General features: G+C 51.6%; 2 protein-coding genes and 1 pseudogene across 15 annotated transcripts; 2 read left to right on the plus strand and 1 right to left on the minus strand.

Annotated features, from left to right (window-relative positions):
* The first annotated feature begins 2521 nt into the window (after positions 1 to 2521).
* On the plus strand, positions 2522 to 45453 carry SP110 (SP110 nuclear body protein). Of its 12 annotated transcripts, none has more exons than XR_011387068.1 (11): positions 2522 to 2673; positions 4270 to 4417; positions 6712 to 6880; positions 8739 to 8966; positions 9251 to 9334; positions 11440 to 11517; positions 12314 to 12382; positions 28570 to 28722; positions 31405 to 31557; positions 43633 to 44547; positions 44971 to 45453. XR_011387068.1 is itself a non-coding variant. In XM_051849066.2 (10 exons), exons 2-10 carry the CDS (start codon positions 4271 to 4273, stop codon positions 43635 to 43637), a joined length of 1086 nt encoding a protein of 361 aa, XP_051705026.2. In that variant the 5' UTR covers positions 2522 to 2673; position 4270; the 3' UTR covers positions 43638 to 45453. The 12 variants fall into 12 exon arrangements, 7 of the variants coding, with proteins under 7 accessions (XP_051705026.2, XP_051705029.2, XP_051705031.2 ...); XR_011387069.1 differs by having other exon boundaries at positions 43633 to 44366; XR_011387066.1 differs by lacking the exons at positions 43633 to 44547; positions 44971 to 45453 and adding an exon at positions 29102 to 31232 and having other exon boundaries at positions 28570 to 28710; positions 31405 to 31544.
* On the plus strand, positions 18811 to 21151 carry LOC138848917 (ribosomal protein uL30-like; annotated as a pseudogene).
* Positions 45454 to 45500: 47 nt separating the features above from the next.
* Positions 45501 to 56833, minus strand: LOC100341342 (uncharacterized). 3 transcript variants are annotated; one of them, XM_008259283.4, is made up of 2 exons: positions 56549 to 56833; positions 45501 to 46557 (listed from the first exon to the last, which is right to left on the minus strand). In XM_008259283.4, the coding sequence occupies exon 2, from the start codon at positions 46532 to 46534 to the stop codon at positions 45620 to 45622; it is 915 nt and encodes a 304-aa protein (XP_008257505.1). In that variant the 5' UTR covers positions 46535 to 46557; positions 56549 to 56833; the 3' UTR covers positions 45501 to 45619. The 3 variants fall into 3 exon arrangements, with proteins under 3 accessions (XP_008257505.1, XP_051705040.1, XP_008257507.1); XM_051849080.2 differs by lacking the exon at positions 56549 to 56833 and adding an exon at positions 49893 to 50226; XM_008259285.4 differs by lacking the exon at positions 56549 to 56833 and adding an exon at positions 49532 to 50226.
* Positions 56834 to 69406: the final 12573 nt, after the last annotated feature.

A 69406-nucleotide genomic window follows, 5' to 3' on the forward strand; every position in this document is an offset into this window, starting at 1 on the left:
TCAAGCAAACAAGGACCATCAGACCATCCCCCCACGGTCTTCCTTTATTGAGCTTCCAGCCTGCCTCCCTGCTCTGGTTTCCCAACCAGACTTAGGCCAAACTGATACTTTCATTCAACCTGATAGATTTCTCTCCATTTTGCTAAATGCACTACGATCTGACAGTGGAAGCAGAATGGGGAGGGAATGCCCAGTCTTGATCCTAATGCATTGTTATGTTTCAGTTTGCCAAAGTCTGCCAAACTATCATCTTTCAAGGCTAATGGGATGTCCCCTACCCTTGTGTCCAGTCGCGGTAGACAACCAATCCCAGATGGATTCACTTGAAGAATCACATTCACTTGAAGGTCTATTGCCTACAGTTCATTCCTTGGTACTCAATTTTTAAATCAACCACTCTTTGGGGGCACAAGTAACCAAAACCCTGGCTAATTCAGGTAGAAGACCAATTTCTTGGAATTAGCTCACAGATTTTGTGGGAAGGTGGAGGGCCAGGCTTAGATGCAAGCCCCAGGTCATTCCTTGGGCCCCAGGTGCATGCGCATAGCCACAGATTCGGTGAATGTTATTTTTTCCATTCTGATTGGAATAGCTTGCATTCATGCATGATACATAAGAATATTAATTACAGGAGCAGGCACTGAGCTTGTAGGTGAGATGCCAGTTAAGATGTTAGCATCCCCCTCTAGAATACCTGGGTTTGACTCCCAGCTCTCGCTTCTGATTCCAGCTTCCTGCTAATGCAGACCCTGGGATGCAGCACTGATGGTTCAAGTAGTTGGGTTCCTGCCACCCACATGAGAGATTTGGACTGAGTCCCTGGCCTAGCCCCAGCTGCTGCAAGCATTTGGGAAATGAAGAAGCTAATGGATCTTCCTCTCTCTCCCTCTCCCCCTCCAATAAAAATAAATAAAATGTTTAAAGAATACTAATTACAGATTTGTCTAGGGGATCTATTAACTCACCTTCCCTTTGTCACAATGAAGCCCAAATATACGGGATACCTGACATCCCATAGAGCATCACATGGCTGATCCCATCAGGGACATCATGCTGTTCAGACAGGATGTGCAGAGTGGGCAGCACAGGCGCTGCAGGGGCAGGTCCTACTGACCTACCAAGCAAGGATGCAGCTCAAAAGCATCGTGATGACACAGGACCACGCAGAAAAAGTGCACACCCAGTGCCTCCGTGTCCGATTAGTGATGAACGGCCAGGTGCTGGGGCCATGGAGATCACGTGCAGAGTGCCCAGGGACTTGCTGGGGATGGCAAGGTCGTCTCTCCAGTGTGGCGCCAGCCACGTTCAGGAAGAGCCCCCAAAACCTACACGCATTTTATACCCGCAAAAACCTGAGCTGAAAAGAGCCCTCACCTGCTGCTTTTCCAGGAGCGTTAGTGGGGAGCTGGATAGGAAGTGGAGCAGCCTGGACTCAAACCAGCACTCATATGGGAGGCAGGCACAGCCGAGGCAGCTCAACTGGCTACAATACAATGCCAGTCCCCTGCATTTTTTTTATATTTTACAGTTTCCCATAGAAACTTCTATGTTTGCTAGACATCTTTTCTTTTTTTAAAGCTTTATTTATTTGAAAGACAGGGTTACAGAGAGGCAGAGAGAGAGAAGGAGGGAGGGAGGGAGGGAGGGAGGGAGGGAGGGCAGGCTAATGGTTTCACTCCCCAGATGGCTGAAATGGCCAGAGCTGGGCCGGTCCTAGAGCAGGGGTGCAGAAGGAGGTGCCCGTGGCCTCTGCGGGGGTCATGGCCCTGGAGACCCCCCCCAGCCTCACTCTGCCTGGGGCAGATGACACACTGCGGGTGCCCAACACTGGCTTGTCCCCCAGCTCTTGAGCCTGGAGTGCTGTGTTCAGCCTCCCTTTTGTTTCCATTTTCTCCCGTTATCATCTTACTTTGACAAATCCAGGCATTTCTGACATAGCCCCTTTGGTTTCCTGGTGTGTGTATGTGTGTATTTGACAGACTGAGGGACAGAGAGGGAGAGACACACAGCTCCCATCCTCACCCCTCCCCCAGTGGCGGGGGAGGGGCAGAAGCTAAGATCCTGGAATTCAAAGCTGGTCTCCGCGTGGGTGGCAGGAGCCCACCTAACCTGTCCCTGCTGCCTCCCAGTGTGCACCAGCAGGAGTCAAACCCAGGCGTTCTGAGGCAGGACGTGGGCATCCCAAGTGCCCGATCAAACGACCACCCCTTCGGTTTGCTTGTCAAAATCTGGTGACTTCCAGCAAGGCAGCCATGCCCACAATCGCGTTTTAAACATTTTCATCATCCCCAGTACTGGATGAAGCCAGGCCACAGGGGAACTGAAATGGCTGGAGCAGGGAGGAAGCTACAGTGAACCCCCAGCTCCCCTGGCCCTGGGGTGGTCCCCGGAGCCCCTACCCTCTGCGCGCCCTCTGTGGGCTGGTCCTGCTGGGCCCGCATCCCCTCCGCGACCTGCGGGGCGCGCGCTGCCCCGGGGGCCCGCAGCGAGGCTGCCAGAGCCCAGCCCTGCCTGCAGCTTCCGCCCGAGCGAGCACTTTCGCTTTTCTTTCCTCTGGAGGCGGCAGTTTGCTGTTTCGGCGGCCGGTGCCCCGACTTCCTGTTCCTCCCGCTGTGTCCCCTGCGCACAGAAAGCTTGGAGAGGGGTAGGCGCAGCCCCAGCCCCAGCCCCCAGGTGAGTTCTGGGCTCTGCTGCTCTGTTCTCTGCTGCTGGTGGCTGGGGCTGTTGGGGTGAACTTCCTGGAGGCCGCTGCGGGGTGAAACTCAAGTATTGCTACTCTGAGGCTGTCTCTTTGCAAAACAGCGTTCTCCAAAGGGGGTGCAGAGGGCCTGTGGGACTTGTGGGGAGACAGCAAAAAAGGGGGGACATGGAGGCGAAGTTGACACACGCCTCAGCGCTCCCTCTCTCCGGGGTTCAAGCTCAGTGTGTGGAGATGCGCCCCGCCTCCTCTCCCAAACTCTGGTCCTGCCCTGGTCCAAAGCTCACTGCAGCTCATTCGTTAACCGCCGTGCAAAGACTGTGAAGAGAGTCCATTTCCCCTCTAGCATGTGGTGACCTTTTGATGTATTTTCTATAAGCGCATTCGTGATATTTCTTTGAGATAAATGCCTAGGAGTGCGCATTCCAAGGGTACATCTCCTAGGGTGTTTGATACTGAAGACGGAGTTTTTTGCACCTGTTTGCATTCCCACCTGCGTGATTAGTGCTATTATGTTCCCATTCTGTAGGCAACGGTGCTATCAAGCTCTCTTCTCCTGAGCTTTTCTGACTACTGGTGGGCTAAGGTGTTTTCATAGTCATTGCGCATTTAGCTTCATAGTTCCAATCGCGGCTCCATTTCCAACTCTAGCTTCCTGCGTATGTGCACCCTGGAAGCACCAGGTGGTATCTCAAGAAATTGGGTTCCTGCCCTGCACGTGGGAGACCTGGATTGAGTCCTGGCTCCTGGCTTCCATCTGGGCCAGCAGTGTTTTAATAAACCAGCAATTGGAATTGTGGGTGTGGGTGTGGGTGTGTGGACTCTGCCTCTCTGCTTTTTAAATACATAAGTAGTTTTGAAAGCAAATAATAAAAACTTCTCTATGTCTCAGTGTCCTCAACAGGTACCATCATAGTAACCATCCCGCCAAAGTTTTGTAAGGATCAGATAAGTGGCTATGAAGCCCTTAGCACAAAGTCTGGCAAACAGGAGGCACCTAAAGAAGCAGCAGCAGGCCGGCGCCGCGGCTCAATAGGCTAATCCTCCGCCTGCGGCGCCGGCACCCCAGGTTCTAGTCCCGGTTGGGGTGCCAGATTCTGTCCCGGTTGCCCCTCTTCCAGGCCAGCTCTCTGCTGTGGCCAGGGAGTGCAGTGGAGGATGGCCTAAGTACTTGGGCCCTGCACCCCATGGGAGACCAGGAAAAGCACCTGGCTCCTGCCATTGGATCAGCGCGGTGCGCCAGCCACAGCGCGCCGGCCACGGCAGCCATTGGAGGGTGAGCCAACAGCAAAGGAAGACCTTTCTCTCTGTCTCTCTCTCTCACTGTCCACTCTGCCTGTAAAAAAAAAAGAAGAAGAAGAAGCAGCTGCTGTTTTAAGTGCCTGCCCGTTTGGAATCTCAGCATCACAAGGTCACCTGTTGCTGGCCTGCATTGTTTCTGGGAATTACCACTGCTTCCTTTGCCCGTCGCCCCTCGGGCAGCCAGTGCATGGAGGGATGCTTGGGGCCCGAGTGCCTGGCTGCGCGTGCCGTTTAATGCGCAGAGCGGCTGAGCCGGCCTCTTTCCGCAGGATGCCCACCTTGCCCGCGGCCTGGGATGAGGCTCTTCTTCAGCACTTCACGTGCCGGAAGCTGGAGATCGCCTACGCCATCCACAAGCCATTTCCCTTCTTCGAAGGCCTCCGAGACAAAGCCTTCATCACGGAGAGAATGTACACGGTGGGTGCTGCTGACCGCTTCTCATGGTGGCCTGGGCCCTGTCGGGAGCTCCCAATTATTGAGCTCTCAAACCACAACCCCCCAGTGCGGCACTGTGTGCAGCGGGTTAAATTGCTGGCCTGCAGCAGCAGTAGCAGCATCTTCGATGGGCGCTGGTTGGAGTCCCAGCTGCTCTACTTCTGACCCAGCTCCCTGCTACTGTGCCTGGGAAAGCAGTAGAAGATGCCCAAGTCCTTGGGCCTCTGCATCCACATGGGAGACCCGAAAGAAGCTCCTGGCTTTCAATCGGCTTTCAATCGGCTCAGCTCTGGCCATTGGGGTGTGAACCAGCAGATGGAAGACCTCTCTCTCTCTCTCTCTCTCTCTCTACCTCTGTAATTCTTTCAAATAGATAAAATAAATCTTAAAAAAAAAATAAGCCCTGGGGCTTCAGGGTTGGGGATGCCCAGCCCAGGTGTGCTTTCGTACTCACAGAGGTGGGAGCAATTGAGAGGTGGTGTTACCCAGGCTGCCTTAGCTTACGAGACCCCACGGGGGCTGCCATAACAAATGACCTCAAACCAGGGGATTTGAAACACAGGAATGCATTCTCTTACAGCTGTGGAGGCCAGAAATCCAGAGCCCAGCACTGGCAGGCTGGATTCTGCTGGAGGCTTTGAGGGAGCCCCATCCCTGGCGCTCTCCTGGCTTCCGGGGGTGCTTGGTGCTCTCGGCCTGTGGCCGCGCTGTTCCACCTCTGTCTCCATCTCTGCTTCCGCCTCTGCTTGTCAGTCTCTCTTTTTTGTTCCCCCCCTTTTCTTCTCTTTACAAGAACTCTTGGATTTAGGGATGAGCCTGGGTGATGGCCACTAAGATGCTTCATTATGTCTGCAGAGACCTTTTGTTCAAACACGTTCACCCTGGTGGGTTCGGAGTAGGCATATCTTTGGGTGCTAGCAGTGGAGGAACAGCGTCCCCAGCATGGCCCTCAGTGTGGCCCTCAGCGCCGCAGCTCCCTCTGCCCATCACAGCCCGGACAGGTGTCCCTGGCCTCTCGCCTGTGAGGCCCTCCCCAGCACTACGCTCCACTCTCACTGGGTGTTTTGTGTTTGAATTGTTTAATGCTTATCTTCTCTACCTGACAATGCCCACTGCCAGTAGGGGCAGCATCTCATTGAGCGTATCCACGGCTCCGTACCCGAGGATTGGTGCACTGAGCCTAGCAGGTGCTCAGTGCGCATTTTGGAGTGAGTTCTTTCCTGCCATGTTTCTGTTTGTCCATGCCGTGGCCAAGACGGAGTCTGGATGGTTTCCCTGAGACTGGAAGCCACTCCGGCCACCCGAAGTCCTGGAGATGGAGGCGGGGGGAGTGAGAGAGAGAGAGAGGCAGTATCCTGCCCACAGCCTTAAAGAATTGGTTACATGATGGTATCTTGTGTTGCAACTTTACTTCCTTAAAAATTCTGTCTTCCTGGGACATCCCATATTAGAGCACTTGTTCAAGTCCCAGCTGCTCTACTTCTAATCCAGCTCCCTGCTAAATGTGCCTGGGAGGGCATCAGAGGAAGATCCAAGTGCTTGGGCCCCTACCACCCATGTGGGAGACCTGTTTGGAGTTCTTGGCTCCTGGCTTTGGCCTGGTCTTAGCCCCAGCTGTTGTGGCCATTTGGGGAGTAAACAAGCAGATGAAAGATCTGTCTGTCTGTCTCTCTCTGTCTCTCTCTTCTCTGTCTCTATCACTCTGCCTTTCAAATAGATAAATCTTTTTAATTCTCTTCCCTCTAGTGCATTTAAAAGTGAGGCTCACAAAATCTCTCTACCTTACAGGATTTGAGAGTGCACTTTATGTTAACACTTTTCTTAAAAGAGTAAACTAGGGGCTGGCGCTGTGGCACAGCAGGTAAAGCCGCTACCTGCAGTGCCAGAATCCCATATGGGTGCCAGTTCGAGTCCTGGCTTCTCTGTTTCTGATCCAGCTCTCTGCTGTGGCCTAAGAAAGCAGTAGAAGATGGCCCAAGTCCTTGGGTCCCTGCACCCACGTGGGAGACCCGGAAGAAGCTCCTGGCTTCGGATTGGCACAGCTTTGGCTTTTGCAGCCATTTGGGGAGTGAACCAGCAGATGGAAGACCTCTATCTCTCTCTCTCTCTCCCCCCACTCCATTCTCTGTGACTCTGCCTTTCAAATAAAAATAAATAAATCTTTAAAAAGAGTAAACTAGCTTCCTTGCAACTCAGAAACCACACACAGGTGGGTATTTTAACTCTCCGTTCACTTTTATCAACTTGAGTCATCATCCTTTGCTGCATTTTTGAAGGAGTCTTTGGAAGCCTGCAGGAATTTGGTCCCTGTGTCCAGAGTGGTGTACAATGTTCTCACCAGACTGGAGCAGACGTTCAGCCTGCAGCTGCTGGAGGCCTTGTTCAGCCAAATCAACCTGCGCGAATACCCCAGGCTGGCGGCCGTGCTCAGGAGCTTCAGAGGAGGTAATGTGGTTCCCTCATACTTCCCGCCTATGAGCAGCTGCCCTGCTGAGAGTTCGGGCGGCATCTGGGCTCCGGGAAGGGCGGGACCGTGCGTGCTCCCAGGCAGCCCTGGTCGGCTCTGCCTTTGACTCTGTGAGAGGGACTGTAGAGCACACGCACATTTCTGTCTTAGCTCGACTATGAATTGGGGGGAGGTCGTGCCATTCCGTGTGCTGGGCGGTCACTCAGGAATGCACACGGTGCCAGAAATGCAGCTACAGAGACCTGGTCTGGCGGGCGGACCGGGAGAGCCCCAGAGGAGAAGCAATGGACAGGAATAGATGAGAAGCGGTTTTCAATTTCTTACTAACAAAAGTGTCCATACTTAGGGGCCTCAGGGGGACATTTCAGTCCTGTAATACCCTGTGTGCTGATCAGTCAGGTCATCAGCAGTGCCTCTGTTTGTCCTTGTTGTATGGTTAGCACCTTGGAATTCTCTGCTCACACACCTGAATGCAATATCCTGCACACTTTATAGAATCATCCCACAATGTCTTTAAAACAAGTCAGCGTTATCTCCACTGCGCAGACAGGGAAGTTAGAGCTCAGAGGTCACTCTCTCCAAGTTACCTGTCTGTGACACAGGAATTGAACGCAGGTCCCTGGCCGGGGCTCAAGATCTTAACCATGATGCTAAACAGGGTCAGCTGGAAGACAGAGTGGAAAGCTGGAGGGGGGGACAGACGTGGAGAAAGAGGGGGCGAGAAAGAACAGACCACAGGGGAGAGAAGGAGCTGCATACTTGAAGGAGGAGGGAGAGAGGGGCGGTGACAGAGCTGGGGAGAAAGAAGCCAGGGTAGGAAGCAGGAGTAGAATCATCTTAGGTCGGATACAAACATTTTGACCAAAGCGAGTGGTTCGCTTATCAGAGAGCAGCAGGGGTGCACCAGCAGCTCACACTGGACTGAGCCACCACCGCTGTAGACAGCTCCCCTCCCGCTCTCTGACTCCGCACCACAGAGTGGCTCCTCCCCGGAGGGAGAAAGGATTCTTTGAGCTGCAGGGGCAGCAGGGAGAAAGGTGCACCTGCAGGTGGGCTCATTCTCTTGGCAACATCAAGGCCGTAGCAGGAGAAGCCCGGACAGAGAGGCTTTGCTTAGCAAGTCCCAGCCAGAGGCGCTGGTGTGCTGAGCACCCCTGCCCCAACCGGGCCCAACCTTGTTGTCTTCTGCTGGGTCCCGTTCCCAAATCCACCTTGATGCTCCTTTTCCTGTTCACTGCTTGAGACAATTCTACGTCTGGAATAAAAGATAGGGAAGAATCCTAAGAGAAAACCAGCACTAGCCATGGAGGGGAGCAGCAAGCAGGAAGCCAAAGTGCTGGGGCATTCGAGGTGGGAGAGAAAGATGAACGTACCCCAACCCGAGAGCGCAGTAGAAGGGAGGGAGCTGCACCTGCAGAGACGAGAATGTCCCCACAGAGGAATCTGTATTTCATTTTATTTGCTCAGGGAGGTGTGTCATCTGCGTTTGTTACAGCAGAGACTTCTATTAAAGTTACAGCATGTACATAATTGCCTTAAGTCTATGAAACGGAAATTAAAGAAAATTAACCTCTTCGGTACAAAGGCAAGTTCAACTCTGGTGTGTGAAACCGTGCTGAGATTAGATCAGGGGTTAGGCACGGTTAATGTAGCCCAGATCAAATGCAGCAGAAAAACACCACAGGTGGGCACAATGACCAGGAGTCGGTTCTCTGCTCCCCCCCCCCGGGGTAGGGGAGGGGTGCGGTGAGCAGCTCCGGGCCCCTGTCCCCTTAGAAGTCGTGCATTAAAGATCCCCTTCCCTTCGGAACCCACGTACTCCTGCATCCACCCCAGCCTGCGCTTCCCACGGAGAGTGGAGCAGACCCACGGTGGTCCTGCTGGAAGGCCCACCTGACCCAGCAGAAGGCAGTCGCCTACAGACCCTGCTGCCGCTGCCTGCACCCCCACTGCCCCCACCCAGCTGCCTGCCCACAGCGCACAGGGGCAGTGAGCCTGGAGGATCCTCAGCCAGCACTTCGGAGCCTCTGCCTGGACCCACCGTGGGAGGAAGGAGCACTCCGGGTGAGAAACAGACCCCGAGCAACCCCTGTGTGTGCCCAACCAGGGCCTCCTGGGCCATTTTGATTCATGTGGTCCTTGCCATGCCCCTGCTGTCTGCACACTGCCCTTTCCCAGGCGGATCCTGAGCACAGACCGGGCCGGGGGAGACCTGGAGCCCAGAACACCCACGTCCCACTGCTGGAACCTCCCAACCTCCTCTCTCGGGCGCCTGCGTTCTGACTGCCCACTCTCCTCGCTCGCACCCTGTCCCTGTAGCCTGTGAGGATCTTTCTTCTCCCCTTTAGTGACCAGTGACAGCTTGACATCCAGAATAGACGAGGAGGAAGACCCCCAAGAGCTGCCCAGCCCTCGCCCCGGCCCTGTGCAAGGTAATGTGGCTGGGGACTGGCCTAGCTTAGCTCCAGGTGTCTGCAGGATGGCATGCACCTGCCAACCAGAAGGCTGTGGCAGGAAGTCCGGGAACACCCGGGGGCAAGGTAGAGAAAAAGAAACAGAGGGTGCCGATTCGCCGGCTGCCACTGCAGAGCGGGTTGGCCTTCTACACACGGTCTGAAGTGGCAGGTGAGTTGTGCGGCACCTGAGCTGGTGAGCCTTACCCGATTCCTTGTCGCCATCTGATTATGGGGTTCTTTGAGTTTCGGTCTTGTTTATCTTAGGAGGGTTTAAATTGTAGGAGCAGCGTTAGCAAAATTACTAGAAAAGATTACCAAATGTTTAAAGATCGTCCAGACCTGATTGAACTTAAATTATGCCACTTGTCTTCCCCAAACTGTCACTATGGTAGCATTTGATTACAGTAACGGCAGCAGTAGTACATGGTTGGGTGTTGGTCCCAAATGGTATTGTGGATTTAAAATATATATATATTTATTTGAAAGGCAAAGTTACACAGAGAGAGGGAGGCACAGAGAGACAGAAATATCATCCTTCTGCTGGTTTACTCTCCAAATGCCTGCAACAGCCAGGGCTGGGCCAGGTGAAGCAGAGCCTGGAGCTCCATTCAAGTCTCCCGCATGGGGTAGGTGGCAAGGGTCCAAGCACCTGTGCCATCGTCCACTGCTTTCCCAGGTGCATTAGCAAGGAGTTGGTTTGGAAATGGAACAGCCAGGCCTTGAACCAGTGTTCATACGGGATGCCGGCATCACAGGCGGTGGTTTAACCCACTGCACCACAATGCCAAGCCCTGTGTGGTGGATTCTGAGCGCTCCAGTCCTGTTTGATTCCATGTTTGCTCCACTTTTCCATCCAAACAGACTCACATCATCAAGAAGCTAACAAGAGTCCATCTTCTAAATGGTGAGACAACGAGTTCCATTATTAAACTAGAGCCTAATTGAGAGCAAATGCCTGTTCCCTTCCCATCCCACCCCGTGTTGGACAAGGCCTTGGTGGGTGGTCACCCCATCATTTGTACCAGTTGCAATCAGTTGTTCCCTCTCCTCCTCACCCTGGTCCCTGCTTGCTGTCCTGGGATCTGCAATTCTTTCTGAATTCTAACCTCCGAGTTTTGGCCTGGTCTATCCGTGGCTGTTAGAAGCATTTGGAGAGTGAATCAGGAGATGGACTTGCTCTCACTCTCTCTGCCTTTCAAATAAAAAGAAAAGAATTTTCTATTATAAATAAATAAATAAATAAATGAAAATTTAAAAGCCAAGCAAGCAAACACTGTGTGGTCCAGACAGCAGCGAGCCTCCCTTGCCCCGCCCTGACCATGGGAACTTTAACTTTTAACCTCAGTCGCTTCTGGATCATATGGGTTTTTTAAAAAGTGGATATTATTCAAGTGCTTTGGAAAGTCATGAATCATTGTAGGTGTCTAATGACCACTTGTCACCTGCCTCGGTCACCTGCTCTGAGACAGGCCAGAATTTAGGACAGTTCTCCTGGCATTGGGAAACAAGAAGGTGCAGCCTTAAGTGAGATGAGCCTTTATTTGTCATAGTTTTGTGTCTTTCCGTCTTTTTGCAACCAAAACTAGCAGAACCTTGTATTCGAGTATATTTGCTGTTGGCGGGTGCTGGCCAGTCCAGGCGCCTGCTGTTTCCGACTGTCCTGTGCCTAACTAGATAGGGAACGCATCCCCTCCCCTGCTTCTCAAGGTGACTCATCACAGCCAAGGCGATCAAAGAGGATCCACACGCAGCAATGCGCATTTCCCTCTGTGTGGCCGTCTGAATTTCCCACTGCTCTTAGCTGTGTTCCCTGAGCAGGGCCCCCGAGAGCCCTCCTACTTCTCTCCCATCCACTAAGGGAATCTCCCAGAATGGATCAGCCTGAGACTTCACTATGGCACAGTGGTCCCCTGGGTCACTGGGTCAGCCGCCCAGCTAACAGTAACCACGAGTTGGTTAGATCAAGGCAGAGCCGGGCACCCTTGGGGCCAGCACGTTCCCAGGCCTGTGCCGCATACTTTCTGTATCTTCTCCTGGCTGCCCTGGCCCGTCCTGAGCCTGAAGCACGTTTCTTTTGTCAGTCGTAAGAGATGACTCTCCAGAGCCGAGTGACCCAGAGGAGCCTGGGGAGGCACTGAGCCCAGCTCCAAACAAGAAACGTAAGTGTTGCCTTTCTGTCTCTGCAGGTGTCAGGGGTGTGGACTCCCAGCAGGCAGGCTGTGGCTAGCATCCGGATGCCCACCACAGTTTGTTTCTCTGGATCCCACTCACGGCACCTTCGGCAAAGCCCTTTATAATGACAGGGAAACCCCAAGGTGTTCAGAGACACTGAACTACCCCTGGAACTGCCTCTTCTGAAACCCCTGGTCTGCTCCGTCCCCAGCTTCTGGCTGGTCAGCTGCAGCACCCTCTGTCACCGAGATGACCCTGCCTCCTCTTAAGACCTGGCCTTCTCAGCCAGCGCTCACACTTCATGGTGGGAGGAGTTTGGAGGCCACCCATGGCTGCCCACTGCCTCATCCACTCCCTCGCCCCGTCTCCCTTCCTTGGAGGCTTTGCCATTCAATTAAAACAGCCCCTCCTCTTCATCACCACCATCTGCGGCTTCCCCACCACGCCCTGCAAGACCTTCAAGGCTGTGTTTCCCCCAGCTTGGGTCCTGCCGTCATGCCGGTGCCTTCGCGGTACCCAGAGGTAACAAACAGCCCAGCCAACACCATGGCCTCGCAGCTCCTTCCTCTGCTCGTCCCTGGTGACTTTCTGCCACAAATTCTGGTCACTCCCAAAGGCAACCCAGAGGCTCTGTCGTTGAAACCCATTCGATTCCCCAATGCTTGGTTTAAGAATTCCCTTTTTAGACCCGTTTCTTTGAAGTTCATTCCTTCTGGAAGATGAACATCATCGCTGAGTCTGTGTCTGTGATTGGAAAAGATTTTCTTTATCCCTTCTTTTTAGGAAGCAAAAGGAAAAGGAGTATCTGGTCAACCCCAAAGAAGAGACACCGGAAAACAAGCCTCCCAAGAGGTAAGATGGGGGAAGAAGAGGAGGCAGAGGGCCAGAGACAGCTCGCGCAGGGCTTGTCGGTCAAGGTGTGGGTGCTGGATTTTATCTCAAGTGCAATGAGAGGCCACTGAGCAGATTTAATCCATGCAGTGACGTGGTCTGATTTTAAGCTGGGCGAGATCAGCTTTGCTGCTGGGTAGGGACAGAACTGGAGATGGGCAGCAGTGGAGTCAGGGCAGCCTTTGAGGACAGAGGCTTGTGCAGGGTGTAGGCAGCCTGGATTCTGAACCGGCGGTGGCGAACCCGAGAAGAGAGAGGGCTGAGGGACTATCTGTCGGTCCTGATTGATGGGACTTGATACACTGCACATTAGAATAAGAGAGGGAGAGGGAGAGGGAGAGAAGAGAGAGAGAGAGAGAGAGAGAGAGAGAGAGAGAGAGAGAACAGTCATAATTTTCCCTCCCATTCTGGCTTGAAATGTTGAGTGAGTGGTCATGCCCATTGATGGAGGACACAGGTGTATACGGGGGAGGTTAGAGTTCACGTTTTGACCTGTGCGTTCAGAGGTGACTGCCAGCTCTCCGTGCAGCCGGGCCAGCTGTGTGTTTTGTCGGGATCTGTGAGGGGTCTGAGGTGTTGCCCTGTGTGCGTAGGTGTATTCTTCACACACAGTAACTGGCTCAGGAGAGCGGTCTCTGTGAATACCGACAACCCACTCAACAGCCAGAGGAACCCTGCAGCCCTGTCCCCACACACAGGCCCCAGAGCAGTGCAGAGCTGCTGGAATCTTCGTGTTTGAATGGCAGGTTACAGCCCACAGGCAACAAATGGAGAAGGGTGGATTTTCCATTTCCATAGATGAGAGACAACCCCCACTCCCTCCCCTCCTGAAAGGAGGGAAGAAACAAACTTTGCTGCTTGGACCTAAGATGGAAAAACCCAGAGCCCTTGCTCTACTGTTTCAAGTTCAAATGCATCTTTCCAAGGCCCAGAGATGTGTCAGGTTTGACAACCTGTGTCTCCTTTTTGACACTAAATACCTAGAGAGAAACCCTCTAGTCTTCCTGATACGTTGGGACTTCCCCTTGGGTGCTGGTCTGGCTGGAACCATTTGGCCATCTCTGGAGTGAAGAGAAGTTTATTGTTCTTTTGGATCAGAGCAATTAGCTAGATAAAAAGCCCCAGAGCTAATTCTCTCCTGTGTGAAGTGTAAACAGTTAAAGTGCACATTCCCTGTCTTTACCACATAGCTCTCTGTCTCTGCAGAAGCTAAGAATTTTACCCAAGCAAGGAGAAATCGGGGTGGGGTGGCTTCCCCATAGTCAGCCAGCCGGGCACTCAGTGAGAAACCTGGGCAGAGATATATATGTGGGAGTCCAGATCCATGGGAGGAGGCACAAGAACCCAGGAAGAAGAAATTCGCAAGGCAGATGGGGGGAGTGGGGAGGGAGGGGGGAGTACTGAGGGGGATGTGAGCGAGCCCCAGGAAGCGGGGTCCTGGGATTGACATAAATTCAGAGACGAGGGTGTGCCCCCAGAGCACTTTGGTGGTGATGGAGACAGTGGGAGGTGACAGTGGGTTGAACAATGAGTGGGAGGTGACAGCACGTGTGGGGAACACAGCAGAATGAGGCCGCCTGAACCAGTGGCTTAAAGCCCCTTTATCCTGACTCAGTTTACCCTTCGCTTGAGTCCAGTGTCCAGAGTCACAAGGAGAGGTGCCCTTTAGAGGTCCTTCGTGGGAACAGTCTCATTCTGTGCCTTTCCCCCGAGGAGAGCAGCCTTCCTGGCCGGGAGGGGAGGCGAGCTGCTGTCTCTCCCACTCTGCTTTGTAGTCAGTGCCCCTCGCCTGTTGTGTGTGTTCTCTGTGGGCCTCCTTGGCTGAGCGGCCGTGACGTAGGTTGAAACTCACACTCCCTGAGCTGATCCAAAGCCAGGAGCTTGGGTCCCTGCACCCACATGGGAGACCTGGAAGAGGCTCCTAGCTCCTGGCTTCGGATCAGCTCAGCTCCGGCCATTGCGGCCATTTGGGGAGTGAACCAGCAGTGATGGAAGACCTCTGTCTCTCTCTCTCCCTCTCTCTGTCTGCCTCTCAAGCAAATAATTCAATCTATTAAAAAAAAAAAAAAAAGAGTGCCAAAGACCTGGGGCTGACCTGGAAGGCCAATGTTGCTGGCGATGATACAATGTTGCTGGCGATGATAAAGGAAGGAGAAAGTGGCACAAAGTGAGAAGGTGGACAAGGCCAGGTGATGCAGGGCCTTGAGATTGGGAGGACTTGGGCATTTGTTTAACCTAAGATGAGCAGAGCATCCACCTAGATGCCAAGCAAAAAATGAGTAAAACTAAGCCATCTTTGCCTAGCTGAGCTCTGTTAGTATGTAGACCCTGGTATCGATTCTAGGCCTTCTTTTATACACTAGAGCATGATTATTTCATTTCCATAATCTAAGCCTGTGCATGTCCTTTTGTTGTTCTTAGGGTGATGTTCTTGGTCCTTAATGTGGTGGTCAAAGCTCTCTCCAGTTCAGCCGTCACCTTCTCTTCCCACTCAAAGCTGCAGTCAACCACCCTGAACTTTCACTTCCTCCCATTTTACTCCACTGTGATCCCTGGTGTGTGCTGTTTGTTCTCTCTCCATGCTACAAGTCTATCCCACACTATTCCCCATAGATGTCTGCCTCAAGAAGGAGTGCACCAATGCCTGAATTGGTTAAGGTGGTCCCACTGCGTGTTTCTGCAGCACCTTGCACAACTCTCTGGGAAGATCCCACCCAGTCTACTGTACTTACATCCTGTGTCTCTTCTAGGCTAGATGGTACTGTCCAAGCACAGACGAGGCATTGCTTACTTCTTGCATGAAAACAAAAAAGAAAGAAACCGTATTTCCTGTGTTCCAGATTTTGAGCAATGAGCCAACAAAGGAAGTTCATGAATTTCCATTGTGTTGTGCAGAGGGGTCACAGACACCCCTAGCACCACATGGTGCAGGGAAAGATTATTGGAAAGAAATTTCACAGTCGAGAAGTGGGGCCCATCCAGTCCTCCAAATTCTCAATGCCAAGGTTGGGGCATAGATAGATGGTCTACTTAGCCCACCAGCATCCCAGCACCAAAACCAGACTCCCCTAATTGCCCACCCACCCTAGGGCTGCGGTTGGGGAATGTCTATGTGGCTTTGCCGCGATGGACGCTCTCTGGTCTGAAAAGTGGCCTCATTGGAAATGGAGCCTGTCGGTTTGATTGCAATAACTGACCTTCTGAGACTTCTCAAGCTACTGAGCTGAGTAGGAGTTCCCAGGACTGCCAGGTGTATCTGTCTTAACATTGTATTTAAATGAAAAACTGCACAGAATCTTTTATTTATTTAAAGATTAATTTATTTACTTGAAAGGCACAGTTACAGAGAGGCAGAGGCAGAAGCAGAGAGAGAATGATCTTCCATTTGCTGGTTCACTCCCCAACTGGCCACAATGGCTGGAGCTGGGCTGATCTGAAACCAGGAGCCAGGAGCTTCTACAGGGTCCCCCATGCCGGGGAAGGGCCCAAGGAGTTGGGCCATCTTCGACTGCTTTCCCAGGCCATAGCAGAGAGCTGGATCGGAAGTGGAGCAGCTGGGACTCGAACCAGCGCCCATATGGGATCCTGGCACTGCAGGTGGCAGCTTTACCCACTATGCTATAGCTCCAGCCCCTATACAGGATCTTTTAGAGTGCTACTTTAACTATTGACAGATCATGTACTTTTCAAAGAATTTTTCCAATTATTTTTATTGTGGTAAGCTACATATAACTTAAAATTTACCATGTCAGTCATTTTTAAGTGTATAGTACAACAGTATTTAACATATCTATAATGTGCAGTCATCAAGACCAGCCATCTCCATAACTCTTTTTCATTGTATAAACCTGAAATTCTAGACCCATTAAACAATACCTTCCCTTTCTCCCCAACAGGGATATTTTTAAGAGTCACATTATTTTACATTTAATCATCTTTATTAAAAATACTAAAACACCCCCAAAAAGTTTCAAAATTTAGTGACAAAAAACCCACCTCCATATAGGAAGGCTGAAAATATAGACTGTCCTGCTCACCCACAAAAGCTGTGTATGTTTTCTGTAAGACTTCTCAGTTCTCGGAACCCTCATTGCATTATGGAGAAAAAATTAATGTTGCCACTTAAAGCAAGTCTCGGGCTCGTTCAGGTTGTCCCAGTCCTTTGGGGAAATACTCAGTGGCTTCCCTCTCTCCTGGGTCCCGCCCCTTCGACACTTAGCCCCACCCACTTCCTCCAGAAATGGTGCCTGGCTATCCTGGAGAACTCTGGGCTCGGATCCACCTTCCTAGAGGAGGCAGGCCCTGCAGTGTGTGTGTCCTTGCTGACCTCAGCAGAGCACCCTGGTTCCCCTAGACGGGCCATCCCGTGGAGGTGAACTTCGAAAGCCCACGGCCGATGGAAATTGTGCTCCTCTCTGGCGTGGCAAACCCTCTTGGTCGGAGCCTCACCTTCCATTCCAGCCTCCAAGTGGCTGCTCTCCTGGTGGGGTCCTTGCCTCTCAAGTCTTTGACCTTGGCACTTTCCTCACTAGAGGCACTCGGGATACCACACAGACTTTGGATACCAACCGTGCCACGCACGCGCCCTGGGGGAGCCTGGTGAGATGCTGTAGAAGCCCCCTCCTCTCTGCTCCAGACCAGTGGCCACAGCCACTTCTGCTCAGATGTGGCCACCTCATAGTGCAGGGAGCACACTCAGGGAAATAAGCCCCACTGCTCTGAGAGTTTCCTAAATTTATGTGGGTGACGTCAACTCACGGCACCTGGAGACACAGCAGATGACGATCTGGGGGGGTGGGAGAAAGTTACATTCAACAAAAAAGAGAAATAGTGTGAGAAAAGCAAGGTAGAGGGGAATAGAGGGCCCCTGAAAGGGAGGAGGCTGGGTGTGGGAAGAGGGGTCCTAGGGAGGGGAGGGGGCATTTCCTGGGGACCCCAATTAAAGCTACTCACAGATCACCAGCTGCTTCAGGGGCAGCCCCGCCTGGCCATGGAAGCCAAGAGAAGCTCCGAGTGGTAGATCACATGACTCCACGGAGCGGTGGCTCAACCTGGAACTCCAAGGTGCTGACAAGGGCCCCAGAGAGGAAGACGGACTGTGCCCCGGGGTCCAGAGCAGAGGGTGAGGCTGGGGATGGAGTCTGCCGTTTGAATGGCGCAGTGTGGAGGGGCTCTCCTGAGCAGGCACCCCCAGGGTGGGGAGATCTGTAGTCAGCGTAGGGAAGAAGTACAGAGAATGAGGATGACGGGAGGGGGATGCAGAGCACAAGGCTCTGTTGTGCCCAAGGGTTTCTGCGGCAAGAGATGTGCGCCCGGGGGGCAGCGGGTCTCAGAGCCCCTTAGCACTCTCAGGCATCATTGAGGACCACCCAAAAAGCCACCGTGTATGCTCTTTATGTCTATCCCTAGATACTTTGTTAGAAACTAAACTATGACTTTTAAGTATTTATGAATTTAAAATAACAATCAATTTCCTGTTAACATAAATAACAGATATTTATAAAAAGAAAACACATGTCCCAAAACAAAAGTTAATGAGACAAGTGACATCTTTTTTCAATTTTGCAAATCTCTCTTAATATCTAACTTCATAAAAGACAGCTGAAATTTTTTGAGAGACAGAGGTGATAGAAAATTCTCCCATCCACTGACTCACTCCTTAAATGTTTACAATGGCCAAGGCTGGGCTAGCTGAACCCAAGGGCCCAGAACTCCATCCCACAGGAGAGGCAGGGGCCCAACCACTTAATCTGTCACCTGCTGCCTCCCAGGGTGTGCATTAGCAGGAAGCTGGGGTCAGGAGCCGAGGTGGCCCTCGAACCCAGACACTCTGATATTGAATGCAGGCCTCCCAAGCCCCATCTTAACTGCTGCACCCCTCCTTGGATTCTTCTGTCTGCTTCTGCCTTCAATCAGTGTGATATGTTGCCTTGGTTGAATTAAGAAAATCTAGCTTCACACAGATATGTAGTTGAAAATGACAGACTATGGTATGGTGGCTTAAACCACCATTTGCAATGCCAGTATCCCGTGTGGGTGCCAGTTGGAGTCCCGGCTACTTCACTTCCGATCCAGCTCCCTACTAATGCGCCTAGAAAAGCAGCAGAGAGCAGCCCAAGTGCTTGTACTCCTGCCACCCACTTGGGAGGCCCAGATGGAGCTCCTGGCTCCTGGCTTTGGTCTGACTCAGCTGCTGCAGCCATTTGAAGGATGAACCAGCAGATAGAAGACCTATCCCTCTCTCTGTGTTGCTCCCTTTCTCTGGAACTCTGCGTCTCAAATAAAAATAAATTAAAAAAAAAGATTTTTATTTGTTTATTTGAGAGGCAGAGTTATAGACAGAGAGAGAGACAGAAAGAAAGGTCTTCCATCTACTGGTTCACTCCCCAGATGGCTGCCACGGCCAGAGCTGTGCTGATCCAGAGCCAGGAGCTTCTTCTGAGCCTCCCACGTTGGTACAGGGGCCCAAGCACTTGGGCCATCTTCCACCGCTTTCCCAGGCCATAGCAGAGAGCTGGATCAGAAGTGGAGCAGCTGGACATAAATCAGAGCCCATATGGGATGCTGCTGCCCCAGGCAGAGGCTTAGTGCACTATGCCGTGACACCAGCCCTAAATAAATAAATCTTAAAAAAAAAAAACAACAAAAAAAGCCCAATGCAGGTGCATGTGCAGTAGCTGCCGCTGAAGAAAGATGGCGGAAGAAGAGCAAAGAAAAAGGATTCCACTGGTTCCAGAAAATCTCCTGAAAAAGAGGAAGGCTTATCAAGCCCTCAAAGCCACACAGGCAAAGCAGGAGCTTTTGGCCAAGAGGGAGAGGAAAAGAAAATAATTCAGGTTTAAGCAACTGGAGTCCTTCGTGCACGATTCCTGGCGGCAGCGACGGGACGCAGTCCGGCTCCGACGACTGAAAGTGAAACCTCGTGCCTTGGAAATGTCAGACAAGCATTCCTTGGCCTTTGTCGTACAGCTCCAGAGGATTAACGGGGTGAGTTCACTGGTGGAGAGGACCATTGCAAGACTTCGCCTGAAGAAGCTGTTCAGTGGCGTCTTTGTCCAGGTCACCCCCCAAAACCTAAAACTGCTGCGTGACCTGGGGATTTCCAAATCTGAAGTCTGTCCGGGAACTCATCCTGAAACGTGGACAAGCAAGGGTCAACGACAAGAGCACCCCTCTGACAGACAGCACCGTGACTGAGGAGCACCTGGGGAGATTTGGTGTCATCTGCTTGGAAGACCTCATTCATGACATTGCCTTCCCGGGGAAGTAGTTCCAGAGTATTGCGAGGTTCCTGCGCCCTTTCCAGCTGTCAGTGGCCCGTCATGCTAGCAAGAACAGAGTGGGCTTCCTCAAGGAGATGGGCTCACCTGGCTATCGGGGTGAACGCATCAATCAGCTCATCCGCCAGCTGAACTAGACCCAGGATATCTGGAAAGATGTTTTTTTGGAATTATTATCAAGTATCTTCAGAGAAGATTTTCTTCCTTATCCCCGGAAATTGGAAAGGGCAGATCAAGGGAAAGATAGTTGTGATCCTGGCAGGCACCTCATCCCTACCCCATTCCAAGGAGAGGTTCCACTGTCTTCCATCTTGGGTGCTGCCTCCTCTGGACTCAGCACCGACCATTGAGGAAGGAGTCTTCCTTTGTCACAGCTTCTGTCCTGGCATTTGATTTTGATGAATGACTGGCCGGAGCATCTGTCAAGATTTCCCAGGACTTGGGGGCTACCAGGGCCTTGTTTTGAAGAGACTTGAAATACAATTAGGAAGCGGAGCACCAAAACAGGTGCTCAGCTGTGTCTGCTGTGGATCCACGTTCCAGCTGCTCAGTGACGACTGCAGGCACTCTCACTTGGCTGGCTCTCAATGTGTCTGATGGCTTTTCTGTTCTAGCTTGGAGCTGGCGTACTCCTTTTCTTAGCTCAGAATTTTTCAAAGGAAGGATCCCTTCACCGGGCAAACACATACCCAAAATTTTACTTGGAATTTCAGGGAGCTCATAGAACCCCTCTCAGGCAGCTGAGCCCCCGGGGCGAGGAAATCCGGCTCTTAAGGAGGGTTGGTCTCCCAGGCCTTCATCTTGCTAATCTCTGGTTCTGTATCCTGCAGAATACTGGAGTTGACCAAGGTGGCTTTTTCCCATCAAGCCAGTTGGGTGTTTTCCGCTAGCACACTGGCAGCTCTTGTGGCTTCTTGTGCCATCTGTAAGTCTGGAAATGCCCACCCTTTCCCCCTCTGGCTTGGGGGTTGAATTTCCTGGTTTCCCTGATGATTAAGCATCAGATCAGGAAGTGGTGAACCATTTTCTCAGTTTGGTTTGAGTGAAATTAGCACTGTGGCTTTTTAAGTCCCCAAATAAACAGCTTAGTTGGACCTTTTCCTTTCACATTCTAGACCCCAGAAGTCTTGCTGTTTATCCTGTTGATGACATAATAGGCCAGCAACAAGAGTTATGGGGAAATTAATCCTGGGGAGGGAGGGGTTAGTCAGTCAGTACATCTTTGTCTTTCATCAGCGGTCCAGCCCTAAATTGCCTCAGCTTGTGATCTAAGCAGTTGGTGAGGATGTGCCAGGCCTAAGTTAAACAGGAAAACCTGCTTTAGGGCTGTGTTCCGGGGTCCCTTCAAATCAACTTTGCTTTAATTTTGGCTCATGGAGCCCTTAAACATAGCTGTGAAATGAGTTAGCAGTAAAACAATGCATTAAAACATGAAAAAAAAAAAAAAAAAACAATGCAAAATGATGTGCAGGCACTTGTCCTGGCCATTACAGAAAGAGAAAGGGAGAAAGTGCTTTACCCGTCTTTTGAGGTGTCCGTGGTTTTTCATCTTTAATACTACACCAAAACTTGACAAGTGATAGCTTCTGAAACCATGTCCAGGAGCTTTTCATGCCCTGTTAGCATAAAACTCATTCTGCCAACTTCCATTCCGAGTGCACACTCTACCCCGTGAAGTTTCGTAGTATCGCAGACGCCTGGGGAAGCGCTGGTTCACAGCCTCCTGCCACGGGGCTGCGGCTCAGTCCCACGCGCGATTTCCTGAGACGACCGTGTGTTTCAGGGGGCGGCAGCAATGCCTTCCACGTGTCCCCGCCTTTCCATGCAGAACATGACAAAGCTGTGCACTCAGGGGTAAGACAGTTAATGAAATGGATCACTTATTGCTTTGTCAAGAACATTCTTAAGTCAGTCTGGCTTTCTACGGTAAATAGGTAGCAGTAAGTAATGCTAAGCTTTGAGGACACTGGTCTGCTGTGTACTTGGGCCCCAGCCACTGGTCTTAGTCCGTGCAAAGGCCAACATAGTGAGAAAGGCAAACAACGTGTTACTAGGAGAACACTTTGGACCCTCCTGAGAATTCCAGGCCCTAGAGGTTTGTAGAACTCACGTGAGAGGCTCTGGCCAGGGGGGTTAGTGACTGCATCCCCCTGGCCACTGTGGACAGCTCTGTTCATGGTCTAGCCTCTCTCTGCTCCTCCGCCGGGGGCAGACAGGCACAGCAGCACCAAGCTTCAGGGCGAATGTGTACTTCAGAGCCGGCAGCCCCAGGGCGGGCAGTCCTCCCTGGGTCACTGGGGGAGTTCCTGGTGGAGCTGTCCAGCTGAACAAGCATTGTTTCTGGATTCAGATGTCAGTGACAGCATTTCAGAAGTGGGTGAAGACGAGCGGCCCCGGATACACCTGCCCCAAGAATCGTACACGGCAGAGTGGGGCGTGCGGGTGTGGGCTTCGACCCAAGTTTCCCTCTCAGTGTTCCAGCCTTTGTTGTTTCCGTCATCACTCCCCACCCCACCCCCCAGAGCCCTTTTAGATGTTCTTTTTCCTCCTCCATGATTTTTTTTTCTTTAAAGGAAAGTAATGTCCGATCATTAACCCTTGGGCTGCGTTCATGTAGTCTGTAGTGGAGCAAGGGGCAAGTTTCTGATGTTCTTTCTTTCTGTCTTTATTTTTTAAATTCATTTTGAGAAGGAGAGAGAGGAGAGAGGGGGAGGAAGGGAGAAAGAGAGAGAGAGAGAGTGAGCGAGAGAGCATTCCCGCCCACTGGTTCACTCCCAGATGCCTGAGCCGAGAACTGGACGCAGATCTCCTGAGTAGGTGGCAGGAGCTCAGTTATTTGAGCCATCCCTGCTGCCCGGGTCTACATCAGCAGGAAGCTGCAGTCAGGAACCAGAGCCTGAAGTCAAACCCAGGCACCCTGATGTGGGAGTATCTTAACCACTAATCCAACTCCCCCTTGAGATTTTAATGTCATGAATACAGTACATATCCATATATGTAGGCCGGCGCCGCGGCTCACTAGGCTAATCCTCCGCCTTGCGGTGCCAGCACACCAGGTTCTAGTCCCGGTCGGGGCGCCGGATTCTGTCCCGGTTGCCCCTCTTCCAGGCCAGCTCTCTGCTGTGGCCAGGGAGTGCAGTGGAGGATGGCCCAAGTGCTTGGGCCCTGTACCCCATGGGAGACCAGGAGAAGCACCTGGCTTCTGCCTTCAGATCAGCGCGGTGCGCTGGCCGCAGCGCGCCGGCCGCGGCAGCCACTGGAGGGTGAACCAACAGCAAAAGGAAGACCTTTCTCTGTCTCTCTCTCTCACTGTCCACTCTGCCTGTCAAAAAAAAAATTCCATATATGTAATCTGTATCTCTGCATATACATACATGCATGTGTGTGCATGCATGGTTTTCTAAAGATTCTTCCGACATTCTCACCCCTGAAGAACCAACGTTACCACCACTCAGAACCCATACTCTGAGTATGAGAGGTTTTAGAAACGTTCACAGAAAATATATGGGCAGGTGTTGTAGCACAATGGGTTAATTTGCCTCTTTAGACACCTGCACCCCATATCAGAGTGATTCGGATCAAGTCCCACCTCCATTCCTTTTTTTTTTTTTAAGATTTATTTATTTATTTGAAAGTCAGAGCTACAGAGAGAGAGGGAGAGAGAGATCTTCCATCCACTGATTTATTCCCCAAATGGCTGCAACAGCCAGAGCTGGCCCAGGCCGAAGCCAGGAACCAAGGATTCTCCCAGGTCTCCCACGTGGGTGCAGGGACCCAAGCACTTGGGCCACCTTCCACTGCTTTTCCCAGACCATAGCAGGGAGCCAGATTGGAAGTGGAACAGCCAGGACACGAACTGACGCCCGTATGGGATGCCGCACTGCGGGCGCTGGCTTCATTGCTGTGCCACAAAGCTGATCCCCAGCACCCCCATTTCTGATCCAGCACCCTGCTAATACACTTTTCATATTATGAGAAAATGCATATTCTCAAAAGTTTTGAGACTAAAATAAACTAATCTTGAAACACCATTTTCTGCACACTTTTTGGGGAGCCCTCATGCAAACTTCATTCTATCCTGAAAGTGCCCAAGCCATGGATCACGTGTTTCCTGGGATTCCTGTCTCCATATTGCTTGTATGACCTCTCTGGGGAAATTCAGAAGAGAAAAGCTCATCAGAAACACAAATGTAGGGGCCGGCATCGTGGCGTAGCAGGTAGAGCCTCTGCCCGCAGCACCAGCACTGGCTTGCCATATGGCTGCCAGTTCACATCCCGGCTGCTCCACTTCTGATCCAGCTCCCTGCCAATGGCCTGGGGAAAGCAGCAGCATTTGGCCCAAATGTTTGGGCCCCTGCACCTACGTGGGAGACCCAGACAAGGCTGCTGGCTCTTGACTTCGGCCTGGCCCAGCCGTGGCCATTGTGGCCATCTGGGGAGTGAACCAGCAGATAGCATATCTCTCTCTCCCTCTGTAACTCTTTGAAATACATGTATAAATCTTAAAAATAAAATGAAAAGAAAGAAGGAAAGAAACACAAATGTATTCCTGTGACCAGGCACCTGCCCCCAACCTTGTTGTGGTACTGCTGGGGTGTGTGAATCCACCACTAGGGGTGGCTGATTATTTTGGAGTGAGTTGGTAACAGTATCCTTGAAAGGAAAAAAATAAAAGAGGCTGCATTTTTTCTGTTGATTGGTGACATGGTCGTCGGGTCACTAATCCACAGAGCTCTGGCATGATGCACCTGACTCCCAAACAGCAAATACCTGATTATTGTCACAAACAATGGGTGACATTTTACCCCCTTACAAATCTAAACGATCACTTTAACAGCTTCTCCATCCTGACATTAACTTATACTGGCTTCTTTCGCGCATAATTTCATTTTATTGTCACAGCCACCTTGCAGAAGGGTAAATGATTGACTCCGATTTTGCAGGCGAGAAAACTGAGCTGGAGAGGAGGTTGAGGAGTCTCCAGGGCCCCATGGGCAGGGAAGGGTGGGAGCAGGGCTGGCCTCCTGGTCACCAGGCTCTCTGCTTCCAGGCGCCCTCGTTCTTCATCGGCAAGGAAAAGGCAGAAGTCGATTGCCAGACCTCTGTCAGCTCTCTGTTACCTAAAACGAGAGTGGCCACAAAATGCAAAACTTGCTTATTCCTCAGCTAATTTCTTGCCCCACCAGGCTCCAAAAAATAAATAGAAGAACAAAGTAGCTAGAACAAGGGCTGCTTTTGCTCTGCTGTCCAGAGGTAGATGGTCAACGTTCTTGCACGGGGCATCCTCTGTGGTAGGGTCCAGCCAGGAAGTCTGGGTTCAGCCAACGGGGAAGAGGCAAGATCAGAGAAGGGCGCCCCCTCCGCCCCCGCCGCCCCGATGGACATCACCCACAGGCAGCACTGCCTTGCCCACCCACAGGCAGCACTGCCTTGCCGGGACTGGTGTGTGGCCGCCTTTGACTTCAAAGGGGCTGGGGAATGTGGTCCTAGTGCTAGAAGAATAGGGAACCTACTCAGAATCAGGCTTCCATTCCCAACTGAGGGGAAACAGAGGAGAGCAGGTGCAGCAACAGCAGGGCTCTCATCCACCACTCGCCACTGTTTCTCGCTCTGCTCCCCCTCTGGGACACCCGGAAAGCTTCCTGGCCGTCCCTCCTGCAGGAGGCAAGTGCACGGTGCTGGTGCTGGCCAGGCAGCTGGAGACACAGGTGTCACCCCTGGGTCACAGCACAAAAGAGCCCCACGCCACAGCTCTCCACAACTTTCCTCTGACTGTGGGAAGGGTGTGGAAGAGACGGCCCCAACACCAAAGCGGGGTAGGGGGTGGGCAGCAGCCCTGGGAGTCCCCTGCAGGTCCTCTGTGACCAAAGAATACACCTTTCCAAGCTGATGCACTAAGATGCGGTTTTGTTTGTTACTGCAGCATGACCAGCCCTGTCCTCTATGACACAATGTTCCTACCAACATTTCTGTTTCAATATGTGGAGTGTTTTCCGAGGTGTGAACATTTTACATTTTTAAAATCTGTTTGTCTTTATCTGTGTGATCTTTTCTGGCTTTGAATTTCAGCTAAGAAAACCTTTCATGTCCGTGGCGTATAACAATCTTTTGCTATATCTTCCTCTAGTCTTAAAAAATGGCTATTAATTTGAAAATGCATATTCTAAATGTTAGTTACTAGAATATCTTTTACATCTTTATCCAGTTCTTATTCACTTCCAGGCAAAATGAAGTACTTGTTTCACATAGGCCTAATGGTTTCTTGCCTCCCCAAAGTGATGAGAAAGCATAAAATTTTTGTTTAAAAAGTATTGAAGGGAGCCAGCACTGTGGCATAGTAGGTTAAACTACCGCCTGAATGGGTGTTGGTTAGAGTCCCAGCTGCTCCACTTCCAATCCAGCTCCCTGCTAATGCGCCTAGGAAAGCAGCAGAAGATGGGCCAAGTGCTTGGGCCTCTGCTACCCACGTAAGAGACCTGGAAGAAGCTCCTGGCTCCTGGCTTCAGATGGACCCAGCTCTGGCTGTTGCAGCCATTTGAGGAGTGAACCAGTGCATGGAAGGTCTCTGTCTCTATTTCACCCTCTCCCTTCCCCCTTCTCTGTAACTCTGCTTTTCAAATAAATAACTAAATCTTTAAAAAAGTGTTGAGGAGTGGCATTTAGCCTGGCAGTTAAGACAACAGCATCCACATTGGAGTGCCTGGGTTCAGCAGCCCACCCCGGCTCCCAACTTCAGCTTCCTGCTAATGCAGACCCTGCGAGGCAGCAGTGATGGCTCAAGTAGTTGGATCCCTGGCACCCACGTGGAAGACCTAGATTGAGCTCCCGTCTCCCAGCTTCAGCTTGGCACAGCCGTGGCCATTACAGGCATTTGGGGAGTGAACCAGCATTTGGGAACATGCTCTCTATTAAATTTTTTTTAACAAAAAAATATTCAATATATTTTCAATATTTATATTTATATCTGGATCTATATTTGTATTTGGATCAATATTTATAGCCAGAGCGTGAATTGGTTTTCTTTTTTAAGAAGAGAGGAGAAAAATATGTAGGTGCTCAAATTCAGAAAGACAGAAAAAATGACTGTCAGGAGGTAAGCAAGAAGGATGAGTGCCACTCCCCTGGCACCTAGCATGGTCCTCACTGGAGTCACGGGCGAGGCCACCCAGCTTTCACTGCCCCAGCCCTGGCCCTGGCCCTGGCCCCCCATCAGCGTATGCCTCCCGCACAGAAAGACCCGGACACCACACGGATTCAAATCTGGCCTCTCTTCTGGTACCTTCTGGAAGGAATGGTGGTTGGGGTGGAAGTGAGGCGTCAGGGAACTTTGAGGTTAAGATTGTATCTGCTCCAGGCTCCCATCCAGGAAGCGCAGACAAAGGACACGGGGGTGCACGGGCGGCAGTCAGACTCCCATCTCGGTCGGGAATGACATTCACAGTCCTGCAGCTCTCAAAACCTCCGTGTGTGCTCACCACGCATCAGCTGCGCTGTGTGCAGTGGTGCTGTCAGCGGCACAGGAAACAAGCACTCGCCAAACCGCACTTGTCCGCTTCCTGGCTCCAGCTCCCCACCGTCTCCATCCCCCTTCTCCTTCTCTGCTTCCCGACTCTTCCCTTCATTCCTGGCTCCTTTTTCCTCTGTTTTTTTTTTGTTTGTTTGTTTGTTTTTGGTTTTTTTTTTTTTTTTTTTTTACAGGCAGAGTTAGACAGGGAAAGAGACCGAGAGAAAGGTCTTCCTTCTATTGTTTCATTCCCCAAATGGCCGCTATGGCCAGCGCGCTGTGCTGATCCGAAGCCAGGAACCAGGTGCTTCTCCTGGTCTCCCATGGGGTGCAGGGCCCAAGCACTTGGGCCATCCTCCACTGCACTCCCGGGCCACAGCAGAGAGCTGGCCTGGAAGAGGAGCAACCGGAACAGAATCCGGCGCCCTGACTGGGACTAGAACCCGATGTGCCAGTGCAGTAGGCGGAGAATTAGCTTAGTGAGCCGCAGCGCTGGCTGTTCTTGTACTCACAGCTTTCCTGAGGGCCTCGGGGTACCATCAGGTGGGGATTTGGGATCCCGTGTCTTTGTGGGAGTATAGGGACCCCTGAGAAGAGGCTGCCACCCAGCTCCTGAACCCTCATGGTCAGGATGTCAGCCTGGCTGGTGTGGGAATTCCTGATTTTTCTGCTTGCTCCCAGCACCACCAAGCTTGGGGTTGGACCTGGGACTCTGCTTATGTACCCCCCTCCCCCCCATCGCCTCCCTAGGCTGGAGGAAGCTTACCCTGTGTCACTTGCTTTTCCTCCACCCAGGACTTCTAGGAAACTTGACGTTCAGACCCCTTCTTGGTATGCACGGGTAGTTTTGGGGACTCGGGAACCCCGATCACTCTCCACAAACTCTGTGTTTCAGTATTTTGTCTGGGGCCTCCCAGAGACCTCAGTCCTAGCCAGCGTCTGCCCTGGGCCTGGATCCTACTGATTTCTTTGTCAGTGAAGCCTGGGACCCTATAATGATGAAAAAATACATTTGACGTTTTCAAACATATGCTGCTGTATTGTACATTCATGAACGAACCTGGGTTGAGTGTAAAGTGTGTATCAGGCCGTGGGGACTTGGGAGTGAGCAAAACACAAGCAAATCCCTGCCTTTAGGGAGCTTAGAATCAAAGAGGAGACAACAAGGAAAAGAGAAACAGGAAGAGGCAAGGCGAGTCGAGGGGAGAAAGAGACTTGCAGGAAAGCGATTGTGCAGAAGGGAGCAGAGGAAAGGGAAGAGCGGAGACAGAGCAGGTGGAGCTGGGCCGTGAGAAGGAGGGCAGGAGTTGGTGGGGGGAGGCGCACTGGGGACCTGGATTTCAAGTGTTCCCAAATCACCACAGCCTCATCTGGAATCCAAGAGAAGCTCCCGGTGGTAGAGCAGGCGACTCACAGGACAGACGGTCCAACCCAGACCTCAGGGGTGATGACAAGAGCCCAGAAGGCGAGGGCAGAGTGTGCCCAAGTGTCCAGACCAGAAGAAGGTGAGCCTGAAGGTGAATCTGCCATTTGAATGGCTCCGTAGGGGGTGTGTGTGGGTTGGGGGGTCTCTCCTGGGGTAGTAGGAGGAAGACATGCAGACAAGAGGGGCGTGAAGCCAGACAAGGCTCTGGTGGTGTTAGAATGTTTTCTGGAAGAAGCGTGTTCTCCGGGTGCAGCTGACCTTGGATTTGCCAAGTGCATTCATTGACCGCTCCCCAGTGCCCACTGTTCTCGTTTCTAGTAGTGGAGGCACCACAACTGCACGGGGTATGAGAGACTCCTAGATGCTTGTGGCAGGCCACCATGGAAAGTGGCACCAGTCCTCACGGTGGGCATAGTTTCAGGATCACTTCTTTTTTGTTGTTTTTAAAGATTTATGTACTTATTTGAAAGTCAGAGTTACACAGAGAGAAGGAGAGGCAGAGAGAGAGGTCTTCCATCCGATGGTTCACTCTGCAGATGGCCACAATGGCCAGAGCTGCAACGGTCCGAAGCCAGGAGCCAGGAGCTTCTTCCGGGTTTCCATGTGGGTGCAGGGGCCCAAGGACTTGGGCCATCTTCTACTGCTTTCCCAGGCCACAGCAGAGAGCTGGACAGGAAGAGGAGCAGCCGGGACTAGAACCAACGCCCATATGGGATGCCGGCGCTGCAGGCCAGGCCGTTAACCCGCTGCACCACAGCACTGGTTCCAGGATCACGTCTTACTGGTTCATTTCTAGGATAGCTTAGTCAAGGAGTCTGCTGCACAGTGGTCCTCAAACTGCCCCCAGCAACATTCCCATTAATATCAGATGAAGGCCCCTTCCATTTCTTTCATCAGCGCTAGAATTCACAAGCCTCTTCTCCTTGCTAAACATAAAGCAAGGACGCTATTCCACTGTTTTCCTTTGTGCTGTGGGCGAACACGTTGCAGTGGGCTGCACGAGTCCTTGATCATCAATATCCCTGTGCCCCACGCCTTCAGAAGGTTATATGCGCCCACACTGTGACTCAGGGATGTCCATGGACTTAATTTGGCCAAAGAAATGTGGACCAATAAATATGAGAGGGTCAGCAGCAGGGCAGAATTTTTGTTTCTTTGTTTGTTTGTTTCTTTGTTTGTTTTTTGGACAGGCAGAGTGGACAGTGAGAGAGAGAGAGAGAGACAGAGAGAAAGGTCTTCCTTTGCCGTTGGTTCACTCTCCAATGGCCGACAAGGCTGGTGCCCTGCGGCCGGCACTCCGCGCTGATCCGAAGCCAGGAGCCAGGTACTTCTCCTGGTCTCCCATGGGGTGCAGGGCCCAAGTACTTGGGCCATCCTCCACTGCACTCCCGGGCCAGAGCAGAGAGCTGGCCTGGAAGAGGGGCAACCGGGACAGAATCCGGCGCCCTTACTGGGACTAGAACCCAGTGTGCCGGCGCCTCAAGGCAGAGGATTAGCCTAGTGAGCCGGCCGCGGCCAGGGCAGAGTTGTTGTTGTTGTTGTTGTTTTTGTTTGTTTGTTTGTTTGTTTGTTTTTGACAGGCAGAGTAGACAGTGAGAGAGAGAGAGAGAGAGAGAGAGAGAGAGAGAGAGAGAAAGGTCTTCCTTTTGCCATTGGTTCACCCTCTAGTGGCCACTGTGGCTGGCGCACTGCACTGATCCAATGGCAGGAGCCAGGTACTTATCCTGTTCTCCCATGGGGTACAGGGCCAAGCACTTGGGCCATCCTCCACTGCACTCCCGGGCCACAGCAGAGAGCTGGCCTGGAAGAGGGGCAACCGGGACAGAATCCGGCATCCCGACCGGGACTAGAACCTGGGGTGCCGGCGCCGTAGGCGGAGGATTAGCTTAGTGAGCCGCAGCGCTGGCTGTTCTTGTACTCACAGCTTTCCTGAGGGCCTCGGGGTACCATCAGGTGGGGATTTGGGATCCCATGTCTTTGTGGGAGTATAGGGACCCCTGAGAAGAGGCTGCCACCCAGCTCCTGAACCCTCATGGTCAGGATGTCAGCCTGGCTGGTGTGGGAATTCCTGATTTTTCTGCTTGCTCCCAGCACCACCAAGCTTGGGGTTGGACCTGGGACTCTGCTTATGTACCCCCCTCCCCCCCATCGCCTCCCTAGGCTGGAGGAAACTTACCCTGTGTCACTTACTTTTCCTCTACCCAGGACTTCTAGGAAACTTGACGTTCAGACCCCTTCTTGGTATGCACGGGTAGTTTTGGGGACTCGGGAACCCCGATCACTCTCCACAAACTCTGTGTTTCAGTATTTTGTCTGGGGCCTCCCAGAGACCTCAGTCCTAGCCAGCGTCTGCCCTGGGCCTGGATCCTACTGATTTCCTTGTCAGTGAAGCCTGGCACTCCATAATGGTGAAAAATACATTTGACGTTTTCAAACATATGCTGCTGTATTGTACATTCATGAACGAACCTGGGTTGAGTGTAAAGTGTGTATCAGGCCGTGGGGACTTGGGAGTGTGCAAAACACAAGCAAATCCCTGCCTTTAGGGAGCTTAGAATCAAAGAGGAGACAACAAGGAAAAGAGAAACAGGAAGAGGCAAGGTGAGTCGAGGGGAGAAAGGGACTTGCAGGACAGCGATTGTGCAGAAGGGAGCAGAGGAAAGGGAAGAGCGGAGACAGAGCAGGTGGAGCTGGGCCGTGAGAAGGAGGGCAGGAGTTGGTCGGGGGAGGCGCACTGGGGACCTGGATTTCAACTGTTCCCAAATCATCACAGCCTCATCTGGAATCCAAGAGAAGCTCCCGGTGGTAGAGCAGGCGACTCACAGGACAGACGGTCCAACCCAGACCTCGGGGGTGATGACAAGAGCCCAGAAGGCGAGGGCAGAGTGTGCCCGGGTGTCCAGACCAGAAGAAGCTGAGCCTGAAGGTGAATCTGCCATTTGAATGGCTCCTTAGGGGGTGTGTGGGGGGTGTGTGTGGGGTCTCTCCTGAGGGTAGTAGGAGGAAGACATGCAGACAAGAGGGGCGTGAAGCCAGACAAGGCTCTGGTGGTGTTAGAATGTTTTCTGGAAGAAGCGTGTTCTCTGGGTGCAGTTGACCTTGGATTTGCCAAGTGCATTCATTGACCACTCCCCACTGCCCACTGTTCTCGTTTCTAGTAGTGGAGGCACCACAACTGCACGGGGTATGAGAGACTCCTAGATGCTTGTGGCAGGCCACCATGGAAAGTGGCACCAGTCCTCACGGTGGGCATAGTTTCAGGATCACTTCTTTTTTGTTGTTTTTAAAGATTTATTTATTTATTTATTTGAAAGTCAGAGTTACACAGAGAGAAGGAGAGGCAGAGAGAGAGGTCTTCCATCCGATGGTTCACTCTGCAGATGGCCTCAATGGCCAGAGCTGCAACGGTCTGAATCCAGGAGCCAGGAGCTTCTTCCGGGTTTCCATGTGGGTGCAGGGGCCCAAGGACTTGGGCCATCTTCTACTGCTTTCCCAGGCCACAGCAGAGAGCTGGACAGGAAGAGGAGCAGCCGGGACTAGAACCAACGCCCATATGGGATGCCGGCGCTGCAGGCCAGGCCGTTAACCCGCTGCACCACAGCACTGGTTCCAGGATCACGTCTTACTGGTTCATTTCTAGGATAGCTTAGTCAAGGAGTCTGCTGCACAGTGGTCCTCAAACTGCCCCCAGCAACATTCCCATTAATATCAGATGAAGGCCCCTTCCATTACTTTCATCAGTGCTAGAATTCACAAGCCTCTTCTCCTTGCTAAACATAAAGCAAGGACACTATTCCACTGTTTTCCTTTGCGCTGTGGGCGAACACGTTGCAGTGGGCTGCACGAGTCCTTGATCATCAATATCCCTGTGCCCCACGCCTTCAGAAGGTTATACACGCCCACACTGTGACTCAGGGATGCCCATGGGACTTAACGTGGCCAAAGAAATGTGAACCAATAAATATGAGAGGGTCAGCAGCAGGGCAGATTTTTTTTTTTTTTTTTTGGACAGGCAGAGTGGACAGTGAGAGAGAGAGACAGAGAGAAAGGTCTTCCTTTGCCGTTGGTTCACTCTCCAATAACCTCCGCGGCCAGCGTGCTGTGCTGATCCGAAGGCAGGAGCCAGGTGCTTCTCCTGGTCTCCCATGGGGTGCAGGGCCCAAGCACCTGGGCCATCCTCCACGCACTCCCTGACCACAGCAGAGAGCTGGCCTGTAAGAGGGGCAACCGGGACAGAATCCAGTGCCCTTAGTGGGACTAGAACCCAGTGTGCCGGCGCCGCAAGGCAGAGGATTAGCCTTGTGAGCCGCGGCGCCGGCCACGGCAGAGTTTTAAGAGCTCACGTGTCTCTTCCCTCTGTCCCCAAACCAGTGGCACTCTAAACAGAGACTTCTCTGTCACCAGGAACCAGGCGCATCAGTCATGTAGGGCTGAGCCTTATCTGCCCTGTGATGAATGAGCAGCACGAGGGAGAAGTGAAACTTTGTTGCGTGCCAGGGTGAGCTTTGCTGGCCGCACCACCTCTGTGTCAGCTGCTCAGCTCTGCCTTTGTGGAGTGAAAATGGCCAGAGACAAACATACAGACAAATGGACATGGCTGTGTTGCAATAAAACTTTATTTACAAAAACAGGTGGTCAGTCCAATGGGCCTTCTGGCCACAGTTTGCTGATGCCTGCAATACATCACTGGGGTTTGGGAGGACCCTGAGCTCCTGCACCATTATCTGTCTTAGCTTGACTAGGTTACAAATCATTAAAATAAAAAACAAAGACGACACCAGCCTGATGCCCACAGCATAAGTCTGAATGCTTAACCCTCCCGCCCCCTCCTCACATGCACCTGCCCAAAGCTAACCCCCCATCCTTCCGTGCTCTGCGCATCCTCAGGCCCCACCTTAAATGCCATCTGCAGGGAAGTGAATCTGTCCTGGCAGGCAAACGCAGCTCTCCCAGACATGCCTCGTGGAGCCCATCTCTCCCCACAGCACTGACCACAGCCGTGATCAATTATCCGCGTGCATCCCGCTCGCGGTGTGCAGACATGAGGTCAGGCAGCCGATCAGTCTGGCTCAGTGCTCTCTCTTGCTTCTCCCTGCCTCGCAGTCTGCAGGCAGATAACTTAGGAATCAGTACTGATTCATTCTTCATCAATACCAACATCAGGATCCATGTAGTGTGTGTGTGTGTGTGTGTGTATAAGGGGGAGAGAGAGAGAGAGACAGAGAGAGAGGAGAAGGTGCCCCTTTCTTGATGCCCTGCCTACATCTGCCAGAGCTGATTCTTCAAACCAAACCCTTTACCGCTCTCTGCTGGAAGATGGTTGTGTTAAGCACACAAGTTGATGGTGTTTCAGAAGTGAAATCAGAGCATCCTCTTTTATTAAAAAATTGTTTTGTTTATTTGAAAGACAGAGTTACAGAGAGAGTTAGAGCCAGAGAGAGAGGTCTTCCATTCCGCTGGTTTACTCCCCAGATGGCCGCAATGGCCAGAGCTGAGCTGATCTGAAGCCAGAAGCCAGGAGCTTCTTCCAGGTCTCCCACGTGGGTGCAGGGGCCCTAGGAGTTGGGCCATCTTCCACTGCTTTCCCAGGTCATAGCAGAGAGCTGGATCAGAAGAGGAGCAGCTGGGACTTGAACCGGTGCCCATATGGGATGCCGGGGCTGTAGGCAGGGGTTTAACCCACTGTGACACAGCGCCAGTGCAGTGCATCCTCTTCTTCAAAGTAGAAACTTGGCTCAGTGCATAAACCACACAACATTTTGCAGAAACCCCCGATAACAAGCTAAGTATATGTATCACTTTACAATTGGCAAAGCAGATCCTCACAGCAAGTGGCGCTATCAACCCGTTTTACAGATTCAAATCAACCTGGGTGTCCTAATGCTGACTCCTTTGTTCGTGACACTCAGTGAACCCAGGCAAGGTGTGGGGTTTCTGTGAAACACTGGGGGAGGCAGGAACCCGGATGGACTTTGACAGTTGTTGCTCACCTGCCTCCCCCTGCACTCTCTCCTTGGTTGTAAGCCCTGATTTAACACAGGGTATCTGTGCTGTTTCCATGTGTTGTACAGCCTGTTGAGGCATCTCTGATGTTATGGAAAGAGCGCTAGACTAGGAGTCTGGCATGTCTGAGTTCTAGTGCCAGCTGCACCCCAAATAAGTGTGCTGACCACGAATCGTTCTCTGCAGAGCTAAGCCCAAACCCCCCAGCTGTCAGAGGAGGGGAGGATCGTGGCCTCGCACATGGTCGTGAGGCCGCGTGGGCCATGTGCCCGCTGCCCGTACTGTCTCCTTGCCGGGTACTTTTCCTCCAGCCACCTCGTCGTCACCACCACCTGCCCGGCCCCCAGGTCTTCCCCGGCCTCTCATCTTTCCGCGTGTGATTTTCACCTTGTGCCTTCCCCCCTGCGTTTTCTAAGAATTCTTGGAGCTGCTCTGCCGGCTTGCTAATTGGGTTTTTTTCCATTCTACTGTTAGGCTTCTCTGTTAATTTCCTTCACTGTGCTTTTCGTCTCCACGGGCTTGCGTTGTTCCGTGACTGCTGGCCCTTCCCAGCAGCCTCCCGGTGGTCCACTAACCGTGCCCCAAACCATTCCCCACGCAGCTCCCCGAGGAAAAGGGGCTGGCTGACATCAGAGCCCCCAGGCACCTTCCTGAAGGGGTTCCTGGGAATGCAGGTCCCGTCTCTGAGGGCCTGTTTGCTGAGGTGAGCAGGTGCGGGTAAGCCAAACTCAGGGTTGTCAAGAGCAGACCAGGAAAGTGGGCTTAGGCATAGGGTTGGTGGTTTTGGAAGTCCCCGAGCTAAAAGGAGCCACCTGACTTGGTGACCTGGCAAAGGCCCCCAGGTAAAGGAGGAACTCTGCGTGGTAACAGCTGCCCAGAGCCCCCAAAGCCACCCACTGCTCCCTCATCGACTTGTGGGCACATCTGGGACACCTGTGCTCAGAAGAGCTGTACTTACCAAAAGGAATTGGAGGAGACATTTCCACAGAGACAGAGGACCTTAGAAGTTCACCTGGGGCCGGCGCCGCGGCTCAATAGGGTAATCCCCCACCTAGTGGCGCCGGCACACCGGGTTCTAGTCCCGGTCGGGGCGCCAGATTCTGTCCCGGTTGCCCCTCTTCCAGGCCAGCTCTCTGCTGTGGCCCGGGAGTGCAGTGGAGGATGGCCCAAGTGCTTGGGCCCTGCACCCCATGGGAGACCAGGAGAAGCACCTGGCTCCTGGCTTTGGATCAGCGTGGTGTGCCGGCCACAGCGCGCCAGCCGTGGCGGCCATTGGAGGGTGAACCAACGGCAAAGGAAGACCTTTCTCTCTGTCTCTCTCTCTCACTATTCACTATGCCTGTCTGAAAAAAAAAAAAAGAAAAAAAAACGTTCACCTGGACTCTGCTAATCCCCCTCCAGGTTTGCACTAGCAGTGGCCCAGAGTGACCTGTGAGTCTTTCATCCAAGTTAGGGACCTGCAGCTGCAAATACCCGACTCAACCTGGGTAATAGTAGCGCACAGCTAGGTAATCCTTCCAGTAAGCGGCAGAGCCAGGATTAAAAGCCCACTGGGTGTGGCTGCAGAAGCCAGGCGCTCCTCTGCTGGGCCGTATTCACTGAGTAGAGTCTGCAGACAGATAGGTGGTAGAGCCAGCCACAGCCAGTGCACCCAAGAACACCAGCCAGCTGTCAGAACTAAGTTCCTCCCACTCAAGCTTACCACGTGGGGAGCAGGTGTTCAGCCTAGTCGTGACAACACCATGTGGGACACCCATATCCGGTATCAAAGCACCTGGGTCCAGTGCCCAGCCCTAGCTCCTGACTTCAGCTTCCTGCCGATGCAAACCCTGGGAAGCAGTTACGAAGGCTTACGTGCCTGAGTTCCTGTCACCCACATGGGAAGACCTGGATTGAGTTTCTGGCTCCTGGCTTTGGTCCCGGGTCAGCCCCAACCATTGCCAGGGAGGGAACCAGTGGATGAGATTCTCTCTCTCTCTCTCTCTCTCTCTCTCTCTGTCTCTGTCTCTTCCTTCCCAGGGCTCCTTCCTCTCTCTCTGTCTTCATATCTTTCCAAAATAAGTGAGAGTTTCTTTGCCATTCATGCTGTTCTTTCCCCTTCCCAATGATGTGTTGGCTTTTTCTTACATTTTCTGTTAGATATTTCAGTAAGTGTTAGAGGCAAAAGAGAGTTGGACCAAAGATTCTCCTAGACTGTCCCAAGTGTAACATCCTCTAAACCCAACACAGGGCATGGGTAGGCCATTCCTGTCTCCCCCAAGAGACAGCCCCCGTAGCTTACTTGCCGTAATTCATCCACTGTGTGGTTAGAGGGGCAGGGACTGGGCATGGCTGATAGGCGTTTGAAGCACATTTGCTACTGCTTCTCCCGAACTGGAACCCAGATTGCTATGCAGAGGTGCTGAGTTACCAGATCTCTCCATGGCAATGTGGAGATTATTCTGTAGATTTACAGGGTTTTCTTTCATTCAGCGAAAGAGACACAGGGAAGCAGTAAGATGGAAAGAGACAGCAGACCAGGAAGATGGCCAGCATCCGCTCATTGCTAGCCATCTCTCTTGGCCAGGTCTCCTCTGACTCAGAAAACAAGGTTGGAAACAATGACTTTTCCTCCAGCTGCGTGAATGCAATGAGTATGTTGAGTGATGACCTCCATCAGCACAGAGAGGCTGTGGGAGGCTGTGGAGTAAAAGAACACTAGGAGGTGGCCCGTTAGCTTGCAACTGAGGACAACCTGCGCTTCAGAAGCCCTGTACTACTTCTGTGACAGTGTTTTGATTTTTAAAAAAGATTTATTTTATTTTTTTGCAAGAGTTACAGTGAGAGGTAAAGCAATAGGGAGAGAAAGGTCTTCCATCGGCTAGTTCACTCCCCAAATGACAGCCAGAGCTGTGCTGATCCAAAGCCAGGAGCCAGGAGCTTCTTCTGGGTCTCCCATGCAGGTGCAGGGGCCCAAGGACCTGGGCCATCTTCTACTGCTTTCGCAGGCCATAGCAGAGAGCTGGATGGGAAGTGGAGCAGCCAGGAATTGAACCATCACCCATGTGCAATGCTGGCACTGCAGGCCAGGGCTTTAACTCACTGTACCACAGCACCGGCCGAGAGCATTTTGTTTGATGTAGTGTTGGGGATCAGAGGAGGGGGTTGCAGAGACCCAGAGATCCCTTCGTGCACATAGCTCACCTGCTGCTCAAAATGGAATACTTCCTGCAAATTAACCAGACGGCAGCGTTCCCCAAGACCATTTACATTACCATTGTTTATTGCTATCACAACTCAAGAGGCGGAGTTAGGCCGACTGCTCTCCTTTCGGAGAAACAGGAAGCTGGTGACACTGTGGACTTTCACTCTCCGAAGCTTCCTATGAGCTGCGGTGAGGCAGCAGGGATTTTATACAAAGAGAAACTGGGACACGGCGAGCCCGTGTTCCCCTGCTCTTAGGATCCTCGGTGAGGGAGTGGCCGGAAGGGAGGCGAGGGCCCATGTGGGAACTCGATCAGGAAACTGCTGCAGAAAAAAAGAGGTATGGCAGGAAGCAATTTCCAAATTTTCCCTGTCGTGATATATGTGGCCACCAGACCACGCCACTGGCCACCACGTGGAAGCCAGCCACGTACCCTGCGACACTAATCACCATGTCCCTGGGTCACGTAGGGGTCACGTAAAATATGAATGCTCTCCCACTGCCCCACCACATAAGCAGGTCTTCAGGCTTCCTCCAAGGCAGAAGAGGAACACAATCAGCCCTTGCTAACTGCCCCCACCTCATAGGGCCGGCCTCTCGTGGCCCAGTAAGGTGGAGTGCTGTGGGTGGGAGCTGGGTTGAAGACAGGTTGGAGCTGGGTCCTGAAATGGGCGATCCGTTTCTCACAGGCTCCTGGGAGAAGTGCGTTCAGAATGGAGAGGGTGCTTGGTTCACACCCAGTGAATTTGCAGTGGAAGGGAGGTGGGGGCACTCCAAGAACTGGAAGCGGAGTATATGCTGACGAGGGAAGTCTCTCCGGGAGCTGCTGGCGGTGTGTTGGTGATGACAGGGGGCACACAGGTCGTGGTTTGAGACCTTTGAAGAATGAGTCGGTTTGCAGTGGCAGAAATGCAAACTGCCATTAAGCTGCAGCAGCGTGATGTTGACAGAGCTCAATGCGGGTGGACAAACATGGCCGACAGGAACGCAGACTGGGAGGGAAACAGCGTGGATGGGCAAGGGATGGGATGCAGGAGTTGGGTCTTGGGTTTGAGTCACAGAGAAAGGGCTGATTTTCCCACTAAGCAAAGTCCAAAAGAAGGGGCCCGTTTGCATTTGGGCACCTTGAGTTTGAGATCTGAGGAGGGAGCACTGTGATGTTTACAAAGGAGCCCCCAGGTTAAGCTCATTCACCGGCTCCATCTCTCTCAGAAAGGACTTCTGCTCTGGCTCCCGAGAATAACTCTCGGGAGGTGACCAGCAGGTGAATTCCTGCCATGTTCTCTGTCTGGCTGAAGGCCTTAGGGCCCCCGAGTTTCCCAGCTCTGAGTCGCCTTCACACCTGGGCGTGACATCTTCGTAGTGATGGTTTTAGCACAACGTTCCATGTCCATGCCATGTGGGAGACCTGGAAGAAGCTCCTGGCTCTTGGCTTTGGCCTTTCTCAGCCCTGGCTGTTGCAGCTATTTGAGTAATGAACCAGTGATGGAGGAAATCTCTCTCTCTCTCTCTCACTCTGCCTTTCAGAGTTGGGCCAGGCTAAAGGCAGGACTGGGAAACCCACCCACGTCTCCCACATGGGTGGCAGGAACCCAACCACTTGAGCCATCCCTGCTCCTCCCTGGGTCTGCCTTAGTAGGGAGCTGGAGTCAGGACTGGAACCAGAGATCCAACCCAGGCACCGATATGGAATGCGGCGTCTTAGCCAGCATCTTGACCACCAAACACCTGCCCTCGGATTTCTGTAATGATTATTACTGTGTGAAAAACAATTGAAGATCTTTAAAGTATAGATCATTCATTAATATCCTAGATATTGCAGTGTTTCTAATCCTTATAATGCCATATGGCAGCACACGATAGCCAGGGACACACCCAGTCTCGCCTCTCAGTCCCGCCTCCTGAGACAGGATGAAGGGTAGGGCTGGCCTTGCCCTCGGCCACTTGCCCCAGTACCTGACTGTACCTGTGCAGCTCAGCCAGCCTGCTCGGGGTCTAGCTTTGTGTATGCATGTGATAGAGAGAACCGATGCTGATACTCCAAAGGCATTTTCTGTGGTGTCCATGGGGTGCTGCCTCTGTGACTGAAAGTATGTGGGAGGCAGGTGCAGAGTCCCAGGTTCAGTGCCTGTGGGCTGGTGAGGGTCCTTGTGCTTGGGCAGGGGGACAGGACAATGGCTCATGCCCCTTGTGAGTGACTGGAAGTCCATCGCACCTGCTCAGAGAAGGGTGTCACCCTGTGATGTCACACTGGTGCTTCTGGAGAAAGTCAGATGCAGATCAGCCCCTGCCTGCAAAGGTTTGGTGTAACGGCAGCGCTGTTGAGGTGTCCAAGGGTTGCCTGGTAAAGGTGCATCATGTCCCTTGGGCAGCTGAGATGCTGTTGACCCAGGCACTGAACAGGCCACGGCCGTCAACCCTGCGCCTGCAGAGTGGTCACCCATTACTCGGTAGAAAAAGTCAGTAATTTCAGTACTCCTGGGTGTAGGGTCCTCAGTGGGTGGAGTCGCAGCATTCGGAGTGTGGTGGTCCACCACGAAACACCTTTCATTCTTTCCAGGTTTAAGAACAGGCCAAGTTGGGCTGTTAGCTACAGAAGCCGTGGGAATAATCACCTCCTCTGTAGACAGGTCTTGTATAACGAGTGTCAATCTTTCAAGGCCCGGTTTTAATTTATGCTATCTAACATTGATTATTTAACAGGGAGGAGCTTCGTGGGGTTCCATTTTGTAAAACTGACTGTAAGCACCAAATACGTCATTGCATTTTCACTTATTACTGGGTCAGTGCATCTGTGCCCACTACAGAAAATGTCAGGACAATGTGTGTGATACAGTGAAGTTAAATAAATAAAATAAACTCTGCTGTCCAGAAACTAGAGGGAAGTTGGAAGTTGGAAGGACATGAAAAGGAAGGAGGAAATGCCCTTTACCTTGCAAAACGCTGTGTGCTTGTGGAGGAGCCGGCACAGTTGCTGTACAAACCACGACCCTGTGTGTTCTTCCTTACCCAGGTCCAGCCCCAGGGCTTCCTAAGCGGCTCACTGTAACCCTGACTGTGCAGACAAAGCCATCACACAGCCATCGTCACACGAATGGATCCAGCTCCAATACAGGCCTTTATCTGTAGGGAATGGCACCAACCTCGGACAGCTCTATGATGTCCAAGAACATGTGATGTCCACAGTGATCCTATGACAATGGGTAACCCCATCTCACAGATGGGAAAACTGAGGTACAGAGAGGCTAAGTAACCTACCCAAGATTTCATAGCTAGAAAGTGGTAGAATTTCCTCTGGAACCCACACAGTCTGGCATTTGTGTTCTTAATTCCTAGCCTGTCTAAGAAAGAACTTCCTGGCCAGCGCCACGGCTCACTAGGCTAATCCTCTGCCTGCGGTGCCGGCACCCTGGGTTCTAGTCCCGGTTGGGACGCCGGATTCTGTCCCGGTTGCTCCTCTTCCAGTTCAGCTCTCTGCTGTGGTCTGGGAAGGCAGTAGAGGATGGCCCAAGTGCTTGGGCCCTGCACCCACATGGGAGACCAGGAGGAAGCACCTGGCTCCTGGCTTCTGATCAGCGCAGCGCGCCGGCTGTAGCAGCCATTTGGGGGGTGAACCAACGGAAGTTGACTCCTCTCTGTCTGTCTCTCTCACTGTCTAACTTTGTCAAAAAAAAAGAAAAAAACCTCCTGCTGAAGACACAACTGACATATGAGGAAAGGGAATTAAAATGTAAGTTCAGGTGTGTTTGGCCCAACACTTAAGACACCAGGTAAGATGCCAGTGTCATGTTACTATTATTAGCGTAGCTAAAAATGAAGAATGACAGTGCTAAGAGCAGACAAGGATACAGAGCAGCAGGAAATCGCATGGCTGGCCGATGGTAATGCCGAATGGTCCAGTCGGAGTTATTCGGAAGTCAGAGTTACAGAGAGAGATCTTCCATCAGCAGTTCACTCCTCAGATGGCTGCAGTGGCCAAGCTGAGCCAGGTGGATGGCAGGAGCTTCGTCTGAGTCTCCCATGTGGGTGGCAGGGGCCAAGGACTTGGGCCGTCTTTCTTCTGTGGCCTTTCCCAGCCCATTAGCAGGAAGCCAGATCAGAAGTGGAACAGCCTGGACACGACCCGGTGCCCATGTGGATGCTGGCAGCATTGCAGGCAGAGGCTTTACCAGCTGTGCCACAGCAATGGCCCCAGTAGTCGTTTTATTTTTTTAATAAAATTAAACTTGGGCTTATCTTGGACCCAGCAACCTGCTCGTAGATACTAAAGTGGAAACACAGTTCCACATAAAGACCTGCACACTGATGGTTGTAGCAGCTTTGTGTATGATAGCCAAAGACTGAACATAACCCAGTTGTCATCTACAAGTAAACGAATTAGCACATTGTAGCACATCCATACAGTGAGGTAACCACTCAGCAATAAAGAAGGATGAACTCCTGCTACCTCCAGCAGGGGCACACCCAAGAGCACTGGGCTCACCGGGAGTAGTCAGACCCAGAAGGCTGGTAGTGGTGGGAGTCCACTCGTGCGGTGGCAGCTATATGACCTTGCACAGAAGACAACACTCGGGGGCCAAAATGCCGTTTGGGGGTGGGGGGGTTGCCTGGGACTGGAGGGGGAGGGGAGCCTGTGGGAGCTTCCTGGGTGAAGAAGCCGTTCTTTGTCTTCTCTGTGTCAGTGTCACGTGACTACGTACTTGTCAAAACTCAACCTACTTTTTTGTTGTTCAAGATTTATTTATTTATTTGAAAGGCAGATGCCGGCGCCGCGGCTCACTAGGCTAATCCTCCACCTTGCGGCACCAGCACACCGGGTTCTAGTCCCGGTCGGGGCGCCGGATTCTGTCCCGGTTGCCCCTCTTCCGGGCCAGCTCTCTGCTGTGGCCAGGGAGTGCAGTGGAGGATGGCCCAAGTGCTTGGGCCCTGCACCCCATGGGAGACCAGAAGAAGCACCTGGCTCCTGCCATCGGATCAGCGCGGTGCACCGGCCGGCCATTGGAGGGTGAACCAATGGCAAAGGAAGACCTTTCTGTCTCTCTCTCTCTCTCTCTCTCACTGTCCACTCTGCTCTGCCTGTCAAAAAAAAAAAAAAGAAAGAAAGAAAAAGAAAAAGAAAGAAAAAGAAAGGCAGAGGTACAGAGAAAGACAGAGAGAGAGAGAGAGAGAGAGAGAGAGAGAGGTCTTCCATCCACTGGTTCACTCCCCAAATGGCTACAGTGTCCAGAGCTGGGCCATTCTGAAGCCAGGAGCCAGGAGCTTCTTCCCAGTTTCCCATGCAGGTGCAGGAGCCCAAGCACTAACGCCATCCCCCACTGCTTTCCCAGGTGCATTAGCAAGGAGCTGGATGGAAAGTGGAGCAGCCAGGACTCGAACTGACACCCATATGGGAGGCTGGCACTGCAGGTGGCTACCCCACTCACTATGCCACAGAGCTCACCACTCACTACACCTGAGCCTACATCTTTAAAAGGAATTTACTGTATGTCAGTTATACCTCAATGAGGTTGACTTCACAATAAATAAACAACCAACTACATGATCAAACCATCAGTGGAACCCCCAGTTCCACTAAAAATACAATTATGCATTCTGGCTCCCATCATCTCCCCCCACCATGGTCCCCTAGATTGGTCCTTCTTCTCTGTTCTCTCCAAGGTGACTGATGTGTCTTCCAGACTTTTCTTCGAGGGTCTTTGCCGTGGCGGGGGGAGGGCTTGTGGAAAGCAGGAAAGAGTGTGGCAACCAGAGCCTTCCACCTCAGCCCGGGGCGATGAATTGAAAGTGACTGCGCCTTCTTCCCTCACCTCCCAGGCTAGCGTTTCCTTGCCGAAGAGGGAGATTACAGAAGAGAGAGCACGTGGGGCCGGCTGGGGCCAGCGCTGTGGCGTAGCGAGTGACGCCACCGTCTGCAGTGCCCGCATCCCATGTGGACGCTGATTCGAGTCCCGGCTGCTCCACTTCCAGTCCAGCTCTCTGCTATGGCCTGAGAAAACAGTGGAAGATGGCCCAAGTCCTTGGGCCCCTGCACCCCATGTGGGAGACCCGGAAGAAGCTCCTGGCTCCTGGCTTCGGATTGGCGCAGCTCCAGCCATTGCAGCCATCTGGGGAGTGAACCAGCAGGTGGAAGACCTTTCTCTCTCTGTGCCTCTCCTCTCTCTCTGTAACTCTGCCTTTCAAATACATAAATAAATCTTTAAGAGAGAGAGAGAGAGCGCGCACATGCCACCCAGGTCAGGGCGTCCGTTTCTGCCTGACTTTCCGGAGCCCGTGGCTGGACTGTCGGAAGGGAGGGTGTTGGCTGCCGTCTTTAGGTGCACCGGCAGCGGTCGCCACCGACAACACTGGTTCCTGGAGGAGGCTCTCTGGCTGCTTAGAGTCCCTGGAGTGATGCTTCCTGTCTCTGGACCCGAATTCCCCCCGGTTCGTCTAAGGAGACAGCCCTGGTGAATTTCCCACCCCTGCTTCCCATCTGCAGAGACGGACACGCTGGGTGATTCCGAGCTGGGAATGGTTTTGTCTGCTGCTTGTCCTCTCTCTGAGACACGGTGAGGTTCTCTGGGCTCCTGGCCCGTTCACTCCACGGGCCAAACAGAAAGGCAGACACTACATCTGCCCCTTCCTCCTTCCCATCAGCTGGAGTGTAAATGTGATGACAGGAGCACTAGCAGCCACCTTGGATCATGAGGTCGCACACTAATCATGGCAGGGTAGAAGAGAATGAGCCTGGTGAGTGCAGAGCTGCTGCGGAGGCCTGGATTTTCTTTTGCATACAAAAAAATCTATTTCTAAGTTTAAAAAAATTATTTATTTTGTTTGAAAGGTAGAAAGACAAAAATCTCCCATCTGCTGGTTCCCTCTCCAAAATGCCTGTGAATTCCAGGGCCAGGCCAGGCCAGAGCTTGGAGCCTGGGACTCAATCCAGGTGTCCCAAGTGGGCGGCAGGGACCCACGTAAGCCACCGCCTGCTGCCTCCCAGGATCTGCATTAGCAGGAAGCTGGAGCTGGGGGCAGAGCCAAGGCTTGAGCCCAGACGCGCCCATATAGGCGGCAGGCGTCCCAAGCAGCACTGTAACTACCGCGCCAGGCGCCCACCCCGACCTCTGATGTCCGAAGTCCCTGTGACCTGACTGCTGTTCTTGTTTTACGCAGCCAAACTAAGTAATGCAAGAACTGCCAACAGCAACTGGTTTCAGAAGACAAGTGCACCCCAAAGCTTCCCGAGAACTCAAACGAGGCAGAGCAGGCTGCCGAAACTGCTCATCTGACTTTAGGATAAAAGACGCCGTGGGGCCGGCGCTGTGGCGTAGCGGGTAAAACCCCGGCCTGCAGCGCCGGCATCCCATATGGGCACCAGTTCGAGTCCCGGCTGCTCCACTTCCGATCCAGCTCTCTGCTATGGCCTGGGAAAGCAGTGGAAGATGCCCAAGTCCTTGGGCCCCTGCACCCCCGTGGGAGACCTGGAAGAAGCTCCTGGCTCCTGGCTTCGGATCAGCCCAGCTCTGGCCGTTGCGGCCAATTGGGGAGTGAACCAGCAGATGGAAGACCTTTCTCTCTCTCTCTCTCTCTCTCTGCCTCTCCTCCCTCCGTGTAACTCTGACTTTCAAATAAATAAATAAATCTTAAAAAAAAAAAGACGCTGAAAATGGGTTCACTGAGGCCAGTTCAGTGTGTGCAGCAGCGAGGTTTGTGAATAATTTTTATTGACTCATGCTGCTTTCAAAGTCAGATCAGAGCAGCCGGGCTGTACCCGTTCGAACAGGAGTTAGACGGTTTCCGAATGGCAGTAAAACGGGTGCGATTAAACGGGCCCTCTGCTGTTCACCGCGCGCCCACAGCCCGGCCGGCAGTACAACCACTCCTGCCATCTGCTTTGCAGTTCTGTATCCTGGAGCCCGTAGACCAGAGGGTTAAAACACTGGGCAAACGCAAAGACGCTGAAAAGCACCAGGTTCAGCGCAAAGTAAAACAGCCCACACATCTTTCCCAGACCTATGAACAGCAGGGTCGGAATCACATGCAGACTGATCTGCACCAGGTGGATGAGGACCCGCCGCCTGGCTCTGATGTTGGCCCTGTTGAAATGGCCAGCCCGCTTCCCCTCGCGGTAGATCAGAGAGTAACTGATGAGAATGGCAGACAAGGGGACGAGGAGGAAGGTCATGCCCACGGCTCTGGCAGCAACGCCGTTCAAGATCACAGGGCAAAAGGGTTCGGATTTCAAAACGGCGCCCGCAGGGGAGTTGGCGCCCTCCATGAAGAATAGGCAAGCGTTCTTGAGGATGATGGTTGCCCAGGTGCCAGCTAGAATCCTGCACTTGACCGATTCCACCAAGGACAGGGACGTGAGCGGCCAGCAAATGGCCAGGCAAGCGTTGAGAGCCATCAAGGCCAGAGTGAAGAGGATGCCTTCTCCAACGCTCAGCTGTGCCCCAAACACCACCCAGCACAGCAGCAGGGGGCTGTTGGCCAGCAGGGCCCGCATCCCCTGGAAGACAACGCCCAGGCCGCAGTAGGAGGAGATGCACAGGAGGTGATGGCAGAGGAGGAGGTAGCGGACCTCCCTCCTCAGCTCCGGGCTCTGCCACACGATTGTGGTGATGACGACCGTGATGGACGTGGCACAGGAGAACGCGACCACGTACACAGAGGCCTTCACGGCTGCCTCTCGCCGCAGCCAGTCTGACACGTTGCAGTGCTCAGAAGACAAGTTCATGGTCTCCGGGGCTGGCGTGGCTCCTGTAGGGGGGAAAAAAAGAGTGGGAATGAGCATATCTGTGTGTTGATTTCGGGAATAGAAGGCACATCCTTTGGTACAGAGGATGACAATTCTGGAGAGATTGAATCAAAGAGGCCAGAGAAATGGCCTCTTCTCTTCGTTTCGGGGGAGGGGCACCCACACAACGCACTCGGACCGACAGCTCCGTTCTCAGCAAGTTGTTCAAATTCAGGCCAAGGCTGTACTGCTTACGCAGCCTTTGTTTTTGGACTTTTGATTGTGACAACTGCTACAATCCAGAGCACAAAGGACGACACTATAGAATCCAGTGGGTGGGATGGGCACTCGGGACGGTGGTTGGGACACCACCTGGACGCTCAGATCCCCTCTCCGAGTGCCTGGGTTCAAGTGCAGGCTCTGCTCCCAATCCCCGCTCCCCGCTGACCTGCACCCTGGGAGGCAGCAGTGATGGTTCAAGTAGCTGAGTCCCTGCCGCCCATGAGGGAGACCTGGATTGAGTTCCAGACTCCTGGTTTCAGCGTGGTCAGCCCTGGCTCTCGTAGGCATTTGAGGAGTGGAGCAGATGATGGAAGATCTCTCCCTCCCTTTCAAATCCATCAGTAAATAAAAGTAAATTGAGTAACCACCACACCCTTGCTAACACACACGCGAAGACGTGGGGAAGAATCCAGAAGGGAGCTGTGTGACACGTAGGGAACACATTGACTCTGCCCTGGGTTCCTTCAGTCCACTGAGATGAACAGTAATGGTGGCCATTGTGCGTGGCGTTCACCAAGAACTTTCTAAGAATCAAATGTTGTTGTCGGCACATCACTCTGGGGAGTTTTGTTTTCTGCTAAGTGGTTGTGCCGTGCACTGTTCACAGATGGGAAAAGTAAGACTTGGAGAGCCTGAGTCACTTGCTCGTGGGCTTTCGCAGTGGGTCAGGACCTGATTCGGGAGGCACCATTCCAGAGCCCACCCTCCCAGCCGCCCCAGGAGTCTGTGTCAGATGCAAGGTCAAGTGAATGCCTTCTCTGAGTTCTCCTTTGAACAGTGTCCCCTCCCCGGGCACCTGGACTCCACTGGAGAGGTATTCTTCCAGTTTTGTGAGAACTAGGAGACTGGACGTCCAGGAAGGTGTTAGAATTTTAGGATTACTGAAAGAATGTGACCACCAAGACAGTACGGCACACACAGCGGCCTCATACCACCCTCTCAAGCATAAGACATGAACCAGCAGGTGCAACATCTCTCTCAGCAATGAAGGGCAGCCCAGGAAATCACCGAACTACAGTAGCACTGTGGCTGTGAAAGTCTGCGGTGGGGATGCCGCGTGTTGTCCCCACCTGCACCCCGCCCAAGGCGATGGCCCCTGTAGTCTGCGCTGCCTCGCTCCTTCCTCGTGACTTCAAACATCACCTCCCCCGTCGAAGCATATCGCCATCTGATCAATGGGAAATCATTCTGGAGCCTGCACTGCGTCAGTAAGGGTCTGTCTCTTAAATCTGACCCCAGGCACACGGAGCAGGTATTCTGTGGCCTGGAATTGGCCTGCCAGCCAGGCGGTGGGGTGAGCAAATAGAAGAAAGAGACATGGCCGGCGCCATGGCTCACTAGGCTAATCCTCCACCTGCGGCGCCGGCACCCCGGGTTCTAGTCCCGGTCGGGGTGCCAGATTCTGTCCCGGTTGCCGCTCTTCCAGGCCAGCTCTCTGCTGTGACCCGGGAAGGCAGTGGAGGATGGCCCAAGTGCTTGGGCCCCGTATCCGCATGGGAGACCAGGAGAAGCACCTGGCTCCTGGCTTCAAATCGGTGCAGCGCGCCGGCCGCAGCAGCCATGTGGGGGGTGAACCAACAGAAGGAAGACATTTCTCTCTGTCTCTCTCTAACTCTGCCTGTCAAAAAAAAAAAAAAAAAAAAAAAAAGAGAGAGAGACAAAGATAAAGGAGCCATGAAGGCCCCAGGAGGCCGCACAGCACGGGCTTTGTCCCTGGATTTTCCATCCCACGGGGGTGCTCTGCGTTTCCTGCCCGCAGAGTCTAAACCTCGAAACCCTCCCTCTGTTATCTGAGCCGGCTAACACGGATCTGTTCCGCTCTGTCCTCGGGACTTCCAGAGGCCCACCATGCCCACACACACACACACACACACCCCGCTTGGCTGGACTCCCTCCCTGGCCACCGGCTTCAGCTATAATAAAAGTTAACCCTTGCCCTGGACGTGAAGTGGCTTCAGGGAGCTGTTTGTTGTTGGGGCGGGAACTGCTTGCTTTGGTCTCCTAATGTGGCTAACACTTGCATCGACACAGCACCCTGCTTCCTCGTGGCAGTCACCCACCTTTACCGGCCCTGGAAGCACCCAACGCGTATTAATAACCAGTGAGGTGACAAGGTGCCAAAACAGTTAGCAACATCCAGGGGAAGATGAAGACGGCGATGGCATTAGACCATAATCACCGAAAAGGATCATGTGTCATTTTGCTCATTTACCAAATGAGTGAGAAAGCCGGGTTGTGTGCAGAGGAAAGAGATCCCTGCAGCCTGGCACAGTCAGAGAAGGCTTCCTGGAGGAGGTAAGGCTTGAATCATGACAGTCAGAGCAAAGGTAGGGTTGGGGGGAGGAGGGGATGAGGAGGGGGGAGGGGAGGACCAGTGCAGAGAAGACAGCAAGAGCCAAGGTAGAACCGGTTTGGTGCGTTCAGGGCGCGGTGGGTGGGTTTTGCTGCAGTGAAGGGCTTGTTTAGGGCACTCCAGATAGATGAAGGTCCCGAGGGTTAAGATTCATTTTGTAGCCCATCAGGAGCAGCTCAGGCCACAGGTTAAGCACCGACAAGAGCTACCCTGCTGTGTGCTGTGGTGATGCCCACCGGCTCTGTCTGCAGTGCTGTCTCCCACCTGGGGAAAGGTGCCCCCCAGCGCCGGTCTAGAGGATGGCTCCCTGACGGGGACTGCTGCGGGAGGGAAGCTCTGTGACCTCAGAGAGAGAGACTTACAGTGACCGGAGCAGCGGCTGCCCCCGGAGGCAGGGCCAGTGTCTGAGCTGCATTCAAAGACGATTTCCTGGGCTCTGCGGCCGCTGGCAGAGGCCAACGGGGAGAAGCAGAAACTTCCAGAAGGGCTTGTACCACCTTCACCCAAAGATCCAATATCCTCTCCCGCCGCAAAGACGCCCCCTTCTCTTCGGACGAGCCTGGCCCTCTGTCTGTTCTGAGGACTTAGGCTGCTATTCGAAAGATCAGGTCAGTCCGCAAGGCCATCTTCTGGCTCACGGTCTCCCCAGGGGAACAGGAAGGAAGGCAGGGAAGCCAGTGTTTGCTTAGCACCAGACACTCAACACAAAGCACAAGCACTCACTAGATATTAGCTGTGACAGTCGGCCATCTGGAGACAGCTCACGGAGGTGGCACGGAGAACCGGCCGAGTCGCGAAGCCTCCTGAGGTCCCTTTTGTGCCCCCCTAAGACAGAAGATGTGTGGATGCATTTTTCTCAGGCGCTGTTTCCTGGGCGGTGAATGGTTTTTTGCGTCTGAACCTGCCTCTTTTTATAAAGGGAAACTCTCCAGTGTTCTTTCCCCATCGTCTTCCTGGCCCCAAATTTTGCTCTGCAGACATGCTTGGAAGCAATCCCAGCGTCGGGCAGGCCACAGAGGTACTGCTACCTTGCTTTCATCGACTCTGTGGTGCTTTTCTAGAATATTCTGTGTAAAAGCATCTTCAGGATACTGTGCACCTGCGTCACTGCACACAATGACGTCACTGCACACCAGGTCACTAGCGGACAGGCGTGGGGACAAAAAGCCTGCCAAACCCAGAGTATAGACATTCAAGAGGCAAGTCTCGCAGAGACAGTGGCTAAGAACAGCGGTGATGAAGCGCTCTTCACTTGAGCTTGAGATAGTAAGTGTGTGTGGTTGTGACACATGACAGTAGCAATGACGCCCGTATGGACAAGGATGCAATTTGGGGACAGATCCCACTCTCCTCATCCACGAGAAGTCAGCAATACTTCCACGGAAAACGTGTGGTATGAGAAAGCTCCTCATGGCTTTCGCAATCTGTTTCACACCAACGTAAATGTAGCTTTTTGTTCCATTTTCTGGGAGCTTCTGGAAGTCTCCTTGTATGTGTTAATATAGAGACGGCTAAAAATAAAGCATAGGAGGTGCCAGGATTTCAGAAAAAGAGTGTTCAATACTAACTACCGTGGAACCACATAAAATAAATAACATGGTTCGTGACTCTTAATAGAAACCTAAATAACTTATAAGAAGTTACAGGATACTGGCTAAAGTAAACAGTCATTTGATTCTACTTGGGTGGAGTTCTCTGCATTGACACAGGACTAATCAAATTACAACAGCAACAGACTCTACAGATTTTATTCAATCAGCGGTGAATTCTGCCCACCTATGTGCCCCCAGTGGGATTTAGGTGCTGGGGTTACCCCCAGTGATTGAGACATGCCAAGTCTCTCTCCTGATTCCTGTAAGTTATCCATGGGCAGTAAACATATGCCCCCCTCTCTCTCTCAGTGTCAAAGGTCAATGTGTCATCAATAAACCACAAAGAGCAAACAGCAGTGTGTGCGCTGCTGAGTGTAGAATTCATTGCCAGGATGACTTCCCAGAATCAGAGAGGACTTTGCTTTGGTCTGTTGGCTTGTCTCTATTAAGCTCATCTTGCAGAATTTGCTTCTGAAATATGCAGAGGTTGTTTTTATATTGAAGTTGTAAAAAAAAAAAAGTGAATTTGCTTGCGTAGGATAGGACCTTAACATTATCACATTATTACAAGACAACACGCAGCACCCAAATGGCGAGTTTTGCGCGTGGCTGGTAGACAAACCACAACTCCAACATCAATGGTTTTCTTTCATTGCACAGTGAAGATGGCTGCCCCATCCCCACAAGGCAGCAGCCCAGCCCTGGCTTTAGCCATAAATCAGATGCCGTCTCGATGCAATCTTGGCAAAGCTGAACTCAGCAGACCCCATAAAGCTCTTTTGTTTGTCTCCCTCTGACTTGGCACTGGGGGGTTATCACAAAACTTTCTGTTGGGCTTACTTCTATTTCCCAAAATTAAAGTATGGTTTAACTGTAACCATTCGGACTAATCTTTTATACGCCGTGATTCATTTCATGACGAAAAAGAAATCCCTTCATATTAATATTGGCATAGTATGCATTGCTGGATTACATACTTTTATGTTTATTAGGTATCTATGCACGAAGCATATTATTCGTGATTGGACATGCCACGCAAAGCCAGCTCTCCAAATCTGAAAACTGTATGACTTTAAAGAAATCTTGTAATTGAAACTAAAAATCCATGAATCACTTGATCTTTTGTCTGCTTTAAGAACATTCACTTAGGGCCTGGCGCCGTGGCTCACTTGACTAATCCTCTGCCTGCGGCGCCGTCATCCCATATGGGCGCTGGATCTAGTCTCAGTTGCTCCTCTTCCAGTCCAGCTCTCTGCTGTGGCCCAGGAGGGCAGTGGAGAATGGCCCAAGTGCTTGGGCCCTATACCCGCAAGCAAGACCAGGAAGAAGCACCTGGCTCCTGGCTTCAGATCGGTGCAGCATGCTGGCTGTAGTGGCCATTATGGGGGTGAACCAATAGAAGGAAGACCTTTCTCTCTGTCTCTCTCTTTCTCTGTCTGTAACTCTACCTGTAAAATCAATCAATCAATAAATAAGTAAGTAAGTAAATAAGAACTTTCACTTAGGGGCTGGCCCGCACTGTGGCGTAGTAGGTTAAGCATCTGCCTGCAGTGCTGGCATCCCAAATGGGCACTGGTTCAAGTCCTAGCTATGCCATTTCTGATCCAGCTCTCTGCTAACGGCCTGGGAAAGTAGTAGAGGATGGCCCAAGTCCTTGGGCCCCTGCACCTACGTGGGAGACCTGGAAGAATCTCCTGACTCCTGGCTTCAGATCCGTCCAGCTCCAGCAATGGCAGCCAATCGGAGAATGAACCAGAGGATGGACGATCTCTCTCTCTCTAAGAACTTTCACTTAGCACAAAATTATTAACTTGAACTTGTACTTAATTATCATATGCGTGATTTCTCTCCAGTATAAGAAGTCTGTATATTTATAAAGTGACTTTGGCAGTGATATAAGTCTACCTTGCATGGCAAATTCGATTACTGTGTTGGATGGATTTGCATTTTTCCACAGCAAAATCCTCTTATACTGATATTGAAGTTTTGATTACTCTTATTAGCCTTTATATTTGTTTTTAGAATAAGCATAGAATTTTTAATTATATTTAAAGAGCAAATGGCAGGGCTGGTGCTGTGGCGCAGTGGGTTAAAGCCCTGGCCTGAAGCGCCGGCATCTCATGTGGGCACAGGTTCTAGTCCCGGCTGCTCCTCTTCCGATCCAGCTTTCTGCTATGGCCTGGGAAAGCAGTAGAAGATGGTTCAAGTCCTTGGGCCCCTGCACCCACGTGGGAGACCCAGAAGTTCCTAGCTCCTGCCTTTGGATTGGTGCAGCTCCAGCCATTGCAGCCATCTGGGGAGTGAACCAGAGGATGGAAGACCTCTCTCTCTGTCTCTACCTCTCTCTGTAACTCTGTCTTTCAAATAAATAAAATAAGCCTTATCAAAAAAAAAAAAAGAGCAAATGGCTGTTTTAATACTTACCCTTGTGGTTTTTCTTAAAAATACAACCATTATACTTATCTTTTCATTTTCTAAAATTATTTGCAAATAGAAAAGATGTTATTGATGCTATTTTGCAAACATTTTCAACTATGTTTTGTATTTTTCAGAACTTACTATGTAAGTATTGATGACAAAGAAAATTACTAACTTTGAATATCCAGTGTCAGTGCTGTGGTACAGCAGGTTAAGCCTCTGCCTGCAATGTCAGCATCCCATATGGGCGCCAATTCTAGTCCTAGATGCTCCACTTCTGATCCAGCTCCCTGCCAATGCACCTGGGAAAGCAGCAGAAGATAGCCCAAGTCCTTGGGCCTCTGTCCCCACATGGGAGACCCAGAGGAAGCTCCTGGCTCCTAGCTCCAGCCTGGCCCAGCCCTGATCATTATGGCCATTTGGGAAATAAAGTAACGGATGGAAGATCTCTCTCTCTCTCTCTCTCTCTCTCTCTCTGTATGTGTGTGTGTGTGTGTGTGTCCCTCTCTTTCTGTAACTCTGCCTTTCAAATAAATAAATAAATATTTAAAAAAAGAAAGAACAAAAATCCCAGCCATATTATCATTAAACCATTTCTGAATGAGCAAAAATACACTAGAGTTTTGAGCTCCTGTATCCCAGTTTCCCCATTCGCACACTCACTTACAAACTCATTCCTTCAATAAGCATGTGCTGTGCACCTGCCTTGCGTCTGCACGACGCTAAAGACTGATAAAGGTTGAGCCTGCAGAGACGATGGAAAAATTCACCTCCCTGATTTTGGGGTGGGAGCACTGGTGGAGTTCATGAGAAAGATGACAACAACACAGAACAGTTAACTTCCTCCCCAAGTGTAGAAGCCCTTGGGTAGAGAAAGACGCATTTCTTTCTTCATTCTCGGGATGAAGAGCCTGGGAGGAGACAGCTGGGGTGGATCGCAGTCCATACAGACCAGGGCTAGCAAAAAACAAAGAACAACACCCGGACGAAGCAAGGACACCACAGCGTCAGCAAGGCTTCCGGAGGGAGACAGAGCGGAGGAGGCCCCTCAGAAACAGCCTCTGCCCAGGGACCGGCCTGAGAGTGGGAAGTGGGAGCAAACATGACGAAGGACAGCGCGGAGATGACCCCTGCGGGTGACGAAAGTGCGCATGTGGGAAGGGCCCAGTCAGCTAAACCTAGGTGCTGGCCAACTTCAGGACTTGACCCAAACGGCTACGAGGTTTTCAAAGCCATCAGGATGCAAGGTCAGTCACCGCGGGGATTCTCATTCTAACTGGATGGGTCCAGATGACAACACAGAGGCAGGTTGCAAGGCCTCCTGGGAAGGCAAGGTAGACCTTAGGTAAGAGGACTACCTAAATCCCATGGTATTCCCCAAGTAAATCAGGGGCGGGGCACCCTGGCACAGTGAGAGTTGCTCCGTTTCTCAAAGAAACTTCCAATAAAACCAAAGTTCCTGCCTTCCTCTCTCAACACGTAGTTGGTCGCCTGAGCCATTCCCTTCCATGGAGTCAGGTCCACATAAATCAACTAAGACGGTGGAATTCTTGGGTACAGCAAACTGCCAGAGACTCAAGCTCATCTCACACTACTATTGCCTATTTTTTGTAATTGGAGCACCTACCGTTAGTTTCCGATTTTCACCCTGCCCTAACTGAATGTGTTTGATTGACACTGAGCCTAAGTCTTGACTTTTGCATCAGTGTCCTCAAAACATTGACTGGAGATCACACAAGGCCATTCGCTCTTTCAGAGTTTACCATGTAAATCCCCACCTGGACCCCTGGAACAGGTGACCTGGTCAGAAAGCAAGCACACCCATCAGAGAGAACATGATCCACAGTATCAGAGGGCAAGTGGCCTACGCACACAGGCCCACAGGCAATGAACGAGATGGCCCAGAGTGAGTGGGACAAGAGTAGGGGCTTCAGCTTGTGCGACAAAAGCTGTAAGAAGCTTTGTAAGCTGAGAGGGAGGTACTGCTTCTAGGAGACCCTCCTGGAAACAATACACCCGATCCTGAGCCGATCATTTGCTGGCGAGGCCAAGGTGCCTGTTTACGTAACATCAGGATGTAACCAATCTGATCCCAGAAACATAATCCATTGAAATCATTCAGCACATTGTGTAGTTTGACAAATACAGAAGGTACCGGAAAAACAGATGAAAATAGAAAGGTCTTCTAGAAGCCATGGAAAGCAAAGAGCAAGAACTCATCAATTCATCCCCAACACCTAAGAGGCAAAGGAGGTCTTGATTAGCATAATCTCCTAATCCACTTGACACTTGAGGTTTGGTGAAGCTGCCACGGTATTATTTTACTCAGTGAGTACCTACTGCGTGCCGGCACCAGCAAAGTGCCTGCAGTTAAGTGGGGAAATGAGGCAGAATTCGTTCCCTTGTAGTGTTACAGTCGAGGAAGGACAGACATGGAAACAAATTGTGTGAATGTGAGTTAAAGGCTTGAATGAAGATGCTGTCAGAACTCGGGGAAGGAATCCAGCCCTCACAGAGGGTCAGAGAAGACCTGCAGACAATGACCTTGAAAAACAAGGATTCCTCCATCCAGCCAGCCAGCCCTCCATTCATTCGTAAAGCACGTGTGGTTTTTTGTACATTTGCTTGTTCCAGATGCCATGGACACAACACAAAACACTGCCAAGGTCCTTCTCTCTTCTGGGGGAGCGCGGGGGTCGGAGAGATTACCAAGAGGAACACAGGTGGTTCCTTAAGACCACCCAGCCGACCCACTGACCTCACTCCTCTCCCACAGTATAATTTCCTCCTGAGTCGAGGCCGCCTTGACTGCTCCACCTGCAACATACTCGCTTTTTTGGTAAGCATAGCTCACATCACGACACCAGAATGCCCATTCACTGACTACCGTCACAGAGGAGTGACATGGTCAGACCACAAAAGAAGTTTCTGGAAAGGTAGAGCCAAGAGGCAGTTTCTTTTTTTTTTTTTTTGTTTTGTTTTGTTTTGTTTTGTTTTGACAGGCAGAGTGGACAATGAGAGAGAGAGACAGAGAGAAAGGTCTTCCTTTGCCGTTGGTTCACCCTCCAATGGCCGCCACGGCCGGCGCACTGCGCTGATCCGATGGCAGGAGCCAGGAGCCAGGTGCTTCTCCTGGTCTCCCATGGGGTGCAGGGCCCAAGCACCTGGGCCATCCTCCACTGCACTCCTGGGCCACAGCAGAGAGCTGGCCTGGAAGAGGGGCAACCGGGACAGAATCCGGCGCCCCGACTGGGACTAGAACCCAGTGTGCTGGCGCCGCTAGGTGGAGGATTAGCCTAGTGAGCCGCGGCGCCGGCCAAGAGGCAGTTTCAAGCAGCAATCAGCATGTGAATCGTGAGACATCCTTACCTTACTGTGCCAGTGGGGTCTTTGCTACCAGGACAGCGATGAGCTCTCCTCTCCAGGAACAGTAGGTGGAAGAGAACAGCTCCAGTCTCTTTGTGAATCCTGGGAAGAACCTCCAATCCCCAACATCTGATGGCGGTGAACCAAGGCTCAGGCCCCACCTGTCTTCTTCCCAGGATGCACAGCCTCCAGCCCCGGGGACCTCTGGAGCAGCCCCTGCTGCCTGTGTCGCTCTGTGACTCTGGGGACGGAGAGCCGCCGTGAGGCTGAGGCTAAGGACGCTCTGTGCAGCCACTTCCTGAAACGGCCCTCCCCGCCTTCTCGGAAGGAAGTAGAGGGCTCTGGGCTAGCGCCTCTCTGAGGTCCCCCTGCGAGGAGGCACGCTCTGTGGGGTTCGGAGCCACTTCTCGGTGTGTAAAGATGAGAAAGGAGAGTGTCTACAGAAAAAAATCTTCTTCACCCTAGAATGGGGAGACTTCAAAAATGTGTGGAATAAAAGGGAATTAAAAGGTCATGCAAACTATCCATGAACTTCTAGAAGTCTCCTCACTAAGGGCACGTTTGGGCCCCTGGAACCAGTGGTGGTCGAGCAGACCAGCCTCCGAGACTCAGATCACACACCCCAGAAACCTGTCATTCCTGTTTGCTGACTTACTGCTAACTGTACACAACAGTTACACACCAACTTCTCCTCGTATGTATAACCTTCATTTGTCCTTGAAGTTATTTAGTTAATACAAGAATACTTTAAAAAGTTTATAGCAAATGGAATTGAAAGATGTTTATGGTGGGGCTGGCGCTGTGGTGTAGCAGGTAAAGCCACCGCTGCAGTGCCGGCATCCCAAACGAATGCTGGTTCAAGTCCTGGCTGCCCCACCTGCCATCCAGCTCTCTGCTATGGTCTAGGAAAGCAGTAGAAGATGGCCCAAGTCCTTAGGTACCTGCACCTGCATGGGAGACCCAGGAGAAGCTCCTGGATCCCAGCTTCAGATCAGCGCAGCTCCAGCTGTTGCGACCAACTGGAGAGTGAACCAGTAGATGGAAGACCTCTCTCTCTCTCTCTCTCTCTCTCTCTCTGTGTGTGTGTGTGTGTCTCCCTCTCTCTCTCTGTGTAACTCCCACTTTCAAATAAATAAATAAATCTTTTTTTTAAAAAAAGGTGCTTATGTTAACATTTTTTATTTATTTGAGAGAGAAAAAAGTGCACTCATGCACAGGTTCACTCCCGAAATGCTGGCAATGACCCCTACTGGCCAGACCGTGGTCAAAGCTGGGATCTGGAAACTCAGTGGGGGTCTCCTTCAAGGGTGGCAGGACCCCAACTACCTGAGCCATCACTGCTGTGCCTTCCAGGGGCCGCATTAGCAGGAGGCTGGCATCAGGAGCCAGAGCTGGGTATCAGACCAAGCACTCTACAGGGGGCACAGGCCTCTTACCAACTAGGCCAATCCCCAAATAAGTTTAGTTTGGTGCAAAGAAAAAAAAAATCTGAAACCCTTGTATAGTTCCCTCCTAATATCTCCTAATATGCACTATCCATGGCTTTCTGAAGACCCTGTATATGTGTTTGTTGTCAAAATGTGAAATACAAGGTTGGGGGGGGGGGGCGGTGCTGAGGCATAGTAGGTAAAGCCGCCGTCAGCTATGTTGCCACCTCAAGAGGAGCCAGCTCTTGGATGACACACATTTCAAAAGGCAAGAAAGGAGAGAAAAAAGAAATTAAAGAATTAGAGAGATAGGCCGGCGCCGCGGCTCACTAGGCTAATCCCCTGCCTACGGCACCGGCACACTGGGTTCTAGTCGCGGTCGGGGCGCCGGATTCTGTCCCGGTTGCCCCTCTTCCAGGCCAGCTCTCTGCTGTGGCCCAGGAGTGCAGTGGAGGATGGCCCAAGTGCTTGACCCTGCATCCGCATGGGAGACCAGGAGAAGCACCTGGCTCCTGGCTTCACTGTGGCACTAACCGCAGTGCGCCGGCTGCGGCGGCCATTGGAGGGTGAACCAACGGCAAAGGAAGACCTTTCTCTCTGTCTCTCTCTCTCACTGTCCACTCTGCCTGTCAAAAAAAAAAAAATTAAAAAAAAAAGAATTAGAGAGATAGTTAATTTTGTGAGCTACTTAAACTCAGTGCCAAAACCTGTCCTTTTTCTGGAGTTTCTGGTTATATGGACCAATTAATTTGTTGAAGAGAGTTTATTTTTTAGGTTTTTATAAAAAGATTTATTGATTATTTATTTGAAAGTCAGAGCTACATAGAGAGAGGAGAGGTAGAGAGGGGGGCAGTCTTCCACCTGCTTCCACCTTCCCAGTTGGCTGCAATGACCGGAGCTGTGCCAGCCTGAAGCCAGGAGCCAGGAGCTTCTTCCAGGTCTCCCACATGAGTGCAAGGGCCCAAGGACTTGGACCATCTTGCACTGCTTTCCCAGGCCATAGCAGAGAGCTGGATTGGAAGTGGAGCAGCCAGCGCCCATATGGGATGCCAGCTCTATAGGCAGCGGCGTTACCCACTATACCACAGTGCTGGCCCCATGAAGAGAGTTTAAATTGAATTTCTATTCCTTATAACTGAATATGTCCCAAGTAACTCATGTTAGAGACCTTTATAAAAATGGTGGCTCCTTTTCATCCTCTCTCCTTCTCTCTCTTTCTCTGTCTCTCTCACACACCTCTCAGCATAAGAGAAGATAAAGAAAATTATGTGTAAATCTGTTCATATCAATTAGTTTGGGATTGGGATTATGCAAGAAGGAGCAAATTAAAAACTTTTTTTTTTTTTACAGGCAGAGTGGACAGTGAGAGAGAGAGACAGAGAGAAAGATCTTCCTTTGCCGTTGGTTCACCCTCCAGTGGCTGCCACGGCTGGCACGCTGCGGCCAGCACACCGCGCTGATCTGAAGCCAGGAGCCAGGTGCTTCTCCTGGTCTCCCATGGGGTGCAGGGTCCAAGCACTAGGGCCATCCTCCACTGCACTCCCTGGCCACAGCAGAGAGCTGGCCTGGAAGAGGGGCAACCGGGACAGAATCCAGCGCCCTGACTGGGAAAAACTTTTTAATATTAATTTATTTTAAAGTTTTTGATGGTAAAATAAAAAAATAAAATCTGAGTAGTCATGACTCAGTAACTCACATCATCCCAATGTAATTCCATTGTCATGACATTCTGGAAAAGAATCCAGTGGTTGGCAGGAGTGGGGTTGAGGGAATGGGGTACCAGGGAACTTCTGTGTTTGACAGAGATCATCCTGTCTTCATTGTGGGGGTGACTACACCGCTGTCAACAGTTTGTCAAAATGCAGAGGACTAAATGGCCAATGGGTAATGTTTTATCTGTGTGGAAATTACACCTCAGTAAATATAATCCTTAAAAAATAAACAGGATCCCTTTGCATCTCTTCCCTCCGAATAGAAAACACACACAGTAGAGGCCAGCGTTGAGGTGCAGCGGGCTAAGCTGAGCCTGTGACACTAGTATCCCATATGGGTGCCTGTTGGGGTCCCGGCTGCTCGACTCCTGATCCAGCTCCATCCTAACGCACCTGAGAAAGCAGGAGAAGTTAGCCGGGTTCTTGGGCCTCTCTTACCCGTAGGGGAGACCCAGCTGGAGTTCAGGCTCCTGGCTTCTGCCTAACCCAGCCCTGGCTGTTGCAACCATTTGGGGAGTGAACAAGTGTGTGGAAGATCTCTATTTCTTTGTAACTCTGCCTTTCAACTAAATAAATAAATCTAAAAAATACAGTAAAAAATTTTAAAAGAAATTTGGGGATATTTCCATAAAAGGGCAGAAAGGCTTCAGAAACAACTTCTTCCACTTTTCCAAAACATAATCAAGCTCTGAGAAATATTCACACATCACAGCTTTGTAAACACATCGAATGGGCTGAGCCTTGCTGAGAGGGTCTCCCCTACTCTCCCTCTCTGGTTGTGTGTATGTGTGTGTGTTTTGCTTATTACAGATTTATTTATTTAGTTGAAAGTCAGAGTTACACAGAGAGAAGAAGAAGAGAGAGAGAGAAAGAGAGAGAGAGAGAGATCTTCCATCTACCAGTTCTCTACCCAAATGGCTGCAATGGCCAGAGCTGGACCAGACTGAAACCAGGAGTCAGGAACTTCTTCAGAGTCTCCCACATGGCTAGCAGGGGCCCAAGGACTTGAGCCATCTTCCACTGCTTTCCCAGGCTCATTAGCAGGGAGCAGGATCAGAAGTGGAGCAGCCAGACCTTGAGCACATATGGGATGTCCCCTATGCTACAGTGTCAGCCCCTCATGTGGTTTTTAAAGCAAGCAGCCCCATGGCAACTGGGAGGAAGTTTTGTTTCAAGGATTTTCTCTTCCTCTCTGAGCAAATGCTGTGGGCAGCTGCGGGTAAAGCAGAAGAGATAAAAATGGATCCAGTCTGCTCCTCCCAGAAGTGAGGATGGCGGGATCTGTGCCTGCCCACGCTCCGTCTGAGCGCTTCCGCGCCCCCTCCTCATGTGTGCTCCTTCCCAGCAGTCAGCATCCACTTCTCTTGGGTGCGGGACAGCGCTCAAGGGTGCTGGGGTGCAGTCCCTGCTGCACTTGGTAAACCAGATGCTCCTGGGAAGAATTCCCTCTCCCCTGGGGCAGCCCTTAGCCAAGGACTGGCAGACACGGGGGTATAAAGACCTCAGCTCCCTTGCTGCTGATGAGAACAGTCCCCAGGTGGAGTTTACACCAGAGTTCCGCTCACATGCACTGGGTGGGGGCTGAGCCCCAGTGCACATTCTGATGCATCAGGTCTGGGAGTCTCCAACTCCAATAAGCCCAGATGAAGCCGATGCTGCCCATCTACAAATCCCACTGGGAGAGCAGGCGTCGGTTTTCCTTCCAGAGTTCCTGCAGGATCCAGCCACAGACATCAGGCTTCTGTGTCTCTGTCTACTAGGGAGAGCGTCAATGACCCCGGAGCAGCCTGGGTAAGACGCGGTTCTGCAGGCAGGCCATGCAAGGACTCTTGTTTCCAGAGGTCCCAGGAGCACCTACGATGTAGGAATCCAGATGGTGTCCTTGTGAAGGAATTGCGTTAGTGGCTGAAAGGCTGCAGAGACCCCCAACGACTGGGAGGCGAGGCTCTGCAGGTGTCGTGAGCGGTGCTGCTGTACATCTAGCTGAGAAGCGAGATGGATGTCGGCCACGTCAAAAACGAATGGGGGCCGGCGCCGCGGCTCACTAGGCTAATCCTCCGCCTTGTGGCGCCGGCACACCAGATTCTGTCCCGGTTGCCCCTCTTCCAGGGCAGCTCTCTGCTGTGGCCAGGGAGTGCAGTGGAGGATGGCCCAAGTGCTTGGGCCCTGCACCCGCATGGGAGACCAGGAGAAGCACCTGGCTCCTGGCTTCGGATCAGCGCCATGCGCCGGCCGAAGCGCAACGGCCATTGGAGGTTGAACCAACGGCAAAGGAAGACCTTTCTCTCTGTCTCTCTCTCTCACTGTCCACTCTGCCTGTCAAAAAAAAAAAAAAAAAAAAAAAAAAAAAAAGAGGCTGTCAATCACTAGAAATCTGCCTTGGGTCAAGCAGGGCTGTTTATTTTCATTGGCTCTCCTTGAAACAACCTACAAGACTTGAGGGGCTGGCGCTGTGGCGCAATGGGTTAACACCCTGGTCTGAAGTGCCAGCATCCCATATGGGCGCCGGTTCAAGTCCCGGCTACTTCACCTCCAATCCAGCTCTCTGCTGTGGCCTGGGAAAGCAATAGAAGATGGCCTAAGTCTTTGGGCCCCTGCACCCACGTGGGAGACTTGGAAGCTGCTGGCTCCTGGCTTCAGATCGGCACAGCTCCAGGCTTTGCAGCCAATTAGGGAGTGAACCATGGAAGACCTCTCTCTCTCTCTCTCTCTCTCTCTCTCTCTCACTTTCTCTTTCTCTCTCTGCTTCTCCTCTCTCTGTGTAACTCTGACTTTCAAATAAATAAAATAAAATCTTAAAAAAAATAATAATTCAATGCCCACGGCCACGTAGTTACTCATTTCAAATGCATTGCTCTAGTCCCAATGTCTGTGTCCCTCTCAAATCCATCTGTTAAATCCTAGGAGGCAGGGCGTTTGGGAGGTGATTAGCCATGAGGATGGAGCCCTCAGGAACGCAATTAGTGCTCTTGTAAGAGAGGCCTGAGGGAGCCCCGTTGTCCCTTCTGCCACGAGAGGTTAAAGTGAGAAGTCTGCCGTCTGTGAGGACAAAGCCCTCGCCAGACACTGGATCCCCAGGACCTTGACCGTGAACGTGCTGGCCTCCCTGAGCTAGGAGAAACAGATTCTGTTGCCGAAGAGCCCCGGTTGGTGCATTTTGTTAACAGAAGCCCAAGCAGCCCAAGATAAGTACCCAAGAGGCTTGCAGCTTTCAGAGTGAATGTCTGCGTCCCCACTTCTCCCTGCTAGGAAATCTGGCCTCCTTCCCACCCCTTTCTTCCACGCAAGCACATGTGTTCTGGCGGCTCCACAAAGCCTGCAAAGCCCAGAGCCCCAGAGGGCTGTTCCTGCAGGCAGGCTGTGACATGCCTGGCTGGTGCCAGTTCCCTCAAATAGTTCCACCCAGTACCCAGAAGGAACAAAACCGTCAGCAGGGCTGTGGATGGCCCTCTACAGATCTCACGCAAATCCACCTCCTGCTCCACCTGCCTATCCCCACCCCTCCCTCCTCACCGTGCCTGGCTTTTCTTCCCAGCCACTGAAAACCGCGCGGCTCCTGGCCTTGAGGCTCCTCCAGCTTGACCTCAGGACTGCCGTTGGGACCCAGTGCGGGCTTTCGCCGCCCCCTTTCCCTCTGGGGGTTCTGGCCAGAGATACGGGGCTCTCTATCAGGTCTCAGGGATGGCTTCCTACCTGGGGCAGGGGGTGGGGAAAATGGAAGAAACAGGAATAAGGTATTAAACATTGATGACACCCTGAAATCTATCACACACTGACAATGCCCAATGCACTAGGGGATCCAAAACTGAGCTGGCCATAATCTCCAGTAAGAGGACAGGGGACAGGGGACAGGGGACACAACAAAGCAGTGACTTTGCTAGTACAGGACCCCAGCTGCTGTGCGTGTTCCTCTGAGAGCTCAGGTGATAGGTACCAAATTCAGTATTAGGAGGAGAGGGACCGGCACTGTGGCATAGCTGGTAAAGCTGCTGCCTGCAGTGCCAGCATCCTATATGGGTGCCGGTTCAAGTCCCGGCTGCTCCTCTTCCAATCCGGCTGTTGCGGCCATCTAGGGAGTGAGCCAGCAGATTGAAGATCTCTCTCTCTCTCTCTCTCTCTCTCTCTCTCTCTCTCTGCATCTGCCTTTTGAATAAATAAATCTTAAAAAAAAAGTGTTAGGAGTGGGGAGAATCCTGGGCCAGAGGAAGGATAGGGTTGCCAGACTTAGCCCATTAACTGTTCGGTTTGAGTTTCAGACAAAGAACAAATACTTTCTTCATGTAACAATGTCCGGTGCAGCATTCGAGGCACACTCCCACTAACACGTGTCTATGTTGCCTGAAATACACATTTACCTGGGTGCTCTGTGTCTTATCTGCTGCATCTGGGAGAAGTGTCCCCAGGGGAGTGGTACCCTCAGCCCGTCATCCGCCCTGCAGAGGGAGCAGGCTGGCCCTCCGCGGCCCAGACCACCCTTCCCCCACTTCACCCTACTTCTCTGTGGTTGCCTCTGGGCCTGCTGGGTCTCCTGACTTCCGGGAAACCACAGTTCCACCCACCCTCCGTGGCTGGGCTGTCCGTTCTGGTAGCACACAGTTTCTCTCGCACACTTGGCGCTCTCCTCCAAGGAGATGCTGGTGGGGCCCAAGGGCCAGCAGCACCGGAACCACAGCCGCTGAATCAGGCTCTGTGTCTTAACAAGACGGCAGCTGACGGGCTCATCAGAACCAGAGAAGCACAGCTCTGTGGTAGGAGGGTGCTAATTTCCCTTGAATTCCGAAGGTTGGAAGAAAGTTCTCACTTCTCAGACTTGAGGGAAGAGAGCACCACCTCTCCTCACCTCTCCTGGTGTGCCCCGGAAGTGACTGCTTTTATTGCCAGGTCATTTCACAGGTGCCCAAAGCCTGCCAGGAAGAGGAGGGGAGAGGAAGAGAAGGGCTCGTTTGATAAACTGCTCGCTTGGGCCCCGTTCCACTCCCTTACCCCAAGACTACCAAGTCAGAATCTTCAGGGATGGGGCCCAGGAAGCCGTGTTTTCACAAACATCTGCAGTGGTTTTGATTCAAATAAAGCCTGGGTGCATTTTTAATTATGTATTTATTTGAGAAGAAGAAAGATATACACGACAGAGATAGGGAGCAATGGAGATGATAAAAATAGAGATAGAGAAATAGAGCCATAGAGATGATGGAGACAGAGATGATACAGAGCGAGACAGGGATAAGATGATGGAGATACAGAGAAAGTGCCCAACTATTGGTTCATTCCCCCAAATGCCTGCAATGGCTGGGCCTGGGCCAGGATGAAGCCAAGAGCTGGGAACTTAGTCCAGGTCTCCGACGGGGGTGGCAGAAATCCAGTCACTGAAGTCATCACTCCCGGGATGAGCATTAGTAGGAGCTAGACTGAGATGCCAGAGGTGGGGATCTAACCAGCCACCCTGTAGTGGGACGTGGAATGAGCCAAACGCTGGCCCCAGAGCACATGTATAGCATAAGAAAATGACTCTTTAACTCTAGCATGGAAAAATGAGGTGCTGGGCATGACTGGCTCCCAAACTTCCCGCTCCCTAGATCGCACGAACACCAGCAGCGAATGGCACACGGCTGCCAGGGAAGATGTGCTGTTGGAGGAAAACCATGCAGAGGGGGGCTTCCTGGCAGGGCAGGTGCACACACGAACACCCAGTGCATCCCACAGTGGGGGCACAGGAATTCTCATCAGCCTTATGACTGCTCGTGGGGCGGTGCACATCAGTCACAGAGAGACCAAGCAAGGGAGCTGCCCAAGTTCATGGGATGTATGCGATGAAAAGGCTATGCGTGGGTTTCAAGTTTTACACCAAAATAAGGTTTGCCTTTTTAAAATATGTATTTACTTATTTTCATCTTATTTAAAAGACAATGAGACAAAGGCAGACAGAGAGATCTCCCATCTGCTAATTCACTTCCCAAATGACCATAACAGCCAGGGCTGGGACAGGCCAAAGCCAGGAGCCTGGGATGCAATCCAAATCTCCCATGTGAGTGTCAGGGGACAAAGTACTTGAACTACCACCTACTGTTTCCTCACAAGGAGTAACAAGAAGCTGCATTGGAAGTGGAGGAGTCAGGCCTCAACCCAGGCACTCCAATATGGGATGTGGGTGTCCCACGTGGTATCTTAACCCCTGTGCCAAACTCCCACATCTAAATTTATATTTTAATTCCACTTTCCCAGGAACTTTTTGTAGTACTCTCAAATGCGTGGGCACATACACACATACACACACTTGCCTAATACTTTATAGAATATTATATTGTAAATGTTCTCTTTGCTAAGTTGTCCCTTTAATTTTGATACAAATATGAATTGCCCCAAGTTACAACACAGCTTAATCATATACAAATGCTGACTTCTATACTTACCTATAAATAATATCCCCCTCACACACACACACACACACACAAGCTCTTACCTGTCTCTCCCAAACAGCTTGCCAAGTGCTGGAACTGCTGATACAGGTTAGAAATATTTAAAAGTGGGCCGGCGCCGCAGCTCAAGAGGCTAATCCTCCGCCTGTGGCGCCGGCACACCAGGTTCTAGTCCCGGTTGGGGTGCCAGATTCTGTCCCGGTTGCCTTCTTCCAGTCCAGCTCTCTGCTGTGGCCCGGGAGTGCAGTGGAGGATGGCCCAGGTGCTTGGGCCCTGCACCCGAATGGGAGACCAGGAAGAAGCACCTGGCTCCTGGCTTTGGATCAACGTAGTACGCCAGCCACAGCGGCCATTGGAGGGTGAACCAATGGTAAAGGAAGACCTTTCTCTCTGTCTCTCTCTCTCACTGTCCACTCTGCCTGTCAAAAACAAACAAACAAATATTTAAAAGTGATTCATATTTTTATATATTTTTGCATGAAAGATTTTTTTACACAAATCAACCACTCAAAAATTCTATCATGAGATGAGACTTAGGGAACAGTAGAGAGGGAAGGGAAGGGAGGAGAATGTATGGCTTATGGCACTGTATCAGGGGCTGGGCAAGGCCATGCCATCCAGAGTTCTGGGGTCAGGTGGCCTTCTTAGGCCATAGGGACGATTTTTTGTGGAGGGTGAGCATTGAGTCTCTTAACCTTCCTGGGAATTTTCCAAAAGACTTTCTGAAAATGATCAATTGCCCTCCATTGTCCCTCAACCGTGATATAAACCTCAGAAAACAGAGCTATGGAATGACATGCATTAGAGAAGACAATTATGCAAAGTCATAAAGAAAATATCCAAGTACAGTGTCGCCAATGGCATTGTCATTGGTGTCTAACACTAAATCAATATTCCAATCAATCCAGGATGTGCTGGGTTGGTCACTTGTCCATTGTGATGCAGGCTGGATGGGAGCAATTGAGATGAGAAGGACTAAAGAATGACAGTGGACACATTTTTTAAAATGCCTCCACCTGGGTCACGCTTTGGTCATGAGCACGGCTCCTGAAGAAGTAGGAAATGCAGTTTCAGGACAATGGATGTGTTAAACTGCATTTTCCAACAATAGTTCCCACCCCAGCTGCTCTACAGTATGATATTGCCATTCCTCCCAAAGATAGATGGGATCCATTTCCCCTCCGTCCCCTGAATCTGAGTGAGCGAGAGACTGCTTTGACCTATTGGGAATGCTTGCTCTGCGTTCTGGAACACCTGCACTTGTTGCCCTATGGGTGATCCCATGACCCCAATCTGCCATGCTGGAGAGGCCATACGTGGGTGTTCCAGTCCCCACTCCAGACAGCACCAGCTGCCAGCCATGAGAGTGCACCGTTCTGCAGGTGCAGGCTGGGACACCTGACTGTGCACACGGGAAGCCCCAAACCAGAACCGCCCAGCAGAGCCCTTCCTGATTCCTGGCCCACAATGCTGTAAGAAAAATTAAAAAATTATTTTAAACTGCTATGCTTTGGAGTGATTTGTCACACAGCAATTGTAAAGTGAACAGTAGTGCACAGTGAAACCCTGCGATTATGAAATGTTAAATTTTTTTTAACTTTTATTTAATAAATATAAATTTCCAAAGTAAAGCTTTTGGATTACAGTGGCTTCCCCCCCACCATAATTTCCCTCCCACCCGCAACCCTCCCATCTCCCACTCCCTCTCCCATTCCATTCACATCGATTCATTTTCAATTATCTTTATATACTGAAGATCAATATTAAATAAAGATTTCAACGGTTTGCACTCACACAGAAACACAAAGTGTACAGTACTGTTTGATTACTAGTTAGACCATTGATTCATATAGTACAACACATTAAGGACAGAGATCCTACATGGGGAGAAAGTGCACAGTGACCCCGGTTGTTGATTCAACAATTGACATTCTTGTTTATGGCGTCAGTAATCACCTAGGCTCTTGTCATGAGCTGCCAAGGCTATGGAAGCCTTTTGAGTTCACCAACTCTGATCTTATTTAAAGGAGGTCATAGTCAAAGTGGAAGTTCTCTCCTCCCTTCAGAGAAAGGTACCTCCTTCTTTAATGGGTCTGGGATCTCACTCACAGAGATCTTTCATTTAGGTATTTATTTATTTATTTATTTATTGCCACAGTGTCTTGGCTTTCCATGCCTGAAATACTCTCATGGGCTTTTTAGCTGGATTTGAATGCCTTAAGGGCTGATTCTGAGGCCAGAGTGCCATTTAGGACATCTGCCATTCAATGGGTCTGCTGTGTATCCCACTTCCCATGTTGGATGGTTCTCTCCTTTTTAATTCTGTCAGTTAGTATTAGCAGACACTAGTCTTGTTTATGTGATCCCTTTGACTCTTAATCCTATCATTATGATCAGTTATGAACTGAAACTGATCACTTTGACTAGTGAGATGCCTTGGTACATGCCACCTTGATGGGATTGAATTGGAGTCCCCAGGCACATATCTTACTCTACTGTTTGGGGCAAGTCCGATTGAGCATGTGGCAAACTGTACATCTCCTCCCTCTCTTATTCCCACTCATATTTAACAGGGATCACTATGAAATGTGAATTATAAGCTCTTTTCTTCCCTTGCCTAATTATTTCTCTTTTCCTAGAAGAGAGATCTGAAATTCACGTGTTGTGTATGTGGGTCCCAGACTACAGCTTGTTATGAGCCGACCTCCTTTGAAGGCTATGAAGGTCAATGCCACCCCCACAGGCTGACTTGACTCAGCCTGGGGCAGAGCTGAGTCCCCAGATTCCAGGAGGGTGGACTTGAGGAGAAAAGCGGCATCGCCAGCATCTTAAGGCCTGAAAGGTGATCATTTCCTTTTCTTCCTGCCAAATCCCCCCTTTCACCAATCTGTAAAAAGTGTTTATAATATTAGCTCTCTGGGGCTATCGGACACCTTAGTTTTCCAATAAAAAAGTAGAAAGAAGAAATAACAAAAACGAATGTACCTAACATAGAAGGAACCTTCGGGGCCTGCACTGAGGCACAGCAAGTAAACCCTCTGCCTGCGACACCAGCGTCCCATAAGCCGCTGGTTCATGTCCCGGCTGCTCCACTTCCAACCCAGCTCCCAGCTAATGGCCTGTGGAAAGCAGAGGAAGATGGCCCAAGTCCTTGTGCCCCTGCACCCACGGGGGTGACCCGGAAGAAGCTCTGGCTCGGGCTTCAGTCTGGCCCAGCCCTGGATGTTGCAGCCATCTGGGGAGTGAACCATCGGATGGAAGATCTCCTCTCTCCCTCCCTTTCTCTCTCTCTCTCTCTTTCTCTGTCTC

Source organism: Oryctolagus cuniculus, chromosome 3, assembly GCF_964237555.1.
Source record: "Oryctolagus cuniculus chromosome 3, mOryCun1.1, whole genome shotgun sequence".
Taxonomy (NCBI): domain Eukaryota; kingdom Metazoa; phylum Chordata; class Mammalia; order Lagomorpha; family Leporidae; genus Oryctolagus; species Oryctolagus cuniculus.

What these genes read in the sequence shown, in the direction of transcription:
- SP110 (XM_051849069.2), top strand. Translation starts at nt 4,271, where the DNA reads ATGCCCACCTTGCCCGCGGCCTGGGATGAGGCTCTTCTTCAGCACTTC. An exon ending in GGGAGGAAGGAGCACTCCGG is followed by an intron (nt 8,967 to 9,250) that starts GTGAGAAACAGA and finishes TCTCCCCTTTAG; the next exon opens with TGACCAGTGACAGCTTGACA. An exon ending in GAAAACAAGCCTCCCAAGAG is followed by an intron (nt 12,383 to 28,569) that starts GTAAGATGGGGG and finishes AAATCACCACAG; the next exon opens with CCTCATCTGGAATCCAAGAG.
- LOC100341342 (XM_008259283.4), bottom strand. Translation starts at nt 46,534, where the DNA reads ATGAACTTGTCTTCTGAGCACTGCAACGTGTCAGACTGGCTGCGGCGA.